At 40.1% G+C, this 70,870-nt stretch overlaps 5 protein-coding genes, 1 long non-coding RNA gene and 1 pseudogene across 12 annotated transcripts; 3 read left to right on the forward strand and 4 right to left on the reverse strand.

The window, feature by feature from the left end:
- Positions 1–2,376: 2,376 nt before the first annotated feature.
- On the forward strand, positions 2,377–4,957 carry cdkn2a/b (cyclin-dependent kinase inhibitor 2A/B (p15, inhibits CDK4)). The gene is made up of 2 exons (XM_054779601.1): positions 2,377–2,745; positions 3,662–4,957. Exons 1-2 carry the CDS (start codon positions 2,377–2,379, stop codon positions 3,914–3,916), a joined length of 624 nt encoding a protein of 207 aa, XP_054635576.1. The 3' UTR covers positions 3,917–4,957.
- On the reverse strand, positions 3,155–24,115 carry mtap (methylthioadenosine phosphorylase). Of its 5 annotated transcripts, none has more exons than XM_054779598.1 (8): positions 15,491–15,663; positions 15,033–15,119; positions 14,893–14,951; positions 14,566–14,733; positions 10,291–10,393; positions 9,971–10,210; positions 6,855–6,977; positions 3,155–5,687 (listed from the first exon to the last, which is right to left on the reverse strand). In XM_054779598.1, the coding sequence occupies exons 1-8, from the start codon at positions 15,512–15,514 to the stop codon at positions 5,649–5,651; spliced, it is 843 nt and encodes a 280-aa protein (XP_054635573.1). In that variant the 5' UTR covers positions 15,515–15,663; the 3' UTR covers positions 3,155–5,648. The 5 variants fall into 5 exon arrangements, 4 of the variants coding, with proteins under 4 accessions (XP_054635573.1, XP_054635575.1, XP_054635574.1 ...); XM_054779600.1 differs by lacking the exon at positions 3,155–5,687 and adding an exon at positions 9,680–9,739 and having other exon boundaries at positions 6,882–6,977; positions 15,491–15,679; XM_054779599.1 differs by lacking the exons at positions 3,155–5,687; positions 6,855–6,977 and adding an exon at positions 6,996–9,739 and having other exon boundaries at positions 15,491–15,678.
- Positions 24,116–25,910: 1,795 nt separating this feature from the next.
- Positions 25,911–28,789, reverse strand: ndufb6 (NADH:ubiquinone oxidoreductase subunit B). Its single transcript, XM_054779196.1, has 4 exons — positions 28,521–28,789; positions 27,229–27,321; positions 27,109–27,153; positions 25,911–26,043 (listed from the first exon to the last, which is right to left on the reverse strand). The coding sequence occupies exons 1-4, from the start codon at positions 28,698–28,700 to the stop codon at positions 25,978–25,980; spliced, it is 384 nt and encodes a 127-aa protein (XP_054635171.1). The 5' UTR covers positions 28,701–28,789; the 3' UTR covers positions 25,911–25,977.
- A 279-nt stretch (positions 28,790–29,068) lies between these two features.
- On the forward strand, positions 29,069–31,156 carry LOC129182888 (uncharacterized). 2 transcript variants are annotated; one of them, XM_054779526.1, is made up of 3 exons: positions 29,069–29,220; positions 30,039–30,303; positions 30,455–31,156. In XM_054779526.1, the coding sequence occupies exons 2-3, from the start codon at positions 30,040–30,042 to the stop codon at positions 31,127–31,129; spliced, it is 939 nt and encodes a 312-aa protein (XP_054635501.1). In that variant the 5' UTR covers positions 29,069–29,220; position 30,039; the 3' UTR covers positions 31,130–31,156. The 2 variants fall into 2 exon arrangements, with proteins under 2 accessions (XP_054635501.1, XP_054635500.1); XM_054779525.1 differs by lacking the exon at positions 29,069–29,220 and adding an exon at positions 29,613–29,756.
- Positions 31,157–31,846: 690 nt separating this feature from the next.
- Positions 31,847–35,755, reverse strand: LOC129182625 (uncharacterized; annotated as a pseudogene).
- A 1,071-nt stretch (positions 35,756–36,826) lies between these two features.
- sun2 (Sad1 and UNC84 domain containing 2) lies at positions 36,827–57,830 on the reverse strand. Of its 2 annotated transcripts, XM_054780212.1 has the most exons (17): positions 57,573–57,601; positions 51,520–51,638; positions 50,057–50,165; positions 49,159–49,262; positions 48,275–48,661; positions 48,126–48,173; positions 47,520–47,594; positions 47,254–47,399; positions 45,981–46,037; positions 45,884–45,919; positions 45,605–45,799; positions 45,386–45,526; positions 42,662–42,752; positions 42,475–42,590; positions 42,228–42,401; positions 39,828–39,917; positions 36,827–39,753 (listed from the first exon to the last, which is right to left on the reverse strand). In XM_054780212.1, exons 3-17 carry the CDS (start codon positions 50,161–50,163, stop codon positions 39,637–39,639), a joined length of 1,884 nt encoding a protein of 627 aa, XP_054636187.1. In that variant the 5' UTR covers positions 50,164–50,165; positions 51,520–51,638; positions 57,573–57,601; the 3' UTR covers positions 36,827–39,636. The 2 variants fall into 2 exon arrangements, with proteins under 2 accessions (XP_054636187.1, XP_054636186.1); XM_054780211.1 differs by lacking the exon at positions 51,520–51,638 and having other exon boundaries at positions 57,573–57,830.
- Positions 57,831–59,617: 1,787 nt separating this feature from the next.
- Positions 59,618–62,610, forward strand: LOC129183212 (uncharacterized). The gene is made up of 5 exons (XR_008570758.1): positions 59,618–59,690; positions 60,170–60,306; positions 60,395–60,460; positions 60,600–60,632; positions 60,746–62,610. It is a non-coding gene; the product is annotated as an uncharacterized LOC129183212 (long non-coding RNA).
- The last annotated feature ends 8,260 nt before the right edge of the window (positions 62,611–70,870 follow it).

Here is a 70,870-nt window from a genome sequence, read left to right on the forward strand (position 1 = left end):
AAAGTAACAAATTGCAGTTACTTACTGTAATTGAGTATTTTGTTTGTTTTGTACATTTGTTGTTTTTAAAATATTTACTTGTACTATTAAGTCTCTTTTCTTTTAAAGTATTGTGGTGAATTCTGTGGAAAACAATGATTTATGTTCTTTTAAAGAACACCTGGTTTGAGACTTGAAACGCCTTTTTATCACCTTTACCTTTGTTTTTCGTGGATTTGTATTTTTGTGTATTTGTGCTGTTTTGAAATGTATGTTTTCTTGAAAGTATTGTGGTAAATTCTGTGGGAAGATGATGATTTATAATATTTTTTTAACTTAAAAGAACACTTTTTCATACTTGTACCACCTTTTTTTAGTACACAGGTGACCCTCAATGAAAAGTAACATTTACTTTAAAGACGTTTAAAAATCAGTTCCTTTTTTTTTTTTTACTTTTACGAGAGTACAAGAGCTTTATTATATTATTTTACATAATGCAGCCCAGTGGCCATTTAGTTTTTTGTGTGTATTTGTACTTTTACATACAGTGGTGTGAAAAAGTTTGCACATTTGTCACACTAAATGTTTCAGATCATCAGTCAAATGTAAATATTAGTCAATGACAACACAACTAAACACAAAATGCCGTTTTATTATCAAAATAACTTTTTATTATCAAGGGACAAAAAAATCCAAACCGACATGGCCCTGTGTGAAAAAGTGATTGCCCCCTAAACCTAATAACTGGTTGGGCCACCCTGAGCAGCAACAACTGCAATCAAGCGTTTGCAATAACTTGCAATGAGTCTCTTACTGAGCTGTGGAGGAATTTTGGCACAGTCATCTTTGCAGAATTGTTGTAATTCAGCAACATTGGAGAGTTTTCCAGCATGAAGCCCCTTTTTAAGGTCATGCCACAGCATCTCAATACTATTCAGGTCAGGACTTTGACTAGGCCACTCCAAAGTCTTCATTTTGTTTTTCTTCAGCCATTCAGAGGTGGACTTGCTGGTGTGTTTTGGATCATTGTCCTGCTGCAGAACCCAAGTTGTTTTCAGCTTAGTAGAATTCATGGTTCCATTTATCACAGCAAGCCTTCCAGGTCGTGAAGCAGCAAAATAGCCCCAGACCATCACACTACCACCACCATATTTTACTGTTGGTATGATGTTCTTTTTCTGAAATGCACCGTTACTTTTACACCAGATGTAATGGGACACACACCTTCCAAAAAGTTCAACTTTTGTCTTGTCAGACCACAGAGTATTTTCCCAAAGGTCTTGGGGATCATCAAGATGTTTTCTGGCAAAATTGAGAAGAGCTTTAATGTTCTTTTTGTTCAGCAGTGGTTTTCGTCTTGGAACTCTGCCATGCAGGCCGTTTTTGCCCAGTGTCTTTCTTACAGTGGAGTCATGAACACTGACCTTAACTGAGGCAAGTGAGGCCTGCAGTTCTTTGGGTGTTGTTGTGGGGTCTTTTGAGACCTCTTGGATGAGTCGTCGCTGCGCTCTTGGGGTCATTTTGGTTGGCCGCTTCTGGAAAGGTTCACCACAGTTCCATGTTTTCGCCATTTGTAGATAATAGCTCTCAATGTGGTTTGCTGGAGTCCCAAAGCTTTAGAAGTGGCTTTATAACCTTTTCCACACTGATAGATCTCAATTACTCCATTATTATGTTTCAATTATGTTTTTAATTTAAAAACTTCATTTTGTGTTCAGTTGTGTTGTTGACTAATATTTAAACTTGTTTGATTATCTGAAACATTTAAGAGTGACAAATGTGCAAAAAATACAAAATCAGGAAGGGGGCAAATACTTTTTCACACCACTGTAGGTGTTTTGTAATTTTCACAGTATTTTAAATTTTAACCGGTAATGAGCAGAACAAACTACCGGTGGGAAGATAATGATTTATGTTTTTTTTACACTTTAAAGAACACCAGTTTTGCAAGGTGTACCACCTTTCTCCTTTCATTTTAAATAAGTTATTTTTGTTTGAGATTTTTAGAGCTGTACTTTTACTTGTACTTTAGTACAATTTCAGTAAGTAACCTACCTACCTGCCTTGACCCCTTGGAAGAATGATGCAAGACTGTTTAGAAAAACACTGATGAAAAAATCCATAAGTTATGGTCATTAATTGTGATATTATTGTGATGATTTAATGGATTGAAAATGTCAGCACAGAAACTTTACTTTTACTTGAGTATTTTAGTCATCTTTCCACCTCTCTTAAGCAACAAAATCAAGTACCTCCTGCTGTTAAGTGAAATCATGTGACAGGATTTAATGCTAAGCACACCACACTATCTCCTAAGTGCCTCTATATCTAAACTTTATGGTTATGCTAAATTACAATATGACTCAGGCTGTTGTTTTTTTATGACTTTTTATCAGCATGCTTGACGCAGCGTTTGGCAAACACGGAAGCAAAACAAAAGATGGCGCATGCGTATCGCGGAGCGCTCCAGCCGCGGCAGCAGCAGTGCTCGACGATGACGTCACTCATTCAAGGCAGGGAGACAAGCCCAGACACATTACAAGAACTGACAGCTTGGTCAGGAGGACAAAACAACTGTCCACACATTTTTGTCCACTGTTGTGCGGTGGTACTTTTGTCACTGTAGTGGTGGAGGTGGTGACGATGACTCTGGAGGACGACTTAACTTCGGCGGCCGCCATGGGGAACACGGCCGAGGTGGAGCGACTCCTGCGGGCAGGGGCGGACGTCAACGCGGCCAACCGGCTGGGGCACACCGCGCTGCAGGTCAGAGCCTCCGCTTGTCTCACCAACTCCTCTCCATCATAATAAGCAACCGTGCTGGTCCAATTCCCTACTGAAATAAAACCAAAACATTTCTTGTTAAATATTTATTGCTTGCCTTTAAACATGTAGATTTTACATGTTGCCGAAAAAGCCTGACGAGACTACAGACAATAAACCGCAACTTTTAAATGGACTGAACAAGGCTGAGCTAGTTAAAGCATGGTATAATATAATAATTATCATAACTGTATAGTTTGCTCTGCGGATTACTTGAAAAGTGTGTTGGGTTGTTGTTGAAATCATTTAAATCACCAGTAACTATTAAATGAATCACTTGTTTAAATATGGGAAACGTAATAACTTACATTGGAATTTCTTAATATGCGCATTTAATTAAAAGTACTGTACTAGTTTATTTCTGACAAATATGCTTTGATCCCAAGTTAGATATGGAAAATGTCATTGTAAAACAGTTTTACATGCGTTGTTTCTCATTTTCACACAAGTTTAGGTATGATATCAGATGGTATTTTATTTTGACTTCTGAGGACGAGTCAAGAACACGCCAAGGTAAAAAAAAAAAAAATCTAGTATACCTACATTTGTCTGAAAATAATACAGTAAACATATACTTAATTAGAAGACAAAATGAGCATATTGGAGCTATGTAAAACATTATTTTGTTGTAAAAGCAACGAATGAAGGTTAACAAACCAAAAAACATTTAACTGTAAAATGTGTCACATGGAAGCTTTACAGTAGCGGCCTAATTGACACTTAGCATTTATTTAACCAATTGAATTGAAGTTTATTTGCAAAAAAAGAAGTACAATAATAACATTTGACAAGTAATATTACAACGTTTTCTTATACCTTAAATTACACGCCGCTCCTTCTTTTTCCCCCGGGTTCAAAGGCGATGATGATGGGCAGCTCGCAGGTGGCCCGCCTCCTCCTGGCCCGCGGCGCAAACCCCAACGTGGCCGATTCACGCACCGGGACCACACCGCTGCACGACGCGGCCCGGACGGGCTTTGCGGACACGGTGAGGCTGCTGGTTTGCTTCGCCGCGGACCCGCAGGCCAGAGACCACACGAACTGTCGGCCCGTCGATGTGGCCCGGACGCACGGTCACGCTGACATCGTGGCTTTCCTGGAGGCTCTGGACTGAATGGAGGGGACTGTCCCGTTTTAATGTATACGTTTATTTATTAACGGTATGGCGTTGAGGACAATGATTTGGCTTCCAACGAAATAAGGTCGGTGCTAATTGTTAGGGCCAGACTTATAAAACTGGTTTTACATGCTTCAGTTGGTATTTTGTATTTGCATATTTGGGTTTTACTTGAATCAATATTATCCTATTGACTCCGAATGCCACATCATTATTTAACATTTCCTGTCAACTATAATTATAAATATTACCATGCACTTTATCAGAATGTCAAAAATACGTTTTAAGGGGCATTCTATGCAACAAAAATGATTTTACTGACTTGTCCCTGATGTGATATAGGTCATTCAAATAAACAAATATGACACATTGTTTATATTGCTATTAAAAATAGGAAATATTGCTTTTAGGGTAATATTTACCCCATAAGTGAAGCTAATTGGCCATTATGTAGTAGGCCTATGGGGGGTTAATGATGAAAGGAATAAATAGCACTTTTTTGCACGACTTCCAGTATACGGGTGCATTTCAAAAAATTAGAATAACATATATCAAAAGTTGTATGACTTCAGGAGTTTATTTCAAACTAAGAGACCAATTAAAGGCTCACGAAGTTTTTGCAGTTCATTTCCTGATTAGAGTTAACAATATTGAACGTTCTGACAATTTTTAAAATTTGATGATTCTGAATTTGGGGGTTTTATTAGCTGTGAGCTGTAATGATCCAAATGATTAGGAAATACACTATTTAAATATATTTCACACTGTGTTATGGGAACTGAAGAGAGTTGAAATACTGAAATAAAAGGAACATTTCAAAGATATTCTAATTTATTAAAATGTGCCTGTAGCGCGCACATATTGATATATATATATATATATATATATATATATCATATGAAATACAAAACTTTGTATCCTTCATTTTGATTTTCATTTCTGCTCATGTGATCTTCCTTTACCATTCAATTATGTCTGTATAGTGAATCAGTATGTAAGAAATAAAAGCGTATTTATGTTCCAACAGTCACATTTGATGTCTCGTGTGAGAATGCACATTGATGAGTCCATACATTTAAAACAAACAATTAAGCCATGGATAAAGTGAATTATAATGCCAACAACATTATAACAAATGAACACATTAACTGTTGAGGTCAGTGAATGTACCCTACAGTTATACAGAAATGTGAACCAATGAAATTGAAAGTATCACTAAATATTAAAAATGTATGAACAAAAAAATATAAGTTAGAGTTTTTCATGTCTTTTTTTTTTTTTTTTTACATATATGGTATACTGCCACATGGTATTTCATTATTATATTGTTCTAAAAGTTGTAGTGAGCTGTTTTCCTTTCTCTAAAGGGGCCAAAAGAACAAAAATGTGGCTTAGCATGTGCCAACATTAAGAAATAATTACCTTTTTTTGTTATTAAATCAAGTAGCAACAACCAGAAAAATATAAAATTTGAAATGACTATAGCATAAAAATATAAAGCATACAAAAATAATATCTAGTGAAAATGAACACGCTATTTCACCTGTTGAAGGTTTGTCTGGTGAGAGGTAGGGGAGTTTGGATGGGAAAAGTCCTTAAATCTCTTGAGAGACGTAACCCAGAAAAAAAAATCTGACGTGGGGTTAATGCACTAAGACATGCATGCTTTTTTTTTTTTAAGTCACAGATGACACACCCAGCGCTTGTGTGAGTAGCGTCCAAGATGAGCTCAATGTTTGCGTAACATGACTGCCGACTGAGCCATCACCTGCAGCAGAAAAAACAAATCATTAACAGCACGTGTGTATTTAAAACAAGATGGAAGCCTACACTTAGCTCAGAACATTAAAAAAAATATGTAATTTTAAAACTTCTGACATGTTGAATTTAATATCTTACCATTTTATAACTTAACTGTGTAGCAAACATGTGGTCACTGGTCACAACATGAGTGGCATAATCTAATTAGAAATGGTGCCTTATCCAAAGATAATTGTTATTTTTGAAAGGTATTCATTATGTACAGTATGTGTACTATTGTGGTCGTAGCTTGAGGTGGTGTAAAACTGTTCTGCATCATACGGAACTGTGCAGGTGTACCTAATGCTGTGGCCAGTGAGGGTTTTTATGTAATTGGACGTCTCCAGGTAAAAAAACATAATGCACTAAGCACTGATATACCATACTAGATAATTACAGAATACACTAGGTCCCCAACTTACGAACACCCGACTAGCGAACATTCGCGGATACGAACACACGCCGACGGGTCTATATTTTATTTTATTTTGCCTTGTAGTCTCTCAATCAGTATTTATACTGCTACTGTACATGCTTGACCAGTAGAGGGCACTGTGACACTGCTAATGGGACCAACACAGGAAGCGTTAGAGCTAATGGGACCAACAGAGGAAGAGTTAGACGCTGGAGAGATAAAGCTAAATGGAAAGCTGTATGATACAACCCGGACAGAGCGTGTGATTAAAGTTATGAAGAGTTAATAAATAGGCCTGCTTAATTCTACACCACCCACAGAACACTACCTCTTTTAGAAGAGTCTAACCACGACGATTTGTCCTTTTTTTCAATATCTCCTCCTCCTTCTCCACCACCGCAACGCATGCTCGACCACTCCTCTTCAAAGGTAAATAACATTTATCATTACGTATTATTATATCACTTTTATTATTGTTTTTTTCATTAATTATCCTCGTTTAATATTACTACTGCATTCAAACTCATATTTACATACATACACATATACTGTATATGTATACACGTACATGTAGTACCTATATCATTGGTAATATTACCTTTCCCCCTACTTAAGATCGATTCAACATAAGAACGGTCGTCTGGAACCAATTGTGTTCGTAAGTTGGGGACCTAGTGTACCTGCATATTAACCACGTCATGTTGAATGACAAAGACTTACTTTCAAGGAGGTTATGGTCTGAGTCCAGTCCATCTGACTGATCTGAGGTATTGCAGTCAACAGGATGCTGCTGGCTTTGTTGGCATTCTCTTTCATGGTTTTCATCACGTTGTCCACGCAGACCTGAGGAGAGGGAAGACAGATACCTCACACTGGTTAAATAAAAGAACAGTTCCTGAAAAAAATAAAACAAACTCCGAAGAGGATGCTTAAGGAAGTTGCTCAGAGTCCTTCCCAGTTAAAGGAAATAGGGTTAGCACTAACATAGCACCTACTCAATGTCCCATTTATTGCAATGAAGCATTTAAGCTCAACACTAAGCTGTACTACGTGTTAAAACGCAAATTCGCCACAATTTTTTTTGGACACGCGATTAACGCGCGCACGTCCTGTTTGCTCCTCGGCCCACACCGTAGTTTGAGAAAACGCAGCAATGTGGCAGTTGATGTGGAGCCAAAGCGGGAACAAACATTGAGCAGAAATGGACAAACAAAAAGGTATTTTGAATGCCATTTATACAGTGGTACCTTGGCATACGGGTGTCCCTACTAATGAGTGTTTTTTTTTTTTTTAGATATTTGGTTGGTTTCTGCTTTGAACTGCAAGCTAAAATTTGGGTTGCAAGCTGCTAGATACCGGCCAACATAGCCGAGGACAGCTATCTGGGGGGCTTGTGTCAATGTGACAAAGGTGGAAGTGAGCGAGCACACACGCGGCGCTCAGTGAGATGGCAGTAAAGGCTCACGAGGGAATTTATTAGTGTTATTCATTCATTCATTTTTCATTAAAAACGTATTAGTATTATTATTTATTGGCCATTTATTAGTGTTTGTGCTTGAACTGCAGTGTTTGTCAAAGATGACCAAATAAAAGTTGCATGTTGAAAAAGCCGCGGGGCATACTTCTACAACATTGAAGTCGCCAGACCAAGCAAAGTGCGATAAAGTGTGTGTGAAAGAGTGTTTGTGTGTGTGTGTATGTCTCTGTAAAAGAGTGTTTGGAAGTGATGTATAAGCTCTCGCATGACTGCACTACAGTATATGGGTGCAGTCGTGTTTCTGTAAACTACTGACTGTTCTTGAGCACTTTATTTGTAATGTTAGTCACAATTATATTTTGTGAGATTATTTGCTTGAAGACTGCGATTGCCTGGCGACCAGTCCAGGGTGTACCCGGCTCCTCGCCCGAAGTCAACTGGGATAGGCTCCAGCATACCCACGACCCTAGTGAGGATAAGCAGCACAGGAAATGGATGGATGGATGGATGGATGGATGGATTTCCTTGAAGAGAAGGATATTTGTGTGAGGGCTTGTTTACCTTACCAAAGTCTACTTGTTTAACATTGTGTTTGTTTTTTTATACATTGAGGTCAATTTTGTCCATTTCCATTAAACAATGTTTAATAAACACAAATTTGCATAAAGAAACATTATCCAGTCTCATGTTGATAGGTGTTGTAGGAGCCATTTATGCTGCTTTTGCGTGTAGTTCACCTGGTTTGTTTTAAGGTAATTGTGGAGTGCTATAATTGGTTGACTACTAGTGGCGGTGTGGAGGTGTTGCATATATAGGTGTGCAAGTGATAGTGCATGGAATTAGGGTGACGCGAGTTCACGCAGTTTTCCCGCTCCCACGCACACTCATGCACATCATTGTACCACTCTCATACCCTCCGTTTATTCAACCAGCCATAACATTTGCCATCCTGGACATAGAATTCATTGTTTTTCATTCGTATACAATAAACACAATATTAATTCCAACGTGATCATCTGTCTGGACATTGCATTATTGGAGCGTTATTACCTGGATTCCCTGCACCAAGAAGCGACTAGAACAAGACATAACTGTCGCTACAGGTGTACTAAAAAACTTTAAATTTATCTTTCAAAAAGGTACACTTATAGATAAATACTTCTTTCTATCTGCGATTAATTATGAGTAAACTATAGACAACATGCAATTAATTGTGATTTTATTCGATTGACAGCCCTATTTTTAATATTAAAACTAAAACTTTTTCCAAAAGGGCTAAACTTGAAAACTTCAGTAGTTGTCTAAATATTATGTCTGATCGCTTATTAGCCTATTATTTACAGAAGAATGACCTGGTAGGTTTTTGTTGTTTGTTTTGCTTTGCTGATGTTCAACTTCCTGCATGAGCTTTATGCACAGTTATTATGTAAAAGGAGCATTTCCCATAACAGAGAACGAGGTCATTGGTTTTATGAGTGTGATAACTGCGACTGAGGTGTGTGCCATGTGTGTACTCCACACGTGAGATCAGTGCACTGATCGCTTCCAAGTAGGCTGCGTTGTGTGTGTGTGTGTGTGTGTGTGTGTGTGTGTGTGTGTGTGTGTGCGTGCGTGAGATAACACAGAGTAGGTTCTGCATGTAGGCGAATTTGGCAGACTTTGTCATCGATCCAACCCTGACTACTTCGCTTCCGTTTACTTCCTGCAGCTGACCTCTTCCCCGCTCCCTTTGCAGAGCGCTTGCCACATCCTTCCGCCCTCGCTCCCCAGCTTCACAAGAACTACCTCCTGACAACCCCCCCCATCCAAGCCTGCCTCCGGTGGAAGCCCTGCCAGAGGAGGCTGACTAACAGTGAGTCATCAGCTTCACTGTCTTCATTCTGGCAAACAGCATGAAGCGAAACCGATTAATGTCACCACACAAACAAAGCACTGAAGGGTGAATGAAGGTCACAGGACACAAACAGCGGCCAGCTCAGTGCAATATTTTACTCTTTACAGTGTTATTAAAAACAGGGAATAAACTATTTTTACACTTGTATGTGAGTTAAAAATGTTCAAATGTTACCTTAAACATTGCCTGTACAGTTCATGAAGGTTTGACACTGGAGCAGATTCCCATTATTTTCTATAAAAAACATACAGTACAAATCCCAACACAAAGTGTGGTGTCACTCTATATTTTTTTAAAAAGTGCAAACAAACTGAGAAAGTAAGCGTGTGCATCAGTCAAAAGAGGTATGAAAATATTATCACAGCACTTATCAAAAACAAAAATGAAAGTAAAAACTACAACACTTAAAGCAACACAGTCAATCAACAACGCAAGACAAAAACAAGCAATAACACCACCACTCACCGCCTCCTCGTGCTCCTTCCAGCAGTCGTAGTCTGTTGCCATTGCGATGCTGGCGTAGCACAAGCCGGCCTCCTTGGCCAGGACCACCTCTGGCACCGTGGTCATGTTGAGGACGTCGGCGCCCCACTGGCGGAACATCAGGCTCTCTGCCCGTGAGGAGAAGCGAGGCCCCTCGATGCTCAGCATGGTCCCCTTTACGTGGCACTTGATGCCCAAACTCCGGGCCACCTCTAGCAGCACCTGCGGGGCCGGGCATGGTGTGCACAGTACAGGAAGTGCTCTTCTAGCCTTTTACTAATGGACCATATTTGGGTGCTCACCTCTCGGGTCCTGCAGCAGAAAGGCTCAGCCATGGGAATGTGACACACACCTGGAGGACTGGTCGGCTGTCCGTCGTAAAAAGTCTGCGCTCTCTTGGTCGTCCTACATGCAAAAGAAAGTTAGACCGGAGTCCTTTATTGGCCGAAAATATTCTGCCAACTCAAACTAAAATGGCACTCAGTCGAGCTCAGATGGACTCCTAGCCTGAACAATCTTCATTTACACCTAACTATACAACAAATATTGTACATTTGAGGTATCCTAGAAGATATCCTCAAAGTTTTATGATCCATAAACAAATGTCCAAATACTTTTTTAACTACCACCCTTGCCCCTGAAAAAACATTTTGCTTAATGGCAGCCGTGTTGTTCTACCAATCTTGCTCAAATTTTACTGACATGTGCTTGTCAGTTCCCTAAAAGTGTGTACCAAACACCATTACAGAAAAATATTTTGCAGCGTGCATTGAGCCGTGGGAGAAATTTCCAGACAATTCAACCTATGGGGTGGAATAACAGCGCCACCATGTGGTGTGTATTTGTAAGAAAAAATAATAGCACAGGCAACACACTATGGATGCACATTTGGACATATTTTCACCCATTTGTGTGCAGCGCTTCAGTAGTTGAAGAGTTACACCACGGGGTATCCCAATTCTTTCACATGGCTGTACTTTTAGGGTGTCACAAGGTCTTGCGTTACAAAGCGATATTTCTTGTTCAGAGAAAATCTGTCTTGAAGGGGGCCGCCAGACGTCAGTCAGAATGTGAGCTGTGGCATCGCTACTGTGAATGATAATACATGTAATTTGGAAATGGCAGTGCGTGAAGCAGGACTGGAAGTGACTGGAAGGAATGGAAGTGCTTTAAATCCTTTAAGTGCTTTATGTCAACCTTGCAATCCTACCTGCACTCGACATGTTCAGCATCACTTGCTCACAATGTGGGACCATGTGGGACAAATTTACAGAGCTGGACTACTGTATTTTTACCCATTTTCTTTTACCTCATATTTTCTCCCAAATCTGACACTATGTGGGAAGGTAAGGTAAGATTTGATGACCTTATTGTGCTAATGTGCATATTTGTGGTACACAACCTCTCTGAAAAACAAGTGCAGGCTCCTACTTGTACATGGTGGGTATGTATTAATTTCATGCTTTTAATTTGACGTTGTTCCTGTCATAGTTTTACACAATACTTGATCCATCCATTTTCCTCCGCTTATCCGGGTCCAGGTCGCGGTGCCAGCAGTCTCAGTAGGGAAGCTCAGACTTCCGGTCCCCAGCTATCTCTTCCAGTTCCACCAGGAGGACACCAAAGCGTTCCCAGGCCAGCTGTTAGACATAATCTCTCCAGCATGTCCTAGGCCTCCTACCGGCTGGGCATGCCCGGAATGCCTCACCAGGGAGGCGTCCGGGAGGCATCCGGACAAGATACCCGAGCAACCTCAACTGGCTCCTCTCGATGTGAAGGAGCAGCGGCTCTACTCTGAGCCCCTCCCCGATGACTGAGCTCCTTACCCATCTCTTAGGGTGAGTCCTGCCACCATAGAGAGAAAACTTATTTCAGCCGCAATCTCGTTCTTTCGGTCACGACCCAAAGCTCATGACCTTAGGTGAGGGTGGGAACATAGATCGACAGGTAAATTGAGAGCTTTGCCTTCCGGCTCAGCTCTCTTTTCACCACAACAGTCTTTGAAACTAAATTTACCAATCAAAATACCCCCTTCTTTCTCCATTTCTAATCAATATTTGCTCCTGCTTGTATCTACACGACACACACACACACACACACACACACACACACACACGAAGCTCAGCCTTAAATTCCTGATGACTGCTTCTTATAGCAGGTACAACTTGTTTACATAAAGGAATTGTATGCTGCCCTCTATTGACTGAAATTTAAAATGAGCTACAAATGAGCTGAGGCAAATTACTGACTTTAAATAATGTCAACCTCAAGTTAAGTTCAGCACACTGGCTAATCAGCTCGGTTCAAAGCTGAACTTCTCACAAGTGCAAGAAATTGATAAGAGAAACCTGAGACAAACAGGAAAACCTTTTTGTAGTAACATTCCGACCCTTCGTCATCACGCCTGAGGTGGAATGTCACACTAACCACAGATCTTATTCTCACCAAAGCCCCGGGGCTCACTGTGACACTTCAGGAGTCCCACACAAATACCAGGCAGGTGTGACTGAACGGAACAGGAACGTAAACAAATCACAGCTGCTTTGAAAAAAAATGTACCAAACATGAGGCCAGTTCAAGTTCTTCCGGCTACTCTATCCTGCATTTTCGGAGGATTTTGTCACACGGTAAAGTGATTCCTGTCAGTGAGATGTGTGGGAAGGTGCCTGCATTGTTACACACCATCATAAACTGTATTAATTAAACATAAGTTAGCTGTGTTTTCCTCCATTTCAATTCATTTTAAGGAGTACATTCATTATCTTGCAAAAAAAGTTTATGTCCTAGTAGGTTTTGATTATAGAAACAAGTCGTGCTTTTCTTTCTATCTGAAACAGAAACAGGTGGAAACAACAATTGTGCCTGTTATTGACTACGGAGATGTCTATGGTTGTGTCTTAGAGTCCTGGATACTGTGTAGTGTGAACCATGGGACTCTCAGATTCATTACTAACTGTGGTCCCCAACCTTTTTTGACCTTGTGTTCCCACAAATCTCCCGCGGACCGGGGGTGGGGAATTTTCGTACATTATAGCGATCTAATTTATGTTATTTGTTATGTATTGTATAAAACTAAGACATGAAGAACATCAAATTAAAAGCACAAAATGAATGGCGACCCACCATCCACCAGTTCAAGTTTCAGACAAGTTTTTCCAGAGAGATTATTACATCGCTGTTTGACACGTGTGGTAAAAGGCAGTGTGCTAGCATGAATTCACTTCAGACAAATGTGCACATTAGCACTCAATAAGTCATCAAAACTTACCTTTATGCATTCCCACATAGCATCAGCATTTGACACCAAATATGAGATGAAAGAAAAATGGTAAAAATACAGTAGTAGTCTATCTGTGCGGCATGAGATAAAGTTAGCACATGCACAACGGACATGCGTCAAGTGAGATGGCTGTAACAGAGAAAATCCGACCACTTTTCAAAATAAAACATACAAAAAAAAAGAAATAATGGAAATTATTTTTTCTGTGCGGCCCGGTACCAAATGACCCACGGCCCGGGGGTTGGGGACCACTGCCCCAACCCACAATTCTATACTTGTTGTATGAACGCAGATAGACATGTTAGAAGCGCTATTTTCATCTGCTACATTCATTATGTCTGACGCGGAAGATAAGCTTTGGCAGCTGTTTGATGGCCTTGTTTTCAACTATTTCATGTCTTTATGCAAAACACCATGCACATTCACACAATTGGAGCAAAAAATTTTAACGACATGCACCACTATTTGCATTAATCTTCCAAACACTGCACAGTGATTATCAATGTCCTCAATCCGATCACCAGAAGTGACGCAGACTTCTTGTAGGTCACGTGGCTGCAACACAGCAATTCTCAAGTAACCTGGCCACTGGTATGGTTTTATCTATAGAACACTTCTGGGTATCATTCCTTCTTACCTGTCATTTCTCCTCACAAAGAAATCTGGAAGTCACAATCTTTGATGTATTGATACTCTGCAATTTATTGTACCCACGGTATGAACGGAATTGGGTAAGAAAGCTTTTCGGTTTTCAACATCTCATGCTTGGAATACATTAACAGTCTCAATTTAGAGTTCAAGCCCTTGTTACAGTGAATGAGTAGTAGGGATGCTCCGATTATGCTGCCGATTCCGATACTGACCATCCATCAGTGAAATTGGCCGATACTCAGCACATGGATTTTTCATGGCATGTGTTGGCAGTGATGTTGCACACGGCAGACATGTTTGATGCTACCCAAGACACTATACTGCATGCAGGGATCGCCACAAGCTGTGATAGTACGAGCATCCCTAGTTTAAAGTTCTACTGATATTTTTGCAGTCTACCATGTCTGTGTGGAAGCGGTTCACGTGACCTTACTATGAATGTTAATTTAATTGTTTTAAAAGTAACTGTGCTGATGCCTTCTTGGCCTGGTCTCACATGTAAAAGATATTGTTGATCTCAATGGGACAAAAACTGAATAAATTAAAAGTAAACCAATGCCTTTCGCTTATTGGTTGAGCAGATCGCTGTGGCTTAGCTCTAGCCATCTGGACACAAATGTAAAAACGCAAACATTAACCAGCCTACCTGTCAATGAACTGGTCTATGATGATGATATCGCCTGGTTGGATCTCCTCTCGCAGCGAGCCACATGCAGTGGTGACCAGAAGATGTGTACAGCCCTCCTCTCTCAGTGCCCAGATATTGGCCTGGTAGTTGACGTTGGATGGCATTATAGTGTGCTGTCTTCCGTGTCTAAAACAAGCATTTAAATATGTTTATTCACATTACAAGACCGGAAACTGGCCTTTTTCACTGTGGGTAGTAAATACTATAGGTAACGATGTCATTTCAAAGAACGCCACTCGATGGTGCTATTACATTAAAGCTAAAGGCAGACGATAGTTCCCTTACCTTGCAAGAAGCACACAGTCTACGTTTTTTATTTTCCCCAATATCAAGGCATCTGATGGCTGTCAAAATACGAAATAACACAGCAATTGCAGTATATAAAAATAAGCAAATATCTTAAATAAAGCAAGCACACAACTAACCTTTCCATATGGTGTGTCAACGTAGCGCTCAGTTCTTCCTTCCAAGATATCAGGATCATCAAGTCCTGAGCCGCCGATTATTCCAATCTACAGGATACAAGAGAAAACAAACCACTTAAGACAAGAAAATGTGACATTCATTGCAATTATGCGAGTTCGTGCAGTTTTAGTTTGGTCCATGCTTGTGACGTTTTGATAACCCGGAAGTAACCTCGTGCAAGGTTAAGGAGTGCTATGCTAACAATGACACAAATAACTTAATTTAAATTCGAACAAAACTGCGAAAATGCTACAGGGAAACCAAAAGGAGCAAACATGTCTTAGCTCTTGGTTATTTTCATATAAACGTACGTTTAGCTTCATGTTTACCTATTCTGCTTAATACAATCTCTTAAGGACCTCACCCGTTGGCTGCTTAGCAGCTAACTATATTAACAGAAATTAGCTTTTTTCTTTACCTTGATGGGTGCAGTGGAGGACATGGTAAAATACCTGGGAACTAACAATATTACAAACTGCGTGTGAAGCAAGTTAAGCCACACGATTCCGCACGTTCCGTGGCCGTGAGACGACCACCGACATTTCTCTTCCTGGTTATGTTGGTCCCCTTCAAAATAAAACGCAAGGTTGAAAACCCGGATGTTGCAGGATGGGTATGCTCTTGCTAACGAATGACTAATCATAAACGTATTACAGACTGGAACTGATTCTATACAACGATTCACTTTTATTATGGAGGCATCTGATAACATCGGTACTATTAGTCATACGCTGATCAAAATGGATATCAGAAAAAAGGTGACATTGACATACACATGATACACTTTTGAAAATAAGATTTAATACAAATATTCCTGCTGATCCATAAGCAACAGATGGAGATCATAATGTGTGCAGAGGGGAATACCAGGACAGGAAAAAAAAAATCACTGTAATCAATCCCTGAGAGCACCTTTAACAATTAAACATCTTTTAAAACTGGCTTAAGAACAATATTCCCATGTAAGCCTTGTTCATAAGGGCTTTTGTAAATAATGTAATTGCTAAATAGTCCACGATCATGATGAGGATCTGACGCAGCCTGTCCAGTTCTGTAAAATGAAAAATACTGCAGAGTGGTGTAGTTGAGCAGATCCAACAACAAATAGAGGTGTATTAAGACAGCACTGGAGAATATGAATCTATTGTCTGGTCCCTGCTGGAGGTTGCAGCCCGGTTATCACTGTTAGCATGAACGCTATCGCTGTCGCTGTCAATGGTGATGAGATCCGACGAGCGTTTCTCTGCATGCTCGCTGCTCTTGTGCCTTCTGCTCTTCTTCTTGTGTTTCTTCTTTTTCTTGTGATGCCTACTGCGGTGGGAAGCGTTTCCCTCTGTGTCGAGCTGCAATTTTAGACTACTCTCCTCTGTCGTGTTCTTATCTTTTGCTTCAGCGGCTGCGTCATCTTTGCAAGGGTCCTCCAGATGCCGCGTTTTGTACTTTCTCTTGCCACCAGGCTTGTCATGATGAGATTTTGAGCTCGTCGACGGGGAGCGACTGCTGGAATAAGTCCTGGACCGAGACGTCCTTCTCTCTTGTCGCCTCGAGTCCCTGCTGCGACTCCTGGAGCGCGAGTGTCGCCTTGAATGTTTTCGGCTGCCGAGATAGCAGTCACTCTCTTTCCTTTGGTATTTACTGTCATATTTTGTGTGGTAAAACTCTTTGCTACTGGAGTACCAATTGTCTCTACTGTGACTGGTAACTGAGCTCTTGTGGCGTTTGCGTTCTCTACTTTGCCTCTTCCTCTTGTGCTTTCTGTCCTTTGAGCTGCGTTTCTGGCTTGATTGGTCACGACGGCCTCGGTCTTTACTTTCAGATTCGCTGGATGTGTTGCGTTGGCCATAGTTGAGAGTACTGCATCTTTCTTGGCTGTGGTCTTCTGACAAAATTGGAGGAGTGACACTGTTGAAACGAATATGCTTCGGTTCTGGAGGTTCTTCTTTATAGTCATCGCTTAAAGGCTCTGAATCGGAGGTGAGGTGCACAAGCTCAGGAGTTCTCTCAGCACTCGGCTTCACAAAACCTACAATGACACAGTCGTCGCTGTCTGAAGACAAACACTCCTCAACTTGAACGTGGGTTTGTTTATGTGCAGAATCCTCCAACTCTTGTGCTTCCTCCTCAACACTGCTATCTGTATCCGATTCTTGGACCGTCTCCCTTTCTGCCCTGCTTTGTTCTGCCGTCGTGGAGTATGATGGACCTGGTGTCTCATCATCCCATAGGGAGTGGCTCAGATTGGACGTGGTGTACCCTGGTGTTCTAGGGGGTTCCAAGTGCACAGAGTTGTTTTCATCCTCAGAGATGGCTATTACAGATGAGGTGGAACTGCTGTCTGAATTAGAGGAGTGGGCCGAGCCCTCGTACACAGCATGCTGATCATAGGCGTCCAAGTTGAAAGGGGACTTTGCAAAGCTGATGAACTCGTGCAAAAAATGATCCGTGCAACCCTCAAGAAATGGCCGGAGGTCCTCCTGCATGTCCTCCATATTGACACATGTGATGCGCGACATGATGATGTGCTGCACTGCGTTAACCAGATAGCCATCACCTCCATAGAGCACCAACAGCTCTCGTTTAAGCCAGGGGATGAGTCTGTGTAAGCAGGCAGGATTCCGGCGATAGAAATCAGCCGAGGTGTCCCGGCAGCGACCACCATCACGGACGGTGCGTACCCTCAGCCCCTGTCGGTAGAGCTCCCGCCTGAAGTTGACCATTTCTTGCTCTCTCACATTCTGCAGCGGCCTGCCTTCACTTGCGGCTCTCCTCTTGGCCGCCATCCTCATCATCATGTGCCTGATGTATCGAGGGCGTTGCTGGGGTGGATTTACTGAAGATTCAAATAGGACCCTATTGTCCAGCAGGGAGGTGGGTCTTCCCCATCGTTGTCGTTGTCCAGTTAGAGTAGTGCGGTACCTAAAGCGCACCCCACCAAACATCACGAAGGATTCATTAGTCACTGGCTTCAGGTCATATTGTTTAAAGTCCTTCTCTGATTTGATACTGTGATATATTGATTTAAACGGCTGCTTGCATAGAGGACATTCGGCCTTGTTCTTGGACCACTCATGGATGCAACGAAAACAAAACTTGTGCAGGCAGATGTCCAGGTAGGAAATATTTTTAAATATGTCCAAGCAGATAGGACATTTTGAGTCCGGTGACACCTCGGCAGATTTGGCTTCTGGTGTTTTCTTCCTGTCCCTCTTCTGGTTCTGCTGAAGGGCAATCTTAATGTCCGACATGTTCTGGAACAAAAAGGAAGTAGACTTAGTCAAGGACAACCTTTGTGATGATTTTTGAGTACATTTTTACATGACATTCTCAGTGATCTCTTGCATATTCAGTTAACACTGTGTAGTTGTGGAAACATGTTTCATGAGGTCCATTGGAGACACCATCCATCCATCTTCTATGCCGCTTATCCTCACTAGGGTCGTGGGTATGCTGGAGCCTATCCCAGCTGACTTCGAGCGAGAGGTGGGGTACACACTGAACTGCTTGCCAGCCAATCGCAGGGCACATATAGACAAACAAACATTCACACTCACATTCATACCTATGGACAATTTAGAGTCGCCAATGCATGTTTTTGGAATGTGGGAGGAAACCTACACATGCATGGGGAGAACATGCAAGCTCGACTGCAAACATGAGATTCGAACCCAAATATTCCCGATCTCCTGACTGTGTGGCCAACATGCTAACCACTAGGAAATACCATTGGAGGGCTTGGTAGTCAAAGATCCTAACTGTGACAGCGGCGTTTCAGTTTTAAAAAGGTGCTGTCTACTATGGTTAGGTGCTGCATAGGGGATGTGAACGTTCAAATGTGCTGCAAAGATTATAAACCCACCCTCTTCCTGTTCCAAGCACACCAGCCACGCCCCATGTAACGTTCTCACACTCACGCACGCACGCACTGTTTGTTGTCAGCTAATAATGGCAATTTGGCAAAGTTTAGGTACTGATGTTAGCTGTCATTGAATGTGTTGCCCCTATCATAACCATACAATGCAGGGTCTCCCCTAGAATTTTTTTAAGCTATGGTGGGCTGCATGGGAAGTGGACTGCCACTGCTGTGTCGTGCCGCTGCTGCATCACTGTGGCAGCAATTTTTTTGTTAGTATTTAAATTTACTGTTTGTAATAATGTCATAACATTAGGGTCATTTTCACAGGCTTGAAAAAGAAATGCATTCAATTAACTTTAAATACCTTTCTCTCTGCCCTTTCTTCCTCTCCTTATCTGTCAAGTGCAAAGAGCATACACGGGCGATTCCAGTGCAAGTTTGTCAAAATAAAGCGTAGTGAAATGTTTTTATGATATTTGATATTTTCTTTCAAACTAATTGTGGTCAATATGTAAATAATAGGCTATACATGTATCTATATAGCAAAGGGGTGCTTTTTCAGCCTGTGGGCTTTTAATATGACCTTGTCCCAAAGAGCTACCTCTACGATAAACACTGAGAATATATTGATTTAGTATATTTGTAAGTATGAGTATTTATGCATATCAGGGGAGCACACAATCAAAATAATCTGTTACTATAAAACATATAGCATATACAAAATGTAACCGATAAACTTTGCAACTACTATACTAAATACTAGGGCTGTCAAAAATAACGCGTCAATGGCGGTAACTAATTTATTTCATTAATTACGTAATAATTTTTTGTGTAATTAACGCATGCGCACCACAACAAGCACGCCTCCGTTATGACGGCAGGCGGGTCCGTCGTCATAAGCACAGTGGAGCGTCCCCTCACAGTCACACGGAGCCTGATGCTGTTGTATAACTTCATTCTGACCTGAACACACACAGCTGTAATTCTGTAATTCTAAGCTGTACAATTCCAACACCATATACAGTATGTATCTCCAAGTCGCACACATGTCTAGTTCGTCCAACATTTCTCATTTTCATTACAAGAACGCGAGATGCATTCAAGGACACTCATCGAACATCACAAAAACGATTTTATAACGGGCGTGTGCGTATAAACAGGAAGATTAAAAAAAAAAACATGAATTGGATATTCTCATCACTCATTTCGTAACTCTTAAGAAATTTAATGACTTTGAAGTGCCGCTACACAGAAGCTCATGGCTGCTAGCGGCAGCACGTCTGCACGATATGACAGTCCACAAAGCAGCACATTTTGGCGGTGCAGCCTACGGTGCAGCTTCTGGGTCACAGGAGGGGACATCCCAGAGGATCCATATGTGTCTGCTAAAAGACGGTGCATGTAGCACGGGTGGTCAAAACACCGCTATGGTGAGAGGGGTAGCGGGAATGTATAGAATGACTCCATCATGGAGACAGGGATCTGACAATTTCTGAGCCTGGTGACATCATAATATGCAAATTAGATATGTGAATTTACTCCCATCACAAACTTTGGGTCATACTGATGATTTTTTCTCATTTACAGCATGCCTTTATCTCAAACCATTTTCAAGCTTCAAGCCTTTGAAATAGTAATATCAAAACTGAATATTTTCTTGAAAAAACTCTGGCGTCTAAAGGGTCCATTCAGATGTACAATTTAAGTATGCCAGAAATTACACTGAAAAAATGTAATTTACCTTTGAACACAACCCCTCATTGCTCATAACAACATGATTTAAAGTGTAATTCAAATGTTCTACTATTAAAGAGACAAATAGATTTTTAGAATTGTGTGGTATCTTTTAGCTTGATTGTAATATTCAATTCATTTGTAGCTGTTAATACATACAAATATATATAATCCTGTCCTTGTCATTTATCTTAAATACTAGGGGTGTAACGGTACACTAACATGTAATTTCGGTTCGGTTCAGTTTCTTGAAGTGCTCAGTTTGGTAAAGTTTCGGTACCAAAAAAGGCAGAAAAAAAAAAAGACAAATGCTTTTATTTTTAAAAAAAGCAAACAAAACTTTATTTTAAATAAATAAAAGCCACCCATTTGGGTGATATTTCAATAGAAAAATAGAAAAATAATAAAATAAACAGTTGTATTTAAACAATTGTTTAAACATTGTTGCGTAATAGACACTTACCATCAAATAGCTCTCTGTTGCACATGAAGTCCAACCATCTGTCGTAAGTGAAATAGCGGACACATGTGATGGCTCACTGTCTACATCACTTTTAGCTTTTTCATAAAGTGCTGCTATAACTTTCTGGCTAATGTGAAGACATGATGGTATTTCGTAGCGAAGTTCAACAACTTTAATTATATACAGTCATTGATCTATCGTAATGCCTGGTACAACTAAAGGTACATTTGTTTGAACAAATATAATGATGATAACAAATATAGCTCAAAAGAGCTTAATTCAAGAGCTGATATCTACCAACTTCCAGGGTTTTCTTGATAACCAAAATCGCTTGAGTTCTTACATGAATATACTTAAAGCCAGCGCTCTCAACAACTGAATATGGGCGTAATCTTGTGGCTAAAAAAACTCCAACACCATGTGTTATTGCTTTGGCCCGGTCAGAGTTGCTTGCTAGATGTTGTTTATATGATGAAGTTATCGGTGTTTGCACTAAGCTGGTTTTCTTTCTTGTAGATGTAACATTCACTGCCGGATGATGCCGTTTTAAGTGCGCTAACATGTTAGACGTGTTTCCTGCAGCATTACCGAACAATGTCAACACACAACTTTGGATTTATCCACTTGCCTTTGTCCATCTGTAATTTTAACAGGGAAGCCAAAGTGTTCCCCAACAGGAGACCGTAGTGAGATTCCAGCTCAGGCTTCTCGCTTGCATATGCCATGATGCCATTTGTCACGCCTGCGAGCTACTAGCATTCCTCCCCCTCAATCAGTAGTGTCCGACACTCAGAGGTGTCCGTGCGGAAGCACTTAGATCACTCTAGTAATAAATTTAATGAAAAAAATAGCATAAAATATAACCAAAATGGTACGCAGGTGGACCAAACCGAACATTCAGAACCGAAAAGTTTCAATACACCCACGTGAACTGTTACGCCCCTAGTGCACACGCTATGGAAATGTACAGTATGTGTACACAAGACCACAGAGAGTGAATGCTATTAAACGCCAACCATTTTATTTGCGCCAAACAAATTTTGAGTTACTTTAACTTAGACTTGTGACAAATGTAGGCATTGATTTGTTCAATCTGTTCTTCTATGATAGCCAGTGGTGTTATTGTATCTTTTAGTTTTAAAAAAAGTGTAATTTGGAGCCCAATAGGGACAGCACCTTTGCCAGCCACTTCCGTCAGTAATCAGGAATAATGACAAGTAATAAATGAACAAAATGCAATGTGATGAAAAAGGAAACAAAGCGGATTCATTGTTTCCCCCTTAAATCTGACAAAATCTGCCACTTGTGTTCAAACATTGTTAGAATGAACTGAGCATGTAAGAAAAAAAGGCATATATGCACAATTGTGTAGTATCAGTTCAGTCTGTGGATTAATCTACTGCTATGGACAAGACATCAGCCTTTTTCAGGTCTTAACAGTGTTTCAAAGACATCTGTAGCAAGAATTCCAACCCAGTAATTGTTTCTGGTGTCGGACATGGGAACATTGTTGGTTAAGTGCAGTTTTAATTTTGTCGTCATTTATCACCTCATCTACGACGGCCAGCATGCATTCTTTCACAGATTCAGAGTCTGTGAAGAGCCTCTTTTCTTTGATAACATCCAAGAAGCACAAAGGCAAGTTGCTTTCTTGAGATGAGCATGTCCGCACCATTGTGGTACAGCTCTGGTTGTAAGGTGCAATCAAAATTCTGCACATTTAATGCCCTCTCCTGATATCCCTCAGGACAGTTTGGCCGGAAACTCAGGTGTTTCTCAAAGTAATGTCTTTGGACATTGTAGTCTTTTAGTACCGCAGCGCAGTCACGGCAAATTAAACACATTGTTATGGCCCGAGTTTGCGGCAAAATAAAACGGTATTTGTCAGTCCACTGTTGCTACGCTATGCATTATTAGTGTTGCTTTCAATGTCTATACTATGGTAGGAATTTTGGGAGACAAATGATCCCCATTTTGGGCCACTTGGCGATCGCTCCTCCTGTGTCCAATGTAGCCAAAATGCCACTCTTAGGATAGTCCTGCCATGCAGGAAAAATACTAATCAAAAAATCCTTTTTCGAGAGTGCTCAGCTGTTTCTGGGATTCTGCTGCTGCAAAAATGTTAGTTCCTCCTAAGTTTTTAAAATGAAACCCACGTTGCGATCCGAAGTAATTCCTGTTACAATAAGATTGTATTCTAAATGTTTTAAGTTGGGAGGAACGTTTCGAGTGAGATGCAGTAAAAGAAGAGAGCCCGGCTACTTTATGACAACTGTGCCTGTTGCAGACGTTTGTAATCAAGTTTAAGGTGAGCAAGTATACAGCTCTAACCATCCACTCGTTATGGTTAAGTAAATAACGGACTAGACTGAAACAATTCCCATGCCAGATTTGGCCCATGGCTTGCCAGTTAAGTAGCTCCAGTATTAATAATTAATTGTACATTTCTTGTTCAAAGGAAAACAACCAGTTGCCTTAAGTACTGGCATAATAACAATTAAATAGGTATTATTAAACAGTGAGTAGTTGAATATATCTATGTTACTCCTTTTATAGATCTACACAATCTAAATACATGTCAAGTGTAGCACGCCTGTACTCCTGCTTACATGCGGCGACAAATGATTTGTGTCATTGTGAATGTCATATCAAAGCAGACTGTACAAACAAGTGTGTTGAAAGTCGACAATGTTTAAAACAAGATCGGCTTGGTTAGCTAGTCGGGTAAGTGGGCTAGCTAAGTGACGGTTGATGCTAACTAGCTAGGTCGGCTATGTTCTCCACGAGTAGTTACGTATCACACATATAAGACATATTTACCTCTTGTTTTCACTCGCCGACGTAGTTTGACCACAGTTTCGCCTTCTTCGTCGGTTAGAATCTTACTTGTCAAACATCTGAGACATTCCAATACTCTTTACAAGCCTCGAAGTGTGTCTTCGTCGTACTATTCCTTCCATAACCCTCTACAGTACATTGTTTTATAATTCAACGTCAACTTCCGTCCTTCAGAATAAAAGCACAGTACTTCCGGTTTGGCCAACTGAAATCAGTTGCCTTGAAAAGACATTAACCGTTTGTAGAGCACTCGTTAAAGTACACTACAGTCATATCAAAAATTGTAACCACTAAAGATGAAGATTGTCGAACATTATCATGTGTTTCAATAGATATTATGTTAATAATAGTAATCGACTTTTCTTTGTTTAATTGGTTAATGAATAAGGTTGCTACTTCCTTTAAACTGAAACAATAAGATGCATTTGAGAACTGTTAAAATAATGAATCGAGTAAAGGCAATACAGTAGTCCCTCGAAATATCACGGTTCAATTGTCACTTTTCCGGGAATTAATTAATGATGCCTGTTTAATGGTTGACTATGGCCTATTATTATTTTTAAAAAATGTGCAAATGTGAGCAAATTTTAAAACTGGTTTTATGATAAGTCTACTGATACTGATATGATATGTCTACTCCATAAGTTAGATATGGTAATACCAGAGAACAATAAAGAGTATGGAGTGATTTTTGGTCAAGGACAAATTTTGCTTTATTTAAAACTGAGTTATTTCTGGCCACCTTAACTTGTATATTTTTAATGTGTAATTTTTCCATCTATTATGATCCCCAAAAACATATTTTCCTTCACCCTTTCAATGTCCACGCCGTCAATTTGTATTTGCGTGTATGTGTCCTATCTGCTATTACCAAATAGCATTATTTTAGTTTTACTTAGGTTCAAATATATTGATTTTTATCAAACCATTTTTTTTGTAGTCATTTTGTCTGTGCCTTTTTAAATTAGCTTGTGTGCTTTCTCCTGAACAAAAGGCAGTATTATCGCTTGCGAATAATTCTAACTTTAAGTCTTTCGTCATTTTACAGATGTCATGAACATATAAGTTGAACAGTTTTGGTCCCAGTATTGACCCCTGGGGTACTCCGCATGTAATAATTCAACTTGCGGATGTGTATTCTCCTAGCTTCATATATTGATTCCTGCTTGCTAAGTAGCTTTTGACCTAATTCAAAACTAACCCTCCGATTTGTTTTGTTTTTGTGATTAATTGTATCAAAAGCTTTTGTCAGATCCATAAATACTGCAGCTGCACACTTTCTCTGGTCTATTGTATTGTATTGTATTGTATTGTATGTATTTTATTTATCCCACAGCGGGGAAATTTACTTGTTACAGCAGCAAGCAAGCAAGACAAGTAAAGAGAACAGTAAAGTAAAGTAAAGTAAAGCATCGTGACTACAACATGGTTCAGGTGGTGCAGGTGTTGTAGAGCCTGACAGCGGTCGTTGGTAATTTCGATCACTGCAATGGAGGTTGAAAAGTTAGCTCTGTATCCGTATTGGCTATCCGGAAATAATTCATTCTTATTGATAAATTTGTCCAAAGTGATGTTGACTAGCTTCTAGATAATTTTGGAGAATTGCGGTAATAAGGAAACTAGTCAGTAGTACAGTATTATGTTTACTATATTTGGTTAAATGAGAGTAAAGGTGATTATGGGGTGTTATTGCATGTCTACAGGGCTCTAACAATGTTAAAAAAAAGTATTTAGGTTTTAAAAAAGTTTTCTATGATGTAAGTACAAATACATTACATTTATTAACACTGATTCACATATAACGAAAATTAATTTATCACAGTTGAGTCTGGAACCACTTAACAGCGATAAACGAGGGATTACTGTACTCGTTTGTGGATAAACTAAATGTGATTTAAATGCCCAATTACATTGTACAGCTTTGAAATAGAAACGGTTCATAGCAATTCATGATTTATTAATATTTTTAATGGCATATTCACAGTTCTTTACAACAAATACTCAGTACATTTCCATTTCAATGGTGACCGTGGCTTTCAGGTAGGTCTGGGACAACTTCGCCCGTCTCCAGAATCATGTCACCCTAAAAAAAAATATATAAGTATATAAATTGGGAATTTTATGAGAGATCAAACTGTGTAACAACCACACTGTATTTCCTCATATTGTTGCAGCTTCTGCTACAGGATGCTCTGCCCAGCAGCTCTTTCTCTTCAAATTCCCCTGTAAGCTTCAAGTTTACAAATGCAGTGTCCGCTGTGTAGACCGTGTATGTTATTTTTTTCTTTAAAAAAGGTCTATTGTGCAAAAGTGATTGTTCAAATGATGTTCTGCCAGTAACGCATGTCGCTGTTTTGCATGTTTATGAGCAACAAACATGAAAAACATTTATCAGGTCTGTCACTTTTAAGAGAAAACGCACTCAAACGGTTGCTTTTAAAGTTCTTAAAATAAAGCCTGTCAGTCAGCTACAGATGTGAAAGATGTAAGTTTGATCCCTTTGTTTTTCTTCAGAGAATAGGCTAACAGCATATGGTCACTATTAAAATGTGAGTGTAATGTTAGCAGTGGCTCAGGTAACTATGCTATTATCCTCTTGTCCCTCTCCTTAATGTTACGATGTTGTATGTGGTTTCTGGCAACTATTACACTGGATAAGTGTTACAGTGTATATGTTACAAGTGGATACACTACACAGTAGTGCTTCTCGGAGACACACACTCTATCAGAGACAGGCGTTGACAAACACAGCTCATTAACATTTAAGCTACAGACACACAAAATGGCCTGTTTCCAGTAGGGCATACTTAAACCACTAAATTTCCTTCGATTTTGGACAGCATACTTCCAATAAACTATTGTGGGACCTCAGAGACTATTAAAAATTGGTAAAAAAAAATACTAGAATAGGAGAACTTTTGGTGAAAATGTATATTTATATGAGTCATGGGGTGTAATTATTCAAGGGGATGACACTCAAATGGAGTACAGCATTAGTTAGAGAGGACGACACTATTTGTGGCAATACAACATATTGCTTTGACAGTTTAAGAATGGTCAAATACCAAGTAATTAACACACAAAAATGTAAGTTTTCAATATATAAAATACAGGAAATACTGAGTTGAAATGAATTAGTTGTATTCACCGGGAAAAGCTTGGGCTTCAATTCCACAATGCCATAGGGCCTTTGCTGTGAAGGACACAAACAAAACATATTTAGTGGCATTTAATACCAAATGTAACGTCAATAGTCGCTTTAACTTACTGCAACATGGTATTTCACGTAGTAGTGGACGACCCAAGCTGGTATCAACAAACGTGTTAATGTGAAAACACCACCTTTGTAGGCTTTGTACGTCTGTGAAGAAGAAACATACTGTAAATACGACATGACCAAACTTTTCCCATCGAGGGCAAGCATAGAGAAAAATTGAAGGATGCATTTTGTACATTCAAGATGCTAAAATCAGACCAATGTAGGTCAATGTATGCTAAGCTACTGTATCTGAACAAAACATCCACATCTTCTGACAAAGCATATTAATGTAATATCTAATGATATGTCTCATTAAGGGTGCTTTCACACTTGCAGTCCCGTACTCTGGTCCGGATCAAAAATGTAAAAACGATACTTGTTGGTCAATTTAGTGCGATGTGGTTTGAGTTCACACTTGTACTTTTGTGAGCAAATCAAGTAAATTGTCTCAGTTAATCATACGCCTCTGTAAACTGTCAGACGACCTCACGCACCCAAAACAACATGACGTCTTCACACTTGTGATACTTTCCTTTCTATGGTAGACTTTTTCACAGCTGAAATGCAACAGAGGATATAAATTATACAAAAACGTCCAAAAGGTTCCCGGAGATGGAAACTAAAAGTCTAAGCTATCATGTGGAACATGACATAAAGCACTGGTTATGCGAGGGGGGAGTAAGACATCATTCTTCATTACTTCTAATCTAATATCACACCACAGAAAAAAATACTCCAGTGCAGTCTTTGGGCCCCTTGTCTATACCTTGTATTGTATATTGCAGTATTTGTTTTGTTTTGCACAACAGTGTTAATCTGTGAAATACATCCAGTAGAAGAACAATAATGTGTTCATTACATGACATTGGTCTGAGGAAAGAGCTCATGTCTATATTGGTATCTGTAATGAAGGGCTGGACAATGTCGGATATCGGTTGTATGATGTGTATAGCAAATCTCTCAAATGAGAAATGTGAATGCACTCGAACAACGAATTACATTTATTTTTTAATATCCCAGGGACCAATAAAATACGAGCTGCATAGCCAAAAATGGCCCCCGTGCCGCACTTTGGCACTTCCTTGCAGTAACAAATAAATAGTAGACCATTAACAACAGTGATTATGAGAACATTACGCAAAATTAACCTGTTAAGTTAGGCGAGGCATACTTAAACATTCTTAGCAATCAAATTCGAGGCTGTACATTTGAAATAACAAAAAATGCTGACATAAACCTAATTGTATCCACAAGGTAAAGTGTTAGCATTGCTGCTAGCTAGCTACTAGCATTGTACTCACGTAAAGCCGCCACAGGCTCTTGGGTTCCAGAAAACCTGCCCAAAACCTGGCAACGGGGCCGGGAGGTTTAGCCTGAACGACAGGCTCCCTGGGGCTGAGCTCCTGGTCCTTCAGCCACTGCCTGCGGAGCTTCGTGAGCTGATCGACACGGAGCTTCTCGTCTGGAGTGTAGCCAGACATTGTTTATTAGTTATTGGAAGTTCAACCTCAGCTAAAGCTACAATGACACCATGGAGGACGTCGCGAACAACAGGAAGCGAGATTGTGTTTCAACTGCTCTGTAAATTTAGTGGCGACACCTGCTGGATAAATGCAGTATACATAAAAAACATAATGCATAATACATATACATAAACTGAACTTGTATTGCAGTAAAATACACCTTGTGGTGCAACCTGCACAATACAATATCCAGGGATCACAGGGTGTTTCGGGTCTTACATACATCAGACACAGTCACCGGGGTGACCCAGTCCCCAATTATAGTAATAACAATAAATATTTTGTGTGGATGATGACACCGTGAGGCATTACGGGTCTTTCTTTTCTAAATCCTCCTCAACAAAGAGAACACACGCACTATTAACGTCACAGACGCGAAAGACTTGTATGGACACTAGGTAGTGGTTGGACACACGAAAGTAAGGAAACTAACGCTGCAATTCGCAGTTTCTCAGCATCACTACTTGATAACATCAAGGTATGTTTTTATATATTTGCAACTAAATATGTACATTTAAACCACTGAGAACACTGAATGTCTCACGCTATGTATTTACAAAACACACAAGTGACGCCATGGATGATTTGAGGACACTCGAAAAACCGGTTTTAAATATGAACAGTGCTTTTTGCAGAAGCTGATTCATAGTTAACACAATTATGCAGTTTAGGATGTTAAGAGAGGGGTTTACATGCTATTTTAAATAACATCTGCTGAATTTTTTTTACATATCTGCTGTGGAAATATCTATTTTCGAATTCCGAGTGGAGAGAACGCAGTATATTTTCTACATTGCAGTCCTCCAGGGGGCGATAAAGGCATTAAAAGAAAAATCAGCGTCAAAGAAGAACGAAGTTATGTACGTCAAGAAATGATAGTTTCACTTCCCATTTGTTACGTGAAGTGACGAAATTAGTGTCTGTTGCTCTTTGTGCCTTTTACGCGACATTACCCCACGAAAGAACACAAAACAGGTCGTTGTACATGCAGTTTACGAGGTTTTCCATCAGAAGGTAGGCTAGTTAAATAATTGTGTGGAGAGGTCCATTCAAGGCAGTCATTCACCAAGCTTGTTAATACTTGTAGTAGCGTTTAACTCTCATGCAATTGGTCAACTGGCCTCATGGCGTCATCAATATACGCGTTGTTCTAGTTTGAATAGTACTAGTTTGTTGATCTATGACGTTCTTTTATGATAACTCGTCCAATGTATTTATATTTGAGTTAAAATTTGAAACTTTCGCATGTTATGTTTATTGCTACAACAATAATCTCTTAACATCCTGACGTCAAAGCATGTCCGGCAATCTCCCCCGTCATATTATCTGGGAGTCGGAGCGCCTGGTGGCCTACCTTCATTCCCGACCTTGGACCCCCGGCTGTGTAATCCTGGAGCGCCGCATACCCGGAACGCTGGCAGGCAGCATCTTCCACCTGGAGGAAGCGGAGTACTTGTCTTGGATGCTGGGGGCAAGAGCTGTGGCGGAGCTGCTGTGCGATAAACTCCAGGTGCAGAGGTGTGCGCTGGTCACTAGACCGCTGGTGGACAAACCTGCTCAGGTGTGCACCTCTTATGACCAGTTTACCAACTGTTTTTAAATGGAGTAGTTCAGTTTCAGTCAGGGATTAATCATATATGTGTATATACACACAACCTACTTTAAAGCTGAAAGAAAGTTGATGTTTTCAAGTTATGATTGTCGCCGATCAGATTCGGGTCCTCCCCCTCCACGGCCTGGATGCAGAGTGGCGCCCCCAACTGGCAGGAGACGAGGAGCACAACCCTCATGACCCAGGCTACTGCACCTCCAAAACTGCGCCACGATGGAGTGACTCCCGCCTAACCGATATCCAATCCAGGATCCGAGCCAAACTCCCAAACCCAGACGCTCCATCCAATCTGACCTTCCTGGGGGACAACCAGTTTCACCCCGGCCTTTTCTCTCGCATTGTTCGGGGCGAAGAGCCACAGTGGCGAGTGTGGGAGGACGAATGGCATGTGTCCTTTCTCACTCCTTTCCCCAACTCTCCTGGCTTCACTGTGCTCGTCCCACGCCGACCGTTGACGTCAGACATATTTCGCCTAAATAGAAGCGATTACGAGGGGCTGGTGGTGGCCGCCCGGAAGGTGTCTCATCTTCTGGAGAAGGGCTTAGGTGCCTGGGGAGTCGGGCTCATATTTGAGGGGTTTGAGATTGATTATGCTCACGCAAAGTTAATACCGCTGCTGCAGTCACCCTCTTTCAGGGAGAGCGATCACACCGCTCCATCAGCACATCACCAATTCTTCCGCTTGTATCCTGGTTATGTCACATCAGAAGATGGGCCAGAAGCATCTTTGGAGAGTTTGGAGGAGATGTATGCCAAAATTACCCAGAAGTGTTAAACATTCAACATTGAGGTTGTCATTAAAATCCACTTTTTAAACCATTTGTTGGTGATCATTTAATAGTTTGGACTAAACTACATTTGCTCAGCCAATCACAAGGCGACGTTCAAAGACGTTCATATCTTCCCCTGTGGAATACATGTAAACAAGATGGCTGTGGCACTCGGTCTGGCACAGGTCTTACCTGTCAGGGAGATGCCTTACTGTGGGATTTGGGGATACAGTACCACCTCATCCACCGCCCCCCTTGACTGTGGAGTCCCCCAGGGTCCATTCTTGAGTCCTGGTCCCACTTATGCAATATTCAGAAAGCATGGCATCTCCTTTCATTTTTATGCCGATGCCAAATTTACTTTCCACTCAGAAAAAACCCCTTCTCAAGTGTTTAAGCGACATCCAGGTCTGGTTGGCTCAAAAAGTTTTAGAGCTCAATGAGGGGAAGACTGAAGGTATCCTGCTCAGAGAAACCGGTGCCCTTTTGGACTTGGGGGCCCCCTCAAAATCCATGTATGTCCTACAGTCCTTGGCGTCATAATAGAGTGATTTTAAACAAAACAGATTTCACACCATTGTAAAATCATTCAATCGGCTTTTATCTAAAATTAAATTTTTTCTTTGCAACATTTCGAACAAGTCATGCACGCTTTTATTTCTTCACGTCTAGACTACTGTAATGTGCTTTACTCTGGAATAAGCCACAATGCACTCTCTCGCTTAGTTAGTCCAGAACTCTGCGGCACGGCTTTTAGCAGGAACCAAAGAGAGGGAGCACATCAGCCAAATTCTAGCCTCCCTGCACGGGCTGCCTGTTTGTTTTAGAATTGATTTTAAGGTTTTATTCTTTGTTTTTAAGGCGTTGAATGGGCTGGCCCCCCAATACATCTCGGACCTCATCCAAATTTACACTCCAGTGTGCACATTGAGGTCCAAAAGCTAGCTCCAACTAGTGGTGCCCAAGACAAGACTGGGCCTTTTCTGTAGTTGGCCCCAAGCTGTGGAACACTCTCCGCCCTCATGTAAAAACGGCCACCATAATTGAATGCTTGAAGTCTCGTCTTAAAACCCACTTTTATTCTCTTGCTTTTACTCGGCGTGAGTTGTTTGATCCTCTGTGTCTTTTATTCTTTTTTTTTGTTTTATTTATCCTAGTTTTTATTTTATTTTTTTTTACCTACTTCTATTTATTGCTTTTATTGTTTTACTTCTTGTTTTATATATTTTAATAGTTCTAAATGTCTTTGTTTTTTTTTATTTATTAGATTTTACCATAGTAATTTTTATTTTTACTTCCTATTATTTATGGTAGTCTGTGCAGCACTTTGGAAACAGTGTTTATAAAATGTGCTATAAAGTGGATACCATATCAATAAACGTAGTGAATCTTGAGTTTTATGAACTCCTTACCCAAGGCACATCATAAATAACCCCAAATGTCCATATTAGAAAACCAGTACAGTAGTTGTCATCTCAAACTACTCCCACGCTTTATTCGAATCTTCTGTTGTTTTTGCATCATCTTGCTCACACCAGTCAGCTGCAGAATCTACATTTGAAATGTTTCAAATAGTAATTTGAAAAAAACATGATTTGACAATGGATAATGAATCTTAATGAAGACTGAGCTTTATCAGACATTGACATGATGCGGTCTCCTAGCATGCTGCAGCATCCACAGCACCTGATTCCAATGCAAGTCATCTGGCTGATATACAAAAGTGGCTTGATGCTGCAGCTCAGGTGTATGATGGAGTAGACGCTGATGCTAATCTGGCAGCGGAGCGCTACTAAGGAGTAGTAGGGTGCAAAGGGCATGAGCACTGGCGGTAGGTAGTTGACAACGATGATGACCAGGATGATTAGCACCATCTTGAGGGCCTTCCTCTTGGCCGGGTGGACCCAGATGATAGAGACATTGCACAATGACCATGACGGCGCAGGCGAAGAGGACGACACCACTGAAGACAGAGTTGATGCTTATAGATGCCAGGATGGACTTAGTGAGGGCGTAGGCCACTATCACAGCCCAGACCACCACGGATATGCCAATGCAGAGTTTGTTGTCTCGGATGCCGGTGAACAGTACGGGGCGCACTACGGCTGTGTAGCGGTGAAGGCTACAAGGATACACGCCTGAAGAAACGACATTTCTTAAAAAGTTAAGAAATTATACAACAGACTAATAAATACCAGCAAATTTAACTTTGTCTTTAATAATAACTTTAAAAAAGGGAAGCTTGTTTTTTCATTCTAACGTTAGAATTTAGATAATTATTATAATAACTTAATTATAATTATTCATACAACCAATATAACTAAATCACTTATATTCTTCAATTACTTCAGTGCTTTTAATTTTTGTTTTTTATTATTTTGAGATAAATGGAAAATCTAAATGTTCCCTCCAGAAAATATCATTACATTTTTTTAACATTTAAATTTAAATATACTAATATAATGTACTTGAATATACTTTTCCTTCAATATATGTAACAGTATTTCCTTTGCTGTATTATATTACATGAAAAAATAAAATATATTATACTCATATATTATATAAAATATAATAATGACTAAGAAATCATTCATTCATTAATTCATCTTCTATACCGCTTATCCTCATTAGGGTCGCGGGTATGCTGGAGCCTATCCCAGCTGACTTCGGGCGAGAGGCGGGGTACACCCTAGACTGGTCGCCAGCCAATGGCAGGGCACATATAGACAACAACCATTCACGCTCACATTCATACCTATGGACATACCAATGTACCTAACATGCATGTTTTTGGAATGGGGGAGGAAACTCACGCACGGGCAGAACATGCAAACTCCACACAGAGATGCCCAATGCAGATTCGAACCCAGGTCTTCCTGATCTCCTGACTAAGTGGCCAACATGCTAACCACCGATACCCACAGCATTGCTTTTATACAGCCGTCTGGGATCACACACCCAACACCAAATGTTGTGATATTTAGTTGACACAATACTACGGTATGTATTATTACAAATATAATCATAGTGGATAGGCTCCAGCACACCACAGGGAACCTAGTGAGGCCAAGCAACATAAAAAATGGATGGATAATCATAGTGATTACGTTGAAACTCCTTCTGGCAGGGGACTCAGACGTTCCCAGCAGACCCTCACAATATGTTTGGGCCTGCCAGGTCTGATGGCATCCTCCCCCACCATCGGAGCCCGTTGACAATCTGTGACGAGCACAGAAGTCCAAAAACAAAACACCGCTCGGGTTCATATCAGAGGGGCCGTTCCGCGAAGGGAAACTACCCTCTCGTTCAGTGGGTTAAACTCCAAAGTACAGGCCCTGAGCCGGGGGGCAACAAGAATTGCCACCCAAGCCCGTCACCTTTCACCTCCACTGGCAACGCCAGAGTGAAATAAAGACCAACCCCTCTCAAGAGGACTGGTTCCAGAGCCCTTGCTGTGCGTCGAGGTGAGTCCAGCTAAATCTAGCCAGAACTTCTCCACCAACTCCTTCTCCACCAGAGAGGTGACATTCCACGTGCCAAGAGCTAGCTTCTCCCACCTTCGGCCACCACCCAGCTCACTCTGCACCCGAGCCCTGTGTCCCCTCCCACGAGTGGGGAGCTCATGGGAGGAAGGACCCAAAATACCTCTTCGGGCTGTGACCAGCCGGACTCCATGGGGGCAGGCCCGCCCACCACGCTCGCCATCGTGCCCACTTCCAGGCCTGGCTCCAAAGGGGGGGCCCGGTGACCCACATCCGGGCGAGGGAAATCTTGGTCCAAAGTTGTATCTCTTCATATGTTGAGCCACTCTTTGTCTGGTTCCTCCCGTAGGCCAGTTTGACCTGTGACCCTTCCAGGGGCGTAAAAGCCCCCGACAACTTAGCCCTGGGGTCATTGGGACACGCAAACTCCTTTACCACGATAAGGTGGTGGCTCAGGAAGGAGTTTTATAGATATATAATGAAAATATATTGAAACATTATACAATAATTTATTATTTAAAAAATGATGAAAATATGAAATTGTAATTTAAAATCTTGTATTTTTAAAATTAGTATTAGTAGTCTAGTATTATAATTAGTAAAATTATTATTAAACATTTCTACAAAATATATTGAAATTAAATTACATCTAATCATTAAAAATATTTCAAATCTAAGAACTAATGTACTGCAATGATTATTAGAGTGGTTAAAATGTTGGCTTTCCAAGTATTTTAATGAGAACCATGTGATTTCTCTCAGCAAATCAGCAAAGAGCTGATTAAGCTGTTAAAAATATTGGGGAAAAAAAAATTACTATCATTCCTTAGAACAGAACCCAACCCTGATCTTCCACACAGCCAACATTAGAGTCCTACACTGTATATTCAACTCACCAAAAAGAGCACTCTCATGTCCTTGACGCCGTACGTGAACCCCTGCAAGTACCAGATGCGCGTGTCGAGCCGCAGGGTGTTGGAGGAGCTCGATGGGCATCAACAGGCATAAGTAGGCGTCCAGAACAGCCAGGTTGAGGATGAAGATGTTGGAGGTGGACGCGTCGCTCTTCCTGGTGGCTATCTGCCAAATGACCAGGCCCACCACCAGGTTGAATACCTTGACGCCGTAGTACAGGGGTCTCAAACACATTTTACCTGGGGGCGTAGAGCCGCATCAAGTATTGGGTGTAGGGCTGGGAATATCGATGTAACTCGCGATACATGGCTCACAACAACATCTTGATAGGGTGAATCAAATAATTTCAGAGTTTATATTTTGCTGCATTCAGCTGGGATAGGCTCCAGCTTACCTGTGACCCTAATGAAGACAAGCGGTATAGAAAAACAATTTTTAAGTGACTCACTTAGTTCAGTGTAGGCTTATGTGTGCATCCGAGTAACCTTGTCTTGTCGCAGGCCGTATTACAGTAACCTTTGACAAGTCGCGGGCCACAAAAAGTGACTCGACGGGCCACAAAGGGCCCACAGGCCATGAATTTGAGACCCCTGCCGTGGTAGAAAGCCATAGGGTGCCGTGGAGGTCCTCCGGCGCTGCTGGTGTTCAGAGTGGTGGTTGACATTGTGAAGCTGGAAAAGGGGTCAGGTATGATGTACCCAAATGCGCTTTTAAATGACCTTACCTTAATAGACAGTGCAGCACCCTGAAGTCAGTCTCCTACTGCAGAAACTCACACTTTCTGTGCATTAACAGCAGAACATCAGCATAAAAAACACGACAGGGACTACTGTAATTCTACATTTGGGTTGTGCCAGGCCGTGGCGTTGTTCCTTCTCAGCCTTGTAGGCAGCCTCCTCTCATGAATAAATAAGTGATGTCAGCATGCTCACAATAATTGCATCAGGGGCCTGACCTTATTTTTGCATTGTTAGTAAATGAGAGCTTAGCAGATCCCGGGTCTGTGCCCCCAAGCCACTTTCATAGCGCAAAGTCACCCAGTATGAAGCAAAACATGGGATGCAAGGTCAGAAATCTAACGCAGTGTTACAAAGATGTTTACTCGCCATGAAAAAAGCCTATTGGGAATAAAAGAAAAAGTTGCAAATCATAACATGAACATCCAATTCAATCTAACAGTGGAAGCCCAGCCAGACCAGCAGTGTTCCATCACATCCAGCAGATGGCACTGCAGTGAAAAAAACGGTCATGTTTTCATTTTTTGCCAGCACATTTTAAAATGATAAACCTTATCAAGAAGAATCGACAATCAAATAAACTTGTTAAAAAGACATTTTATTCATCTCATACATTCAAACTGAAAATGAAATTTACAATTCTAGCAATTAATTTTGTTTAAATATGATATTCAAAGAATTATTATAAATAACAGTAGCCTGCCAAATAGAATGCATCCATTCCACACAAAACAACTTGAACTCTTCCAAAAATAAAACAATACTTTTCAACCTGCATGAATAGCCCCTTTTCCACTACAGGAACATTTCTCGTTTACCTGGAAAATGACCAGAAATCAGCAAAATTACAAGGTTCAAAATGTTCCACCCAGAGCTCAAACTTTCCCTGAAAAGGGATGTGGTAGCATGGCGGGTTTTTCAGATGCCCGGGAACTTTGGAGGGATGGGCTTTGTGCTGAAGAACCCTGATTGGCGGAACACACTTGTAGTGTTTCTGTTCACAGATAGTGTTTGGGTGCAAACTTTCATTTTTCTTCCTCATATATTATCAGCCGGATTTGAATAAATTACCGTGAACTTTGAGGTGTGGTGGAAATGCAAAACACAGATGAAACACATGGATTTACGGTAATAGATCAATTTTACCTGGGTAAAAAACAACCTGGTAGAAAAGGGGCTTATGTAAATGATTCTGTACCTGTTTTGTTTTGCACAATCTAAAGTAGGACTACCTTTTTTCTACATGTTCTTTGAGAGTACCATATATTTAGTTTATACAGCTGCAGCACAAATTGATTACACCAGGATTCCCCCGTGGTACACGACTCATCATAAAAAAACAATTGTACACTGAAAAGTGTCGTCGAACAAGAAAACTCAAGCTGAACTTTGAGACAATTGCACAACCTTGCAGGTCATATTGCATTTGAAATATTGCAAGGTACATTTTTCTACTAAGGAATATTAAGGCACACAGAAAAAAAAAGTCATTGAATTACACCAGAAAAAAGCTATTATGAGGGGAAATCTATTGAATGAGAATAAGTTATCTGAAGTTATAATTTTAGAATAATGTAATTTTAGTAGAATAAAGGTGTACTTTATAACAAAAAATAACACTATTACAATAAAGTCGTATCCCTGGAAAATTATGTCATTTCCGTACGTTTGTAATTTTAGGATAAAATCTTAATTTACGAGACCAAAGTCATATTGTGATGTGAACAAACTCATGCTTTACAAGAACCAGGTCAAAGTATTACAATAAAGTTCATAGAAATATGAAATATTAAATAGGAGTATAAAGTTGTACATTATATGAAATCCTAACATTATGAGAATAAAATTGTAAATTGATGAAAATCACGGTGGTATTACTAGAAGAAAGTTGTAATTTTCTAAAATAGTCATCATTTATAGAAATAAATTAGTACATTTACGAGAATTAAGAATTAAGTCATACTTTACTAAAAGAGTTACAAGAATAAAGTCATATATTACGGAAATAGCCATAACCTTATAAAAATAAAATTCATAAATTTAAGAGAATAAGGTTGTACGTTACAAATATAGTTGTAATTTTATGGGAATAAATTTAAAAGATGGCGAGAATAAAGTTCCGATACTAACCGATGAATGTCGTAAGTTTACAAAAATAAATTTCTAATTTTAAAGAGAGCTAAGCCGGATTTACAAGAATAAAGTTGTGACACTACAACTTTACAGTCACAATGAGAACAATATCATTCTATTAGAAAAATGATTTTACTTATTTATCCAGTCTAAATTTTATGCATCCATCCATCCATTTTTTATGCCGCTAACATGCATGTTTCTGGCATGTGGGAGGAAACCGGAGTACCCGGAGAAAACCCACGCACGCACGGGAAGAACATGCAAACTCCACACAGAAATGCCCAAGCGGAGAATCCCGATCTCTTGACTGTGTAACCTACATGCTAACCACTCGGTCACTGTTGAATTTTATGCAAATAAGGTCCAAATTACTCTAGAACTGCTTTTTTGATATTACTAGAAAAAGTTGTGACATGACAAGAATCAAGTCATAACTTGAAGTGAGAATAAAGGCGTACTATATTTTCAAGACTGCGTACTAACATTTGTGTTTCATGCTGATAAATAACTACTGTATGTTGCTTTTTTTGCTTGAGTTTGTTCCATCATCAACTAGAAAAAATTACTTTAATATTTAAAGTTTTTTCTAAAACAAAATACAACGTTAGTTTCCTACAATTATGCCTTTTGAAGTAGATTCAACTTTGAAAATACTGATTTTTTTCCCTCAAGCTTTACTCACCGAGCATGACGACTTTCTTATAACTCACTTTCCGCAATTTTACAAGTTTTTCCTTTCAGTGTGGCAGTAATACACACGTGTCGTCCATCACACGTTTCAATTTAGACAAGCATTTTCAATGTCTGTGCAACAATCCCACAACCCAAATACAAGTACACACATTCTGAAATAAATACATTTTCTTCCTGACTTTGCAGTCATACAAAATTCAAGTGCATTTAACAAAGAAGAAAGACGTGCATCATGGATCGACAAGAAGCTAGAAAAAATAAGTTTCAAGTATGTTAAGAATCAAGAATTTTTTTTTATGGCGGATATGTATCATTCTGACCTAATGTTTATTAGCTAGGTTAAGCTGGTGGCTAAAAACTATAAGATATAAATAAATATTTTGGCTGTCCAATGAAAGCATGTATCCCCACACTGTGTTTTCTTATTGATTGATGTTGAAAATGCCGAGATATTAGCTTTTTGCTGGATTGCAACAATGTCTGAAAGAATCTTCTGGAAGAATCAGAGCCAATGATTTAGCGGCCTCACCACTTCCACGTAGAGGGCAATCATGTGGCCGCCATGACACCGTGCACACGGAAGCGGTAGATGCACGTATACTCCACATGACCCCAGTTACTGAGGACGCGCAGCTCCACAGCTCGATAGACCACATTACTGGGGTCCTGCAAGAGCAGAGAGGTCTTGTAAGGGACCGCATGTCTGAATGAGACATTTGGTGGCATCACTTTAAACTCACGGTCAGCTCAAAGGTCTGTGTGGGCTCGCCTTCCTTGTTGTACGTGAACGTTCCCAGCAGCGTTCCTTCTTCTGCCTCATCCTTCATCCCCTGGGTCACAAGTGTACATTGATCACATCAATTTCAACTTCATACAGTCCTGTACATTAAACACTGAAGTGCAGTACATGCGCTTTACCCAGAAAAATAACATGAGAAGTTGAGCTACATCCCGAGGGCATGAATAAGATACTGGCATGGAAACAGGAGAACATCTGGACAGACTGCATCCCGTTGAAAATCTTTCAAATCTTTTTTTTAATCCAAAATACCTGTATATAAAAAGTATAAAATATTTAAATTGATCAGAAATAAATACAGTATATTGGTTATTAAATAATCAGTCAATAGTGTCACTGTGTTTTTATATTATTATATTTCATAACTTTATAATTTCCATTCATCCATCTTCTATGCCGCTTACTCACTAGGGTCCTCACTAGGGTCACGGGTATGCTGGAGCCTATCCCAGCTGAATTCGGGTGAGAGGCGGGGTACACTCTGGACTGTTCACCAGCCAATTGCAGGGCACATATAGACAAACAACCATTCACACTCACATTCATACCTATGGACAATTTAGAGTCGCATGCATGCATGTTTTTGGAATGTGGGAGGAAACCGGTGTACCCGGAGAAAACCCACACACACACGGGGAGAACATGCAAACACAGAAATGTCCAACGGAGATTCAAACCCAGATCTTCCCGATCTCCTGACTGTGTGGCCAACATGCTAACCACTAGGCCACCGTGCGGCCCAATGATTTAATTTATTCATTAAAATTTAATTTAATAATTATTTTACATTTTAATTACTTAATATTGAAATTTGTACTGTATTTAATAATAATAATTGGAATCATTTTATTAAACTACATTTACAGCTGTTTTTTAAATGTAACTCATATGTTTTTTTGGCCACTGGTTGACTGACGGTAGGCCTGTCACGATAATTGATAAGTCAATTAATAATAATAATAATAAAAAAAAAAGGTTCATCATTTTGCCGGTCTCGATAAATTGACATGTCCATGTATGCGTGTTTCCTCGGCTCTTCCTCTTCTCTCTCTACCAAACAGGCTGGATGACAAGAGGGTTCACGCATCTGTCTGTGCGCAACAGAGAGAGCAAACCCTCCTCTCACATTCAGCCTGGAGGCGGGGATACTAGTGAGTGGATACCCAGAGTGCTCGCAGCAAGTTAGCCTCGTGAGCGAGCATACGCTAACATGAATAATTACTAATTTACGAGAAAGAAGGGTAATACGACCAACTTGTATGCACAATGGGAAAAACCTAAAAAAACACTCAAGGTGCAGTGGAGCCTTCACCCGACAGTCAATGCTGTATACTGAGGCGATTGGTCGGCAAAGAAAATACAAACAAAAGACTGCCAAATGGTGCACACTCATAGTGTTGTTCACTATATGTTAAGGCTTCCTGTTAAGGAATACCCAATGTTCATTATTTATTCAAGTGCAGTTTTGTTTACAGAGACTTGTATTTATTGTTGTTGGAGTGAGGGTCAAATTTTTTTTATTGTTTTTGGTTATGATTCTGAGTTTTGTTTAAGTGCAAATTTTGGTAAAAGAGACTGACAGTCCATTTTATTTTCATTGTGTTTTTTTGTTTGTTAACTTTATTATGTTTAAATTATTTTATTTAAAAGCTCTTGACATTCCAATTATAATGTTAAATACAATTGAGAAATTAAAGTTTATTGCTTTTGATACAATGTACTTGCATTATGCCCTTTAAATAATGACAAAATTGTCAATAATATTAATTATTGAGAATAATTTTTAGGACAATTATAGTCCAGCAAAGTTTGTTAACGAGACAAGCCTACATGGCGGCTGTGGTTTTCTGAGTAAGAGCAATGCAAATTATGACATGATCGGGTGTTTGCGGATTGTTTTAAAATGTCTTGCGTAAACAGGCTCAAAATGTGATTATTGCATTTTCAAAAAATGCCTCCCCATTTTTTGTTATTTGTTAAGACTTATGCAGACATTAATGAGCCACACTGCCATCTGGTTGTAGTGAGTGGTGCTAGTGTGTTAGCGCCTTTGAGCAACATTCGTTATTATTTGCCATAGAAATGAATATATTTCTGACCTCACCCATCAGAAGCTGTTAATTTTGCACTTTATCATATTTGGTATACTTTTATGCAGGCACAAAGTAAGCCCCCCACAAAATACAGTTCAGGGCTGCCTTATTGCTCACCACAAACTGTTTAGTCTCACTGTAGGAACTAAAAGTCAATTTATTTTTTAAACATAACTCAAGTTCACTTTGCGGGTTTATTTTTCTTATTTTCTCTCAAGCTACGCCACCTAGCGCCAGCGATCACTTACATAGACAGCAAAATCCTTGGGGGCGGAGTCAATGCGGCCATTGGGGGTGTTATAGTGCGGCACGTGGTCCAGTGTCACATGCGTTATCCTTATGGGGTGAGACAGGGCAATGACCAGAGTCCCCTGGACACCATGGAATGCCCAACATTTGCCTGGAAGCATCACCGGGTAGCCCTGAGGGAGTTAACAAGATTATTGGAGCAGGAGAGAAAATAGAGAAAAAAACAGAGGAGGGAAAGCAGAGCACCTGAATGACAGTGCGTGGGCTCTCGGTGGGATACCACAAGGGGAATCCAAACAAGGTGACGCATGCTGAGCGGGTACGATAAGTGTCAGAACAGCGGGTGCTGATCACGCTGGCACCTGCACATTACAACACAGACCATAAATACGGGAGCTCCATAAAAGGCAAAAGGCACATGAACGTTTATTACCTTGAGTCTCCAAGGCGAAGTCAGCCATCTTGTTAGCAATGGGCTGCAAGTCTGAGGTTCCCTTGTCCTGTGGTCTCATTGCATCCTGAGCCTGTGTGACAGCGACACACGTCATTCTGGGAATTTGGACCAAACAAACCACCTTTCCAAAATATCAAGTTGAATGACTTGGCTTTTTCTTTGTTTTTTTTGTGGTAAAGAACAAAAAACAACACACAAAACCGCCGTCATGGACAACACTGCAAGACTTCGGTGTATCGTCGGGTATCTCAGTTGAAAGATCATTATAGAATAATATCTATGTAAACTTTGCTTATTTCAAATGAAGCTGTCAGTCTAAACGAGGGGTGTTGAGAGAATCAAGTAGTTGTACTTGCATTGATTGCAGTGTCACCATACTTTGTCAATTCTTATAATCAAAGTTATGCTACCTTTAAAAAAATTAAGTGCCTTGTTTATTTCTACAGTTTTGTGACACTCTGTAGGCCTGTCACAATAATCCATAAATCTATTAATCAAACAATAAAAAAACCCGGAAGTCGATAATTTTGCTAGCCTAGATAAATTGACAAGTGCATGTATGCGTGTTAGGGTTGGGCATCAAGTCTCGAGCATCAAAGAAAACCGGAACTAACATTGTGACTCTCCTGGGATCATTAAGGGTTTTTATATCAATTCCTAAATTCGATGCTTACGTCACAAATAGCCGCGAACACCAAGAAGATGCCGGCACGCACTGATGAAGAAACGCGCCAGCTAATTCCAATTCCAATTCCAATTCCAATGTTAAATACTCTAGAGAAATTTTTGATACGATGTACTGTCATTATTGTGTCATATAATTATGAAAAAATGTTCTAAAAAATGTCAATAATATCGATTATCGACAATAATTTGTAGGACAGCAAAATTTGTTATCATGACAGGCCTAACAATGTATAATTTAAAGATACATATAAGATTAAACTTTACTTTATGCCTCATCATTAAAGAGTGTTTTACTGTTCACATCTTTTTACACTTGCCTGGTAATTAAGAATATGTAGGACAGGGACCGTTTTGGGATTTAAGGGTAAACGTCTCTTGAAAGGGCATGTTGTCAATCAAATTTATAGTAGTGTTTGAAGTTGATAGTAATAAACTAATGAAAGCATGCATTGGGTGCATCATCAACGTGACATCATCCCTCCACATGACATCTTCATCAGTATATTGAAGACTATTGAGTGTTTTAACTTTTTGCATTTTTATCTTTTTACACTTGTGTGACAGCATTTTTAAGGGGTTAAGAATGTGTGAGGAAACACAGCTCGCCACATTACAACATACCGTAATTTCCAGTGTCTAAGTCGCTACTTTTTTTTAAACCCTGCTTTGACCACGCTTGGAACGCGGCGACTTAGTGATGAGGCTAATTTATGGTCACATCTCGTATGCTTCAGAATAGCCATTTTGCACACACCCTCATCATGGAAAACACACAAAGAAATGCTAATGATAAAGCTTTCAAGTTAAAGGCCATCGATCTAGCAAATTTTTAGTCTGCCAGTGGATCCTAGCAACAAGGGGTAGTGTCAAAAAGTCTACTATCACCACTAGGTTTCAAAAGGCTGGAGTACTGCATAATGAAGAGGACAGCACAACTGAAGGGCTAATTTGCCTTGACACAAAAGTGACTCTGAGTGACAACAAAAGAGAGACGAGAACATAATGAAGTGTGTGACAAAGGAATTGTGAGGCTTTGAAATTCCGACAAGGAAGATAAAGACAGCGATGAATGACTTTTCTAGTAGGCAACTGTGTTACATGCACTGATTGGAATAATTTTCCAAAGCAAAAAAAGTCTTTCTGTGGAACATCCATCCATCTTCTATGTCGCTTCTCCTCATTAGGGTCGCGGGGGTATGCTGCAGCCTATCCCAGCTGATTTCGGCCGACAGTAGGGGTACAGCCAATTGCAGGGCACATACAGTATAGACAAACAACCATTCACACTCACATTCATACCTATGGACAATTTAGAGTCAACAATTAACCTAACATGCGGGAATGTGGGACGCATGGGGAGGACATGCAAAAATGCCCAATGGAGATTCAAACCCAGGTCTTCCCAATCTCCTGACTGTGACTGTGTAGCCAACATGCTAACCACTAGACCACCGTGCGGCCCTCCGTGGAACATCTGTGTACTAAATAGCCCACGTATCCCATGTTACGACATGGACACTTGCAGCTTATATTCAGGTGCATCCATCCATCTTCTTTTGCTTATCCAAGGTCGAGGTGTCACTTCTTATCCAAGTTAAGCTCAAGTGCTTGATTGTGTCAACGTTTTACCATTAGGCACGTTTAACTCTTTTTGCTCTTGGATGTTATTTTTTTAAGTGCTATATTATTTCCTATTCAAAATTGTTTTTAAATACAAGCAAATCAGTCAACCAGAATGTCATAACAGATTATGTTTGCTCAAAGAGCAGAAGTGCGCAAAATGCGATCCAGAGGGCCATTTTTGGCCCATAGCATGTTTTTTTAGTCATCAACGGCATATTCGAAAACAAAAATTCATTAATTATTAATGAGATATTATTACATATTACACTTGTTTTTAATGTACAAAATGTATCAAAGTGGCCACTTCATGCATATTTTTTCTGTGTGCAGCCCTCGTTTGAAAAAGTTTGGACACCCTGCTGTAGAGGCTCCATTGTAATTCTCTCATTTTACCTGGATGTGGTCAGTGAGCCACTTCTCCATGGCCTGCTGGAGCTCTGGCGTGAGATGTTTGTGGGCAGATGTGGTGGCGCTGATGTCAGGACAAGGCACCTGAGGAGGCAGCAGCTGGATAGACGACACCTCCTGTGACAACTAAAAGTAGCAGGATGTTGAGTTAAATCCACAAGAAGAAGCAACCATCACATTGTTAACGGGTAACAGCATTATTACCTCAGCATTTCGGGTCTCTAAATCTTGGATTCGGGTGCTGAGAGTGGAGAGGAACCTGTGGAAATCCTGCTCCTTGTCATCTATCCGCTTGCCCAGTGCAGCAACTTCCCGGTCCAAATGCTGCCCACTGTCAAACTTCACTGTCTTGAGCTCATCCCTCATACTCTGCATGTCCACCTCAAATTGCGCCTTGATCTGAAACAAATGCATAAAATTGGCACCTATGAAGATGTGCAATGTGCTCCACGTTTCATTCAGCTCCTCTCTTAAGCTTTTTACCTGGTAGAAGAGCTCCTGCTTCGACTGCAGCTTCTCCTGCAAGGACACAAATGTTCAGTCATACGCATCAATGCTAGAATGTCAACCTGTTTCTTACCAACAGGAGCTGCATCTTTGCTTCTACATCAGAAGGGACTGAGGCACAGGCAGGATCCTACATGGAGAAATGAGACCCAAAATCTGTTTGAATGGAATTGACCATAAGTGGTGATTTCATTAGGTACACATGCATAGTAAATTTAGATCATTGTTTCTAGTGTATTTTTAAGGCATTTTAACAATTTTAAAAATATACTATTTAGGGTTGCGCTGATCGATCGGCCACCCATCAGTATCAGACGTTTTCCGTGAAAAAGCACAGAATGGGCATATGCCGATACTTGCTTTATAACGCCGATCACATCCTCCCATCAGCTCCGCCCCCATTGCAGCATTCAGCCTATAGTGACCGTCTCCCGCCCACTTTCCCTTCACAAAACCAAAACATGGACTTACCTGTCGCTTTGAGAGTGATACAAGTTTTGCACCCTGCTAAACATGCCACAAAAAATGTCTCGGCAGGATGGTGCATTAAAAAACTTGAGTTTGATGTGGCATTTGGGGGCGGGCACTTGACAGGGTGTGGTGAGTTGTCGAGGCTTGCAATGTGATCATCGGTCGGGTGGTGGCTAATGTTGCGCCCGTGTGTGCATGGCAGTCAAAGGTCTAAGGCAGATAGCCCGAAAAGTGGTTGGATTTGTCGGATTGCCCGGGGGTCTTGCTGGAGCACCATCAAGCTGATCTTGTATCCAAATTCTCTTTCAAGGCGCCTGATCCTCTAAGTTGGCCATTTTCATTTTGTAAGTAAGTAGCTTTCACAAGAAAAAACATTGATGAGCCCTGATATAGCCAACAGTAAATAAAATAATTTACACTAAATCTATGTGATCGCCATCGGTATCGCCCAGTTTCACTCATAGATGATCGGTAATTTCTAAAAAATGGTATAAAAAATTTTGAAATATTTTAAAAATTAATGTTGAAATATATTTTTTTATTTCAACAAAAAGTTACTTGGCAAAAATGATCTTTTTGAATAAAGCGACATCAAATGTTCTGAAGTTATAGTTTTAACCAAATTCAAATTAATTTCAACAATTCACTTGTACTTGATGAGAGTATAAATATTTTAACTAGAGCTACATAAGAGTAGTATTAAAAACACTTCAATATGATGCATTATTAAAGACAAGCTCTTGTATTTGATTTAAATAAACTGCAGGCATACCTGCAGTTTATTGTGTTCAGTGCCCATTAAGCATTTGCAGTGTGTTGTGTACTTGTGGAAAAGCATATCTTAATACACAGACAATGTGCACAGTGAGCCATACCGTTGCTGAAGTGGGCAGCATGGTGTTTGATTGAGGAGGAAGAATGGGGGGTGGAACAGTTTGATGCATGGTAGTCTGTGACGGGAACTTTGTGATGAACATGAAAGAAGTGAGAGGGGGCAACAATGGAGGAAGGAACCACACACCTGAAGGAGAGCATGAGGAGAACACTCCTGTGTGAATCCAATTTGATTTTACTGTTTGTTGTTTTGACTCAGTGAAAACAAGATGATCTGATAAGGGGTATTTAAAAGAGTGATACTTACAGGCAAGAACAGCAACAAGGAGGATGAGAGCAATGCAAATTTTCTTTGTTTGGTTGCTGAGTAAGCATTTGCTGGCTGCAGGACAAAGACAGGTTGGATAAATGTAGTTTATATACGCAAAAAGCACAGATACGCATTCCCTTAAAATCATTTTGTATTTTATTACTTTACCTTAGTGTTTGGAATTATCTTCTAAGATTTAAGACACTTAGGTTACCAATAACGGCACTGCATGGACTAAAGTCTTGAGGCACACCACATAATTAATTACTCATGTGTTTAGCTAAACCCCTAAATTGCCTCTCAATCTTCTAGGCCGCGTTCACACTTGTCATGTTTGGCTCGGTTGAAAGGAACTTGCAAACTCTGTGCGTTTGCTCTGCTGGTACAGTTTGTTTGGTCAAGTGTGAACGCGATCATCCGAACCTTTGCTGTGAAGCAAACAAGTGGAATGACACTGCTTGAGAGATGGGTCTCTGTCCGCTTGTAAGTAAACTCCACTTACAAGAAACAGTGGTCACAGGCAGAACCATAAGAGTGAACACAGCCTTAATTGTTAATCTTACCAAGACAGTTTGGACAATTTTCCCAAACAAACATATGTACCTAAATCTGTCAGATGCATTATCCTTGTGGTCATCGCTGATAGTGATTCTGCAACAAAAACACAAAAACAAACAAAAATGCGTTACTCTACAGTTTAGACAATGCACAGCACACAGATACTGTACACATATTAACTAACATGCGCTCACCCTTAAAACCACAGAGGGCACTGTTGAATCGATGTCTGTATGCTACACCGACAGACCCACTGTTACTTCTGACTTTGCTGCTGTTGGTAGCAGTTGTGGTGGTGGTCCAAGTCCTGGTTGTGGTAGCTGGGGGTTTAAGGTTGGCGCCCTCAGAGGAGGAGTAGCCCGAGCTGTCTATGCAGCTCTTATTCTGGTCAGGTCGCAGATATAGTACCGCCTGGTTGGAGCCACGGAACCTCTCTGGATGCGGCAGTGGGGAGTGGGTGGGAGTCTGATGTGTGGGCGATGATGCAGAGGTCAGGGAGGTCCGAGTTGTGGGCCTGGGAGTGGTGTAGGACACAGTCCTCATTGTAAGGTCAGTCTGGGTGCTCAGAGAAGGTCTCCTGGCTTTGAGAAAAACATTTTAATAGGGGGTGAATATCAACATTTATATTTTTAACACCAGGAACTCTAAGGTCAAACATTTTCATAGAAAATAATGGAATTTGCATTGATCTGGTCCAAAGTCAAACTGTCGGAGCCACAAACTGAAAGGCCAGGTCACTTCATTTCTAGTTTTGTTGGCGGGACAAACAGCTAAAGTTGATTACATGATTTCAGAAAGACTACACGCAGATTACTTCCAGTGTACATTCCATCCTTATTGGTCGCTGCAGCTTGGACTGAAAAAGCCACACTAGCATGTCCGTCAATACACAGTTATTGCTATTTAAGGTTCTATGAAAATCCCATTTTGTTCTGCCATTGGTGGTATTGTTCTGTGGAGGCATCATAAAATGAAAAGAACAAAACAGCCAAAGAAAAAGCAAAACATATCATCTAAAGTACCTAAATGTATTAGCTAAATGCTACTGACGCATTCAAGGGACGAGTGCCGCATTCACCTGTGGCAACAGGCGACTCAAGGTTCGTGGCGCTAGCATTGCTGTTGGCTCGAGTGGAAGTGCGGGAGGCGGCCTTGCGGGTGCCCGCCTTTTTCTTGAAAACCCTAAAGGAAAACAAAAAAAATCACCAATAAAATAAAAAACATGAGGTAGAAGTACTGTTCAGGGTTTCCCATACATCGCGGCCCACCACTTTTACATGTGGCCCGCCACAGAAATATTTAAGGCTCTTATTTAAAAATAGATATTTGCTGTTATCTGATCACCCCAGCATTATAATGAGGTGAATGAACAACTGGTTGTCTACTCTCTCCAGTAGATGGCATTGTAACTATGCATACATGTCAGTAACAGATCTTCTATAAGGCACGCTTCCATTTGCTATTTGTCTTACTCATAGTGTCAACCAAAAAATCAACAGCACAACACTTTAATAGGTAAGTTTATATGCACGTTAACATTAAACTACCATTCTAAGAGCTCAAATGTGAATGTTTTTAATCACGCGTGCGCCTTGTAAGATGCAAAGAATTCCAAAAACTGTGAGCAAAGCATACTGGGTACTCTAGCGGCAGTCACAGATAGAGTCGAGTCCCAACGCAACAATATAGGGAGATATCACATGTACAATGACGTGTATGTTATCTTTAAAATCAGCACACTTACATGGAGGCCATGACACATTATGTTGTTTTTTTTTAAATTGCCCATGCATGTTATAAGGCACGCACATGCACGTCCACCACTGCACAAAATAAAAGCAACCCCCATAAGTCAGTAACTTCATGTTATGTGGTTAAATAAGGTTTAAAAGCACCCCTCCACCTCAAACTCACAGCGACAACCTGTGGCAAACACTGATGTAACTTAAGACTTTGTGATATCCGCATTTACTCACTTGACTGGGTTCTCTCGGTACGAAATGTTTGTCACACTACTCGAGTCAGATTCGTCATCTGAGTTGTAGTAACCGGTGGACACCAGGCGACAGCTCCTACGAGACATAACTAAGAGAGAGAGACAATGCAACAGTTAGGAAACGTACGACTACCACGGGGTCTGATAGAACCGTATTGACCTGAATATAAGAGAAGAGTATTTTTTCCCTAGGCAACAGTCTGACAAAGACACATCGTCTTTTATTCAGGGTCTAGGAATGTATACACGGTGCCAAATTAATTCTCCTCAAGCGAGTCAGAGCTTTTCTTCCTGTCACTGACATTGTTTTGATTGCCTTTTGCGCGTTAGTAGCAGAAAGTAATTTCCATGCAATTTGGAATGGCAAGTGACAAAACAAAAAATTTGGGACCGTTTTCTAATTTTCGTCATTCAGGTTTCACTTGAAATTAGGGCTGCAGCTAACAATTATTTTCTTAGTCGATTAATCTGAAGCTTGATGTTTTGATTAACTGTAATCGGTTGGGCTCTAGACGGACCAAATAAATACCGTAAATTCCAGGTATAAGCTGCACCGGTGAATAAGCCACACCCACTAAATTTAGAGAAAAAAACAGATTTGTACTTATATAAGCCACACCAGACTATAAGATGCACATGTCCACATCATAAAATGGCATAATGCGGCATGCACGAGTCCATGAGGACCAGGCAGCTCTTTATTTGACAGGAGCCAATCATGAGTTATGAAAAAAGTCACAATGAGCTTGTCAACCCATTGGAAATTGCAAGAGGTCATTACTGAATGTAACAGTGTTACTCACGGTGTCATTTTACAAAGAACACTAAACTCATCACATAGCAACTCGTCGTGAGTAAATAGGCTCCTGCCAAAGACCTAACGTTTCCGCACTGACTCACGAGCGGCACAGTATTTAAACAATTAATAGTAGTTCCGACGTAAAGGAGATGTCACAAGATTAGAACTTAGCCATAAATTAGCTGCACCACTGTATAAGCTGCAGGGTTCAAAGTTTAAGAAAAAAGTAGTGAGTAATACACTGGAAATTACAGTATGAACCAAACAAAACAGTTAGCAGTTTGGTTCGCAACATATCAGAAAAGCTACAGGTATGTTGTCTAGGGCTATATGCCCCTGGTAGGGTCTCCCAAGGCAAACATGTCCTAGGTGACAGGCCAGACAAAAAGTGATTCAGAAGAAGAGTTTGAGGCCCTTCTCAATTCCACTCACATACCTTCCATAAAGGAAGCAAAAATCTTGAGTACACAAACACGGACAGTTCTATCATCGAGGCTGAGGTATCTGGGATAGTCAAAACGCTCCCCTGTGGCAGAGTTCCGGGGGTGGACAAGTTTCGCTCTGTATTCTCAAGGCTCTGGATGTTGAGGGAATGTCTTGGCTGACACGACTCTTCAACATTGTGTGAAAGTTGGGAACAGTACCTCTGGACTGGCATGCCGGGGTGGTAGTCCCCCTTTTCAAGAAGGGCGACCGGAGGGTGCGTTCCAACTATAGAGGGATCACACTCCTCAGCCTCCCTGGGAAAGTCTATTGCAGGGTGCTGGAGAGAAGGGTACGAACGTTAGTCGAAAGTAGGCTACAGGAGGTGCATTGTGGTTTTCGTCCCAGTTGCGGAACACTGGACCAGCTCTACACCCTTGCAAGGGTACAGGAGGGTACATTGGAGTTTGCCCAACCATTCTGCATGTGCTTTGTGGACTTGGAAAAGGCATTAGACTGTGTACCTCGCGGTGTCTTGTGGGGCGTGCTTCGGGAGTACAGGATTAGTGGCGCACTAATATGTGCCATTCGGTCCTTGTACAACTGGAACAGGAGCCTGGTTCGCATTGCCAGCACTAAGTTGAGCTTGTTTCCAGTAAACGTTGGCCGCCACCAAGGCTGCCCTTTGTCACAGATTCTGTTCATAATTTTCATGGACAGAATTTCTAGGCGTCTAGGGCTGTGACCTACAGGGTTTACTGGGGTGGTGTGAAGCTGAGTGTGAAACTTCTGGGATGAGACTCAGCACCTCCAAATCCATGGTCCCCAGTCGGAAAAGGGTGGACACCCTCCGGGCTGGGAACGAGGTCCAGCCCCAGGTGAAGTATCTCGAGGTCTTGTTCACGAGTGAGGGAAGGTTGGATCAGAGGTCGACAGGCGGATTGGCGCAGTACCGGACCAGCGTGGTGAAGGGAGAGCTGAGCCAAAAGACAAACCTCTCGATTTACGGGCCGATCTACGTATGTTCCCACCCTCATCTATGGTCATGAGCTTTGGGTCGTGACCGAAAGAACAAGGTCGCGGATACAAGCGGCTGAAATGAGTTGCCTCTGTTGGGTGGCTGGACTCACCCTAAGTGATAGGGTGAGGAGCTTGGTCATCCGAGAGGAGCTCAGAGTAGAATTGCTGCTTTTGTCAAGTGAAGACGATTTATGCCTATTGTTTGTCTGTCTGATCACTGTTTTTACTTTTTTTTCAATTTTTTAAATGTTATTGTACCTCAGGAGGGACTAAAGATGGAAATTTGACACTGGCTATGAACTTGCATATTTACATGAAAATGTTGATCAATAAGCACTGTCTCTGTCTTTCCTAAATAAATTCTACAGATCTACAAAAAAACAGAAAATGTCTTGACAGATGCTTGGCTAATCTCAGACCACAATAATCCAGCTAATCTAAAGTAGTCTGCTAAGAAACACAAAGAAACCAAAGAGGGAAAAAATGGATAAGCCCAACAACACACAAAGGAACAAATATGCACCAGAGGGACCAAACACATACTACGGCATAACTCTGTAAATAGTAACATGAGACACACACCTTGACTGACCGAACATCTTTAATATGACATAAATGATGAGTCGAACGACCTGATTCCATGTGAGCAGCAACACTGTCCAGTTTGTTAAACCATATTAAACTGCAAAAACATATTACTGCCTCAAAGTGAAAAGTGCATTTTATTGTAAAAAGAAAAGCCAGCATATGATAGCTTTAATGAAACTGCATTCTTTGTAAAGGCCAGCGGGTCAACACTCGCTGCTGCAAATGAAGTCAGCCATCATCTAACATTATGAGAATTCTCAGAAGAGCACGACACCCGATAATGATCAGGTCTTTATGGAGAGGTAAACGGGCAAGGAAGTGACTGTAGGTGTCAGAAAAGAGCGACAGACGATGTGAGGAAAGGAAGTTGCGGTGGCCTGTGTGTGTGTGTATGCACCTAACAGCCAGCGACAGGAAGTCGATCAGAGTAAAGACTTCACACAATTCATGAATACATAGTCCTGTCATGTTAACAAATTTTGCTGGACGATAATTGTCCCACAAATTATTGCCGATAAACAATGTTACTGTCAACATGATCTTTTTCATTAATGTAATGATAATATACAGCATAGTAATGCGAGTACACCGCATCAAAAGCAACTTGAGTTTCTCAAGAGCAATTGCAACTGGAATCTCAAGAGATTTAAAATAAAATGAACATAATTAAACAAATAAAATACAGAAAAATCCCAATGAAAATGTAATTGATGGTCTTTTATCAAAAATTGCACTCAGTTAAAAATCACAATCAATCACAATATTTCTGATTAGGGCTGGGCAGTATGAACCAAAAGTCAAATCCCGATATATTTAGGTTGAATATCAATATACGATACACTGTACTGTATATCCCGATATTTTTCACTTTTTGAGTTTAGATAAAGTCACATATGTGTGCAAAGTTGGTTCATTAAAATGTAAAAAGAAAAATAGCCGCTAAAATAAAATAGTCCATTGTCTTTTTGAAATAAATATAAATAAATATCGGCTTTTTGTTGGTTTACTGCCTGATTTATCATGTACAACGGTACAATTAGCTCATTGTCTCCATAGGAAGCGATGGCGCACCATCATTGACATGAACTAGGTTTGTAGTTTTATGTTTAACTTTCTGTGACATCTAGAATGCTAGTTGGTCAGTTAAATGTGGCTTAAATGTAGCCACTCCTTGGCGTGGTGTTTTCCGCAGATGGTGGTTTATGACAGTGATGTGTTGGTTCCAAATAAATCGGCGCTAAGAGACGACTCTTTGAAATGAACGACAGGAGCCGGCTCGCGTCCTTGGGAGCCAATTGGGAGCAGATTCATTTTTTTCTTGTCTTTTTTCTGTTAAAGGCAAATGTCATTGGTCAAGATGTGTGGCGGTGTCTCTGTGTCCACACTGAGTACAGCAATGGGCGGGGTCAAACACACGCTGTGGCGCTCTTAGAGCAGATTCATGAGAAATTTGCATGAAGAGATATTTTGACCTAATTTGTCTATTAGGATGGGTTTTTGTTTTTGTATTTCATAATAGAATATTACATTATAATATACTTTAGTATATATTTTGTATATATTTAATTGAGGTTTAAATATATCAATTTAAATAATAAACATTTTATATGTATTTTTACATTAGTGATTAATTTTAACAACACACATAATTTGGTAATAAATTCATTTAAGACAACAAAAAAATCTGAGGAACCACCTGGGAGCCTAAAGAGACGGCTCTTTTTAGTGAGCCAAGCCAAAAGAACCGGCTCTCTAAAAAGAGCTGAAATTTCCATCACTACATGGTGAGAGGTATAGCTTAGCTTCTCCGGAGCACAGTGCTATCCGCTGTGAATCATAGGTTCTCTGTAGTTGCTGCCGAAGCCTGATGTTAGCCGCTGCTTGGCCAGGTGTGAGTCGCAGGCACTCTGAGGCCCAGTGCCACCTGCAGATGGCGCTTATGGCGAGGGGTAGCTGTTCCGGGGCTCGGTGTTAGCCTCTGCTTCCAAAGGCAGATGCTTGCGGGAGATGACGCCTGTAGCGAGGTGTAGCTTTTCTGGAGTTGCAGCGCAAATCCAGTCTATATCAATATGATCGATATGTTTGTTTTTGATATCGCGCTCAAGAGAAATATCGATATTTTAAAAATATTGATATATCGCCCAGCCCTATTTCTGATTTTGAATCAGTGGCACTTTCGTTGTTGTCTGGACAACAACAAAAAACAGAAATAACCCGGAAATACTCTGAAGTTCACAATGCAGACATTAGCTCATTTGCACACACTTCCTTGATTGACTTCTAGCAACATTGTGTGTGGAAGCTCCAGCATACCTCTGCGACCCTAGTGAGGATTAAGTGGCATAGAAAATGAATGAATGACTTCACCATGAATCCCAGTGACATTGATCACGGTGCTTCAAATTTGTTCAAATTGTGAGGCATAGCAGCAAAGTGAGGCACAGCATATCATGCACTATCTTGAGTAAAGAACTGGCTTTCCATTTCAGTGAGACATCAAAATACGAGCATCCGCATATGGGATGTATGTGACCTAAAGCCAGATAGGTTGACTTTTCCCTATTCTCTAGAAATTCAGTCAGTCATGTGTACCAGCATGGCGGTGCTAGGGATGCACCTATGCACATTTTTTCACTTCCGATTCAATTCCAATACCTGAAGTTGGTTATCTTTCCTTAGTACAATACAATACCAATACCAGAGATCTTTTTGCTTTACTATAAAACCACGCCTAAAGAACATCAGCGAACGTAGCTGTCGCCACACAAGGAATGCCATGCACACACACAAGTGCTCAGTCTGGTGTGTTCACGGCTTCACAGCCAGCCACACAACACAGAACATGCACATAACGTCCGGTTTGCAACATTAACATTAATGCTTTTTTATGAGGCTGTAATAAACTCATCTCTACAGGCTATATGACATTGTGGCAACCAAGACATTTTAGATGTGTAGATGCCTGATTTGTGTGACCGTGAACTTGGACAGTGCTTGTATGTGCGTGTGTGGGTGCGTGTGTGGTGTGCGTGAAGAGGACGGCAAATGCAGTGCATGTATGGGGACAGCTACGGTCGCTGATACTCTCTAGGCTACGTTTGCTGATGTTGTTATTGCTGACAACAGTACAGATGTGCTTCATCAATCAAAAATCTCTGCAGGTGGTATCCGAACGATCCGTGTATTACGCGAACCGGATAGCAAAACTGGATCATATAGGCCCCAACCCTAGATGCCGTGATTTCTCATCAGATTTGAGCAATATCATGTAATTAACGCATGCACACCAGAGCAAGCATGCCACTCTGTTATCACACAGTCACTGAGTCTGATGCTCTTTTATAAGTTCATTCTGACCTGAACACATCAACAGCAGTACAATTCCAACACCATATACTTTATGTATCTCCAATTCACAAACGTCTCTAGTCTGTCCATCCTGGGAATGACACGTCCTCATTCTCATTACAAGAACACAACCCCTCATTGCTCATAATAACACGGTTTAAAGTGTGGTTCAAATGTTCTGCTCCTATTAAAGAGACTATTGTTAGACAAATGGATTTTTAGACTTGTGTGGTATCTTTTAGCTTGATCGATTCAGTTCATGTGGAGCTGTTGATATCTTTGTTAATTAAATACAGTAAAATGGGCATATTTCAGACATAGTTGGTAATGGTGATTAACCATGATTAATTAATTTGAAAACTGATTACTCTGATTACAATTTTTAATCATTTGACAGCCCTACTGTAAACACATACACTGCATCACATTTCCAAGATGTTTTTTTTGCTAGGTGCACTACAAGTCCCTCAAATACTCTTCTGTACTTTTAACTGTCACCAAGCTTACCACTTCTCTCCTAAGGAGTGTACCACCACCCATTTATAAACAATATTTCGCATAGTAATTAGAAAAAAAAACATTTCATTTTGTGTTTGCTGTTTAACCACTGTTTTGCTGAGCAGAAACTGCATGAATGTAATGAAGGTCTGTAGGAAAGAATGTAAAAACATGAATGGGTCCGCATGGTAGGATCAAACCAGAAGCGGATGGCAAACGTTTTAATGCTGTGGCTAACTTTAGGAGAGTGCCAGTGAAATGAGTCATATGGAGCAAATGAATCATTGACTTTATACAAAAAAATTATTCTGTTTATATGAATGTAGACCATATGATTGTTAATGTATTATCATAGTATTGTATAGCACAGTTATTATGTACTATATCAGTATTATGTGGTTGAAAGAGGAATATTAAATACAGGAAATATAAAAGCCAAAATTGAACACCTTTTAAGGAATTTTTCTGTGAAGAAAAACAGCGCCTCTTTTAAAATAACGTTACTAAAGCGATGACGTCACTTGAGAGGCTTTGTAAACGATAAGATAACGTAAACAGTTATCAATGTACGACATTAACATGACGTCATACGTTCGAACTACAGAGTCTACAACATTCATAACATATCTCTATCTTCATCTGACAAATTGTTCATGACTTTGGATAATAGTAGCGCGTTATCCAGCTAGCTAACACAACAGCAAATAAACGGCGACAACCATAAAAAATCGAGAGAAGAACGGGTAAATGAGCCTTTTGACAATTTAACTGACTTGATTTAATAAACAAAATGAGAAGCAAGCGACTATCAGTAACTTACCTCAATAGGCGACGCGGACTGTCTGAAGTTGTGGATGAGACTTCAAATTTTGACAGCAACCAGGTAAGTTAATACAAGGTAGAAGACACAACAACTATTTCCGGTACTAGATTCCAAAATACATTTTTTAGCCGCAGCAGCGCTTCTCGAATATATTATGTCAAACCATACATTGCTTATTTAAGACCCACCTTCTCGCTAAGTGATGTTTTACAACGTCATCGTTTTATACAATCGTACCGCGTAGTTAAACATGTTCGACGCCATAGATGTAAGAAACAGTTTCCGGTCTTTGACAGCCATGATGGAAACTTGACGACAACGTCCGTGTGACAATAACAACACAGAGGGCGCCTCCCAGTGGTGATTCATTATTATAGCTAACGAGGCAGCTGTAGTTAAAGCTTACTGACACATGTGGGCGCCATCTGCCCGTGATTAGCCATACTCTTGGGCAACATTATTTGGAAAAATAAATAATATACAACATTCAAAGTCCTTCGTAAAACACAAATATTAATACATGAGTGCATAAAATTAATAATTGTGCATGTGTCTATATGTATAATAATGTGTCAAATCATTTGTTAATATTTTGTATACATAATTGTTCCTAAGTGTTAATATGAATATAACTGTAAAAAATAATTATTTTATTTATTACTAATATCGTTATTTTATACTGTATTAAATAATTTATTAGAAATGTATAAAATAATATTATTAAGGGTGGTGTCATTAATCATTTACGATCTAAAACAAATATTTGTTAAATTAGTGGGTTATTTTCAATATAAATTAACATTTTTTTTGGCTCTAAACAATTTAATATAATAAAAAATATCCATTATTTGTTAAGTTAGTAACATATCATTTTTATAGTAATACATAAATGTTTTTGTGACTGCATAATCGGAATGTGCCCAAATGTCCAGACATTGAGCAAAATATCCTGGAATGATAATTGGAAAAAAAAAAAGAATAAAAGAATAACGCACCAAAACACTAACAGAGTCAGATCCATCCCAAATATTCTTTTTGAGGGAACCTCCCAAAATAAACTTCAAGTTTGCTTATCGTTGGGGAGACAAACATCACGCAGAGGAAGGTGCAACAGTGACAATTTTCTGCTCTTCCAAAAAGGGAGGAAAACAAGCTCAGAAATGTGGCTGGCATGTCCGGATTGTTGCATATTTCATAAATAATTCCATAAGGTCAGGAGACTATCAGCAACACAACCATCGCAAAGCTAGTGTGTGTGTGTGTGTTGTGCCTATACAGTATGTGTGTTTACGCCTGTTGAAGCCATTGTCTCAGAGTCTGTTATCGTTATGCAGCAGTTTCCTCTGGCTGGCCTGAGCGAGCAGGAGACAGAGCAAAAGGACTACGCTCAATCATCAGCTGCTCAACAATGAAAAGTCTGCACAGTTGACAAGCTCATCACTCCCGAGGCCGCTTTGAACGCTTTTATGCACTCTTTCATGTGTGGCATTTCCTTCGCTCTTTTGCACATGCAGACGCATACACACACACGCACATACTACCACTCCCACCCCGCTTATCTACCGTACAGCTGTCCCAGACACAACCACAGTACGTAAACAGACACAGTGTCTTTAACACACACACACTAATGCAGAATGTCCCATTTCTGACATGAAGTCACAGAGTTTGAATGTGCTCAAAAATAGACAGTGAATGTGTATGCAAAGAAAGGGTGGGGAAAGCGACAGAGAAGTAGCAAAATAATGTTGCACTATCAAAAGAGATGACCCAGATAGCAAGGTAACATCAAAACAGTATTGATTGTGGTTGATTTTTTCATTAGAATCGTCCATAATGGTTGACATTGAAATTTCAATGCAAAACAGGTGCTGAATCAATGTTGCCAAATTGATAAAATCGTCTCGTGGTAGACCCACGCACCTGCACCCCAAAATGAAGGCGGAAAATTTTGCAGCTTGAATTGCTGTTACACACTCCAGTCCAGCGGTGGTGGTAAGACGCCTTGTGAACCACCATTTTACGAAAAAGAAGAAGAAGGAGAAAAAGAAAGGAAGCTGTCTGAATGGATGCATATGGCTTTGTACATCTCTGTCCATGTATAACATTAATAAGGTATGTGTTTCAGACCATTTGTACAAACATTTGTAATGTTTGTACAAATGGTCTTAATTGGTCTGTCGAATATAATATAATTTGTAGTAGCCTAATAGCTCAAACCATGACGCCATATCTGCGTCTGTATTTTATCAAGCGGCCATTGCTAATGTTACAAGCTGTACTATATACTGTATGTGTCGTTGTGCAGCCTATGTTGAAACAGTGAATTAAGAGCAGGGACTAAATGTTTAGCTCATTAGCGCATGGTGAGGCTATAGTACAGTCAGCGAGAGCAACAGACTTTAGCAGATTCTAGTGTGAGTTGAGCATCTAATATGCTGACTGGCGAGGTTGCCTGATGCCCAAGAAAACACAAGAAAACAGGTGATCTATCACTGCAGTGCACTATATGGAATGTATTTAGAAAGTTTTCTCTGTATCGGAATACTGCTTTGTTCTGCTACTGGCTTAAAAACATTTTTCTCTTTACAAAGATTACTACACCAAGCAGATCAGAAAAGTCTGCAGCTGATGAGTTCCTCAAGTATTGAGGCAAGGGATGACACGACCATGCCTACATTCTGGCAGCCTAGACGCTCAAGGAGGTTCCATTCAGCCTCTTGTAGTGATGGTAAGACCTTGTCAGGACAGACTACATTAATAACACTATTCCATAATCTTTTTCCAATCACTGCACATTGTGTGCTTTTTCTTTCCAGATTAATCCTGAAAGAGAAAGTTAAGAATGTTATCCAGGACGGTGCATATGCCTGGAAGCCCTGTGGGTAAGTTAACAGTTACAGTATATCGTATTTAACAAAATTGCCATCCAAGTCACATTTCCGAGCTTGGAGCTGTCATTCATGATGAATAACCTGGTGCATGTCATGCGACTGATCTGATGTGTTTGAGTGCCTTTTTCAGGTCAGCAGATTTCTATGTCTCCACCACCTTCATGTAAGTTTTTTTTAAATTGTCTAATGTAAAAGCATGGGTTCATTTTTTGCAAATACAATGTTTAAGAAGGCCACCATAAATGAACTCACCCAACATTCATTTCCACTTTTCAGATGAGTCAACACCACTCAGGCACGCCGCCAGTCACCCTGCTACATCTCTTCAAACCCTAGTTTGTCAACCAGGCAGGATTGGAACGGTCATATGCATCTCCGGACCCAGTTTCGGTGGCGTTCAATTTTTCCAGTTTTAATTCAATTTCATGACCAGGAAGTTGAAAATGAAGCTTTGTTTTTTCAAAACCTTTAGCACTTTAGTTATGACAGTGTGGAAAGTACAGTATGTTATGTGTGTTTTGTGCTTTTGTTTAAAATGCCTTCAGCCAAAAGCTTGGCACAGCTATCAATGAAAAAGTGGCTCCGCTATGCACTAGACCGGACCGGAAGGTTTACGAGATAAAACCATGCATCTTTTAAACCTATGACATCGTGACTGTAGATATAGCAGGATTTTTAAAAAATGCTAGTGTTGAACAGCATTAAATGAGCCCTATTTCTTTGGTAATCTCATTGAAATATCATTGAAACCGCATTGATTGTTAATTACATTGACATTTCAATGTTGTTTCAATGTTCACATTAGATGAAATATTGTGTTGATATATGGTGATATACGATATATGGTGATGAAATCTATGTTTCAATCTATGTGCAAACTGTTGCTAAATCAACATTGAAGTCCATGTCAATTCAATGATCTAACGTTGAAATTTCAACGTAGATTCTACATTGTTTCAATGTCACCTGGCTATCAGGGAACCTACAAACCAACCAATTACCGAACAATCTATTGAAACTAACAAACTATCCCAAAAACTAACAAACTCATATTAAAACAAACTAAATGACTAGCAGTGAGTGAGTAAATACTGTATACAAATAAACAAACCAAGAAGCTAACAAACAATAAAAGTAACTAAATAAGCAATGGACCAACAAACTGCCAAACAAACAATTGAATAAACAAACTAACTAGCTAACTAACAAGCCAACAATTGAACAAACGGTCAAACGAACAAACGGCAACACAAACTAACTGCAAAACTCAGAAGTGAATAATTGAACAAGCTGACTAATAATGAGTGAATAGATGTACAAATCCAAGAAACTAACAATAAAACAAGTTAATCAACAAACTAATAAACCAAAAAATTAACAACTAACAAATTAACCATCAAATTAGCAAATGCATAAATGCACAAACAAACTGACTGAACTGACTAATGATCAACAAAAAAAAAAAAGACTACACAACAAAATGACGCTTTACCAAACGTTCTGAGGTGAGGCTCAAAAGAACAGTTTCGCTACAGGGTCGTTAGTGACTGGCTAAGTTTTCAAAATCGTGATTGCTTTTGAGGCCATGATGGATTTGGTGGTACAATTTAGACTCATTTCTGCCTGTTACTAATTACTGGGGTAGGTAAAATTGACTAGTTAGGACATACTTTCTGTATGTACCTTTAGCTGTAGTCAAAGCTGAATGATGCTGCATGCTTGCTTTGCTCCGCTCCTTCTAGGTCACGTTGGCTAAATATTTCATGGCGTATGTCCATTGAGAAGCTTAAATTTAGACGCTTAAATCTGGGATGGCATCCACACGTCTACAGTTATCACCTGAGAGTTTACAATGCAACCATGCATGCAGAAATATGCGACTGCCTCCACTAGTGATTCCATTTGAATAAGAATAAAAGTCAAAAGCTGTCACTGTTATTACCACATAGGAGCCTGCCGGGGGTTTCCCCTAATAAAGAACTCCCAGTCACTTGTTGATAGGGTTGCTACGGTAACAGACTTTTTTTTTCAGAAAGAAAGTGCAGCAACTTTGAGAAAAAGGCTCGGGGGGGTCATTTCCAGTCTTCAGTTTGTTTTTTTTCCTGCATGGAAGATGACTAAATGTGACCTTTGGAATGTGCATAAACAGGATCCTGTCATAGCAGCTGCCCAAGACCTGCTCAATATTCACAATTAAAAAGAGGAAAATTCTCTTCTTTTAATAATTAACTCTCTTTCTGATTTTTCTCTTTTATAATACATAAAAGGTAATACCTCACAATATAATTTTTGAATGTAAAATTCTTTGTCATTATCAAGCTTCCTTGCCTAACAAACAGTTAATATATTCTTCCATTGCATGCATTTCATTCATAGTAGAACAAAAATGATCTCAATCAAATGTGTGTGTGTGTTTTTTTTATCTGTTTTGAAAAAGAGGAGCAGGCAAATGGCAAATAAACTCGTCACACAATCTGGGTCACCAGCAGAGTTGAACTAACCGGCAGCAACAGCACGACACACGTCTTAATCTGCTGAGCCCCGTGTGGTCAATTCTAAATTCTCTGAGGACCCATGTGACAGCACCAGCAGCAGCAGCAGCAGCACACCAGATTTAATCCCGTCTCAGTCCAGCGAGACCCTGAGCTCACTGCAGTGATGTCATGGCGGTGATTCAGAGAGAGTGAGTCGGAGGAGAGTGAGTATTATGGTCAGAGATATGCAACAGGTCACAAAAACCTTGGATTATTCTAAACACCAATTTGTAGTGATTTTAACTTAAAATAACATCTTCCCTAATCATGTTCATACATCAAGAGCACAGCTTCTCTGTTGTAGCCGTGATGACCAGGAAGCACTTATATTATTGGTGGACCAGCCTGGACACCATGTTGCCATTGGTGTTAAGGTTACTGCACTGAGTTGCCTGCAGTGCTTGTATATGCAGACAAGCCAACAATCTAACCAACTAATTCATGAATGAACAAAGAAACTAGCTAACTCACTGACTGTTTACAAGAAACAGTCAGTTACAAACAGTTACAAACTGTTTACAAGAATGAACAAATGAACCAACCAATTACCAACAAACCGACAAACCATCCATCCATCCATTTTCTATACCGCTTCTTCCTCATTAGCTGGAGCCTATCCCAGCTGACTTCGGGCGACAGGCGGGGTACACCCTGGACTGGTCGCCAGCCAATCGCAGGGCACATACAGACAAACAACCATTCACACTCACATTCATACCTGTGGACAATTTAGAGTCGTCAATTACCCTCACCTGCATGTTTTTGGAATGTGGGAGGAAGCCGGAGTACCCGGAGAAAACCCACGCGCACACGGGGAGAACATGCAAACTCCACACAGAAATGCCCAGGGGAGAATCGAACCCAGGTCTTCTCGATCTCCAAGCTGTTACTGTGTTGGCCAACGTGCTAACCACTAGACCACCGTGCGGCCCAAACCGACAAACAAACAACAAATTCATGAATTTGGAATTGGAATTTAAATCTAAACAGCTGACCAACTGAATAATTAAATAACTGACTAATAAAAGCGTCTGTGTAGGCTCTCAGTCGTACAGGAGTTGTCCATCGAGGGAAGTCCATCGTCGTTCATACCCAACTACAGGGAGCTACACTTACCTTTGATCGGAGGTGCTAATGTCAGGAGAGGATTAGACCACAACTCCGCCCAGGCTTAGTGTAAGGAACCAATAGAAGGAGGGTGCTGGCACACCAATTTCGCCCACTCTTACTGTATTTAAGGCCTAGGCTACCAGCACTTATTAGTTCGCTGACGAAGCTCTTCGGATGAGGAGCGAAACGTCCGACACCTTCTTCACAGAAGTACAGATGACGTCTTAAGAAGCCTTTCCCTCGATGACTAATAAAAGAACAAAGTAGCCAACTGAAATACCAACCAATTCACACATGAACAAAAATTTACTGACAAATCAAAAAGGAACTTAGCTGACAAACAAAGAATACTGTAAATGAATGAACGCCCAAAAAAACGAATCAACCAACTATATTTTTCAAAGAAACAAAAAACTAAAGACAGTGCAAATAAAGTAACCATAGTACTGACTAACTGACCACCAGCTACCTACCAGCTGATTCATGAATTAACAAATTAACCAACAAATGATCAAATAAAATCGAAGGAGCAAACAAATGAGCCAATTAACGAACTGAATGACTAACTAGCTAACAAGAGAGGGAACAACTAACTAACCAACAAACCAACAAATTAATCAATGAATGAACGACCAAAAGACGAATCAAAGAAACTAACAAAATACCAAATTTATGAACCAACCAGTTGGCTAATGAACAACTACCAACTAACATCAGTCAGCCTTGTCTGCGTAACCTTGCTAATTAACCAATCAACTATTCCTAAAATCACAATTCTTAAAATTTGTTGACCTGGTAAACTTTCAAACAGCTAAAATGATACATAAAACAAAAATGACCTGGTACACAAAAACACAATACAATTTTTTTCTCATCAAGAGAGCAGAAATATGACCTTAGGAAAAAAACATTGCATTTAAAACACCTGTTCGCCCGTGCAAAGCCAAAAACCTTGGGCATATCAATATGTGGAATCAAATTATGGAACGGATTGAGTAAAGAACTCAAACAATGCACTAAAATGACCCATTTCAAGAAACAGCACAAACAGTTGATGTTTACAAAGTAAGAAGGAAGACGAATCCTGAACCACAGAGAAATACTATGTTACACCACACGACACCTGCACTTTAGGCAATTTACAGCGATTTGTCCATCCAGATTGTACAAACCTCAACTTCATTGTAACACATTGTAATACTGTAATATTGCTTCATTCGTGTTATTCAGAACCGGCTAGGGGAACATGTTGAATGGGAAATGAACAAATGTATCAGCAATTGATGTGAGATGTATTAGCAATTGTGAAATGTTTTAGCAATTTGATGTGAAAAAAAGAGGCGGTCGGACTGAATAAGCTCTGCTTCTTCCTACTCCTTTTGGATATGTGGAGTAGTTATACTGAAGTGAAAAGAATATTCAAATAAATCAATCCAATACCATTACCAACTACGTATAATGTTCCGTATACGTGTGACAAATAGTCCCTAAAAGTAAGACAGACATTATAAATGACAGTTTCTGCATGGGTGACATTCTATGTCACACACGGTCAATAATTAACCGAAGCCTCCCTGCAGTCTCGCCATGGGGGGAATTCTTTGTCGCTGACATCATAGGTGCTGGACGACAGGCTGAGGGTTTCAGGCGGTCGGGCGAAAGAGCCCTTAAAAGGAGAGCGGCTGTGTTTTCCTGCAGGTCGGCCATAGTGAAGCACCTCCGCTTCCGTTTCCTGAGATTGTCTCAGGGATGAGTCTGCTTGGAAGGTGAGCGATGCAGTGTAACATATTAGAACACAATGAAGCTCCTTGGAACCCAAGCTTGTTTTGTGACCTGCTGTGTGAATCATTGCACATTCAAACATTATATTCTAATGCTAACTTGGAAGGATGCAGCTTGACAAGAGTTGACAAGATTTCAATTTACCAAGTATTTTTGCTTTTAAGAATTGCCTAAAAAAACATCTGAACTCAAGTTTATAGGTAGTATGTATGAGATTTGCTGTTGTGTCTTTAAAATTGACCAATCTGATGGATTGAATGAAATTTTATTTGAGTATAAAAATCATAAGCATATAATGCACATTTTCTGAATTTATATTGTATTTGTTTGTTAGTATACTATTACTGCGATACACTCTGTACTGTATGTACATTTTGTAGGTCAGATTTTTTTTTCAAATAAATAAACAAGGAATGTAAATAAATGCATATTTTCTTATAAACAAGTGCAGCTAATACCAATAAAAACTTAAATTAAAAACAATCTAATAAAAAGCAATTTATTATTTTTTTTTACTTCAGTATTTTTTCCCCCATGTCATTTGAGATGTTGCTGTTTGTTGTGTTGTAAATGTTTTGTCTGTGTAGCTACAGCCATGTGACTCACTGCATAGAGTAAAGAGCTGGGCAGCTGACTGCCTGTGTAACGACGGACACGCCCACATCAACAGTGGCGAAAACACAATGGGGTTTTCTTATGCAGGAAAAATTAGTACTGCAGGTCACACAATAATAAGTCTCATCCGATGATGAGTGTGTGTGTTGTGTGCGCAACTGTTTGGATCCACACCACACATTTTCAGCCCAATTGCACTAATGTCTACCCATGAGCTCATGTCTGGAGCCCCACCTTCACACCCTGTCTGGAACAAGATAAAGCAGCACTAAAAAATCATTATGGCAGTATAGTAGGACTGTTGTAAATTCCCCCAAATTCCCTTCATAATAACAGGTTTTTGTATTATTTTCATGCATGAACACCAGGATCCACCCACAGAGACTATCAATGGAGCCATTGAACACACACCCTGCTGACTGGAGGGAGTGTGTGAGCGTGTGTGATGGTCACCAGAAGAAATCCCTCAAGATGACGAGAATGAAGCGGGACGTCAAACATTCAAGTTTGCTCGGGCTGTGACCCCTACGAGAGTTGAATACAGTGGCCGCTTGAAGGTCAAAGAGAAACCGGTCCGATTTGTTCGCATTTTGAAACAATGTTCTACTAACAGTCTTAACTGTCATACAAGTGTAAAAAGAAGCTCAGCACTGCCACTGGTAAATCGTGGAAACACTAAAACGTCCGAATTCAAATGATGAATGACATTAGACATAAGGCCATTTGTACAGGGTCAGGCAAAATGATCTGACACATTTGTAGGTTTAATAAAAGGCAAATAAAGTAAAGAAACAAGAAAGTGTTTTTATTTTGGAAAAGTACATATAATGCCATTCTGTTTCATTATGTTTTAAAAATTAAATCAGTCAAATGGGATCCATTATTGTCCACACACTCAATGCAGATCCAGTAGGTGTGAAGTTGGTAACCCATAACGAGATGGTGTTTCCAGCTGGTACGGGATCATGTCTTCCGAGATTGAAGTGCAAACGGAACGCTCGTTGTGTTGCAGTTACAGATTCGCTTGTTTTGATAAACGTTTCCACAATGAAAGCGCGATCCTCACCGGTCCAATTCATGGCAGCAACTGAAAAAGAAAAGAAAAACAATGGCATTATAAAGAAACAAAGCAAAATGGCATTATATGAAAAAAATGTACTTTTCCAAAATAAAAACACTTTTTTGTTTCTTTAATTTATTTGCCTTTTATTTAACCTACAAATGTGTCAGATCATTTTGCCTGACCCTGTATTATGCCTCAATTTTTAACATTTTTACTTGTCATACAAGTGTCAAAGGAAGTTAACTACTAAATAGTCAAAAAACAATTTTAACCTTAACTTTGATAACAAGTGACAATATCCATGTCGACGGCTGCTTTGAATAGGAGTGCGCAATTTCCGTCTTGTCACAAAAAAGCCACAAAAAGCCAAATAAAAAGCGCTGCTACTGGTAAAATGTGGAAACAATAAAAATTAAGGTGGTTTGCATTCAGCTTGATTATTTTTAACCTTTTTATTCATCTTACATGTGTAAAAATAAGTTAACCACGGTACTACAACTCGACAGCAGTCTAACTTGACTTTGATAACATACAGTACATACTGTATGACACTGCTGATTTACTGCTTTGAACGTGTGAGTGCTTATTTCGCATAACTCCCTTCTTTCGGAATAAGTGTCATCAAAATGCCACAAAAAGCCATAGAAAAAGCGAGTCGGTCGCTGAACTGCGGTCTTGTGAAGTCTCGTGTGAAGTCGTGCAAGACAATTCAAATTCTGACATTGCATGTGACTTTAGAAGTACGTTTTTCAGAAAAATTCAGTTTTGTATGACTCAATTGAAATGACAACAGTTGTCTTTGCTTATTTGACCTCATCGGTGAAATATCGCAGAAGTGCTTCCAGAGAGAGTCTGGCAAGCTTGGAAAGAAACAAGTGGTCTGTCATCACTTCATATCAGCCTAATCTGTGCTGTCTTTCACTTCCTATTTGTCTGTGCCAAGTCTTCCATCTTAAAGCCAGTGTGCGTGTGTGTACGCGTGTGTGTGTGTGAGTGTGCACCACCAGCTGTCTGTGTTTTGATTTTCACTTGTTGCTCCGTATTTGGCTGTCACCTGAACTGTGGCTAACCCTGGTTACTGCTATGCTCAATGGCACACCATAACAGCAATGTAAGGCAATCACAATTAGACCACTGAGAGACACGGGGTGCTTAAATACACACACACACACCCACACACCCACACACCCACACACACACACACACACACACAGCTGTAAATGATGTCTGCAGTGTAGAAGAATAATTTTTCCCATAGGAAATAATGAAAATAGAAATAACCTGGTCCAGGGTCCCTTCATTCACCTTCATTCACTCAAATGGCAACTTTTTAAGTGTAAAAATAAATTAACCATAAAGGAAAATATAAAAGTACCCTTTTGATTGTGTGAAATGGCTGTTCGGATGTTACAGAAGCATCTGGAAGGGATTACTAGAGGTGTCTGCGTGTGCCTGGGAGTCGAGTCTCATCTTATTAAGACTGAACACAGCTGTCTTTGTGGTGTACATTCCCTTCTTCTTTTATTATCGATGTTGACTTCAGCCATATTGTACTAAGCAGCCTGAGTTACTACCAAGTTCCATTTTTAGTTTTATGGTGATCATACGGCTTTTTCCTCTCTGTCATCGCTGGTACACTTTCAAAAACACACAAAAAGCCAAAGGAAATGAAGAACACACCTGCAAAGTTCTTCCTTTAAATGCTCACTGAGACTTAAAAACAATAACGTGTTGTCAACTGAAACTTGGATGACTTGTATTGTTGATTGAACTGATTTGTTGCCTCAGCCATGTTATGCTGAGCAGCCAGGACAGAGACACATCTACATGTAAGTTCCACTTATGGTTCTATGGTCATCATCATGCTTTTGTTCTCTACCGTCAGTGGTAGTCTTTCTATGATGACGTCGCAACTCAAAACACGCAAAGAGAAAGACAAAGAAAAAGAACTCCGTAGGATGCACACTAAGATGTTCATGTTCAAGACATGAATTCAGCTTATTGTCAAGACAGCCATGCACTACTCAACAGCCAGGACAGAGAGGTATCTAATAGGGATGCTGGGATCAGGGTTTTATGTTGCCACTTCCGATACCAATGTTCCATGAGTGAAATCGTCCAATAGCAATCATATGTAAAAACTGTACATTTTTCAATTTATTTATGTGCTATTATGTGCTCTTGAATCTTGAATCTTGCTATTGGCCAGTGTTGCCCCAGAAGGGGGAAAAGCTAAGAAAATTCCAAGGTCCCCTGACTGCCAGGCCCAAAAAACAGGTAATTATTAAGAAATAAAAGGCACGGGGGCCCAATGTGATTTGTTTTGTTCATGGAGCCCAGAATTCCAGGCTGCACACCCCTGCTTTTGGTTATATGACTTGAAAAAAGAAACCATAAACTCATCTTAATTTTGACAAAAACATATTTTACTTACTTTTTCAAGATAACATATATTACTTAAGACTTCCAGAGGATGAGACGCCTTCTTTAAAGGGTCCCTGGCATGATTCATCAACTTTGCATAAATATGTTATATATTGTTTGTAATTATGTTCTACATTATTAAATTTTTGAAAACAAATGGTAAATTTGAAAAAAATAACATTTATTGTTCATGGCTGCACAGCATGTGCGGCTTTTCCACGGAGATCAGAGCATCCCTATTATGTAAGCTCCATTTTGTGCTCTGTGGTCATTATCACACTTTCCCTTTTTGTTTCTTCAGTTTATTGATCCATTTTAATGCCTGGTACAACTAAAGGTACATTTGTTTGGACAAATATAATGATGATAACAAAAATAGCTCATAAGAGTTTCATTTAAGAGCTGATATCGCACAACTTCCATGGTTTTCTTGATGATAACCAAAAGAATAGCTATAGCATTGTACTGCCAAAAAATTGAACTCTCGTGAGCTATTGTTGTTGTCATTGTTATATTTGTCCAAACAAAGGTACCTTTAGTTGTATCAGGCATTCAAATGAACAAGAAAGTGAAGAAACAAGGGTGGTCCAATAATATTTTCCATGACTGTACAATTTGAACTATGAACGCTAAAACATCGACTATTAAATAGTATGTGAACGTCCATCCTTTTTTTACTTCCCAGACAGTGCAGTGGGTAGGTTAAGTTGCATGTCACATTTTTTTGGACTTGTGTTTGTTTGGCACCGTGGGTGAGGTACAGTAGTTGTTTGGATTGCTGCATGTGAAAAGCTACTTAAACCATCAAAAGGTTGACTCAGATTGACTGACTCTGACTACTTGCAAGTCATGTTGCCAGCTTGTATGTTTAAG

This window comes from Dunckerocampus dactyliophorus, chromosome 6 (genome assembly GCF_027744805.1).
Source record: "Dunckerocampus dactyliophorus isolate RoL2022-P2 chromosome 6, RoL_Ddac_1.1, whole genome shotgun sequence".
In the NCBI taxonomy this organism is placed as follows: Eukaryota; Metazoa; Chordata; class Actinopteri; order Syngnathiformes; family Syngnathidae; genus Dunckerocampus; species Dunckerocampus dactyliophorus.

What these genes read in the sequence shown, in the direction of transcription:
- ndufb6 (XM_054779196.1), bottom strand. Translation starts at nt 28,700, where the DNA reads ATGTCTGGCTACACTCCAGACGAGAAGCTCCGTGTCGATCAGCTCACG. An exon ending in AGAGCCTGTGGCGGCTTTAC is followed by an intron (nt 27,322 to 28,520) that starts GTGAGTACAATG and finishes TCTTCTTCACAG; the next exon opens with ACGTACAAAGCCTACAAAGG. An exon ending in ACGTGAAATACCATGTTGCA is followed by an intron (nt 27,154 to 27,228) that starts GTAAGTTAAAGC and finishes TGTCCTTCACAG; the next exon opens with CAAAGGCCCTATGGCATTGT.
- mtap (XM_054779597.1), bottom strand. Translation starts at nt 15,784, where the DNA reads ATGTTATCAGATGCCTCCATAATAAAAGTGAATCGTTGTATAGAATCA. An exon ending in TTGACACACCATATGGAAAG is followed by an intron (nt 14,952 to 15,032) that starts GTTAGTTGTGTG and finishes GTATTTTGACAG; the next exon opens with CCATCAGATGCCTTGATATT. An exon ending in ATAGACCAGTTCATTGACAG is followed by an intron (nt 10,394 to 14,565) that starts GTAGGCTGGTTA and finishes TTTTGCATGTAG; the next exon opens with GACGACCAAGAGAGCGCAGA.
- sun2 (XM_054780211.1), bottom strand. Translation starts at nt 50,163, where the DNA reads ATGTCTCGTAGGAGCTGTCGCCTGGTGTCCACCGGTTACTACAACTCA. An exon ending in GCCCACGCACTGTCATTCAG is followed by an intron (nt 42,402 to 42,474) that starts GTGCTCTGCTTT and finishes TAACTCCCTCAG; the next exon opens with GGCTACCCGGTGATGCTTCC. An exon ending in CCAAGGATTTTGCTGTCTAT is followed by an intron (nt 39,918 to 42,227) that starts GTAAGTGATCGC and finishes CTTGTGACCCAG; the next exon opens with GGGATGAAGGATGAGGCAGA.
- LOC129182888 (XM_054779525.1), top strand. Translation starts at nt 29,728, where the DNA reads ATGCAGTTTACGAGGTTTTCCATCAGAAG. An exon ending in ACGAGGTTTTCCATCAGAAG is followed by an intron (nt 29,757 to 30,038) that starts GTAGGCTAGTTA and finishes CTGACGTCAAAG; the next exon opens with CATGTCCGGCAATCTCCCCC. An exon ending in TGGTGGACAAACCTGCTCAG is followed by an intron (nt 30,304 to 30,454) that starts GTGTGCACCTCT and finishes GTCGCCGATCAG; the next exon opens with ATTCGGGTCCTCCCCCTCCA.
- cdkn2a/b (XM_054779601.1), top strand. Translation starts at nt 2,377, where the DNA reads ATGCTTGACGCAGCGTTTGGCAAACACGGAAGCAAAACAAAAGATGGC. An exon ending in TGGGGCACACCGCGCTGCAG is followed by an intron (nt 2,746 to 3,661) that starts GTCAGAGCCTCC and finishes CCGGGTTCAAAG; the next exon opens with GCGATGATGATGGGCAGCTC.